The sequence below is a fragment of the Salmo salar genome, chromosome 27, assembly GCF_965601325.2.
Source record: "Salmo salar chromosome 27, fSalSal1, whole genome shotgun sequence".
In the NCBI taxonomy this organism is placed as follows: Eukaryota; Metazoa; Chordata; class Actinopteri; order Salmoniformes; family Salmonidae; genus Salmo; species Salmo salar.
This window is the reverse complement of record NC_138317.1, coordinates 12,441,168-12,512,812: the sequence shown is the minus strand read 5'-3', so window position 1 is coordinate 12,512,812 and position 71,645 is coordinate 12,441,168. Positions and strand designations below refer to the sequence as shown.

The 71,645-nt window shown below is 43.2% G+C and overlaps 4 protein-coding genes across 7 annotated transcripts in view; 1 reads left to right on the top strand and 3 right to left on the bottom strand.

Annotated features, from left to right (window-relative positions):
- LOC106588368 (zinc fingers and homeoboxes protein 2) overlaps positions 1-17,253 on the top strand; it is a 22,012-nt gene extending 4,759 nt beyond the window's left edge. The window contains exons 2-4 of one of the 3 annotated variants that reach the window (XM_045709630.2): positions 2,283-2,420; positions 11,235-14,244; positions 14,668-17,253. In XM_045709630.2, the coding sequence (XP_045565586.2) occupies positions 11,407-14,241 (2,835 nt within the window). In that variant the 5' untranslated portion in view covers positions 2,283-2,420; positions 11,235-11,406 and the 3' untranslated portion in view covers positions 14,242-14,244; positions 14,668-17,253. Of the gene's footprint in view, positions 1-2,282; positions 2,484-11,234; positions 14,245-14,667 lie in introns of all 3 variants that reach the window. The other 2 variants (XM_045709631.2, XM_014177276.3) reach the window with 2 other exon arrangements.
- An 11,526-nt stretch (positions 17,254-28,779) lies between these two features.
- LOC106588369 (zinc fingers and homeoboxes protein 1) lies at positions 28,780-37,511 on the bottom strand. The gene is made up of 3 exons (XM_045709633.2): positions 37,164-37,511; positions 30,506-33,298; positions 28,780-30,235 (listed from the first exon to the last, which is right to left on the bottom strand). The coding sequence occupies exon 2, from the start codon at positions 33,164-33,166 to the stop codon at positions 30,512-30,514; it is 2,655 nt and encodes an 884-aa protein (XP_045565589.1). The 5' UTR covers positions 33,167-33,298; positions 37,164-37,511; the 3' UTR covers positions 28,780-30,235; positions 30,506-30,511.
- A 2,473-nt stretch (positions 37,512-39,984) lies between these two features.
- Positions 39,985-57,296, bottom strand: LOC106588370 (ATPase family AAA domain-containing protein 2). Of its 2 annotated transcripts, XM_014177280.3 has the most exons (28): positions 56,815-57,296; positions 56,438-56,532; positions 53,169-53,218; positions 52,841-52,940; positions 52,463-52,535; positions 51,759-51,843; positions 51,538-51,666; positions 50,087-50,204; positions 49,883-49,900; positions 49,649-49,741; positions 48,954-49,062; positions 48,467-48,582; positions 48,014-48,188; positions 47,657-47,745; positions 47,377-47,536; positions 47,118-47,208; positions 46,594-46,908; positions 46,227-46,344; positions 45,912-46,098; positions 45,485-45,670; positions 45,154-45,289; positions 44,842-45,038; positions 43,237-43,396; positions 42,753-42,875; positions 42,241-42,381; positions 40,540-40,667; positions 40,247-40,375; positions 39,985-40,072 (listed from the first exon to the last, which is right to left on the bottom strand). In XM_014177280.3, exons 1-28 carry the CDS (start codon positions 56,932-56,934, stop codon positions 40,040-40,042), a joined length of 3,474 nt encoding a protein of 1,157 aa, XP_014032755.2. In that variant the 5' UTR covers positions 56,935-57,296; the 3' UTR covers positions 39,985-40,039. The 2 variants fall into 2 exon arrangements, 1 of the variants encoding a protein (XP_014032755.2); XR_006762430.2 differs by lacking the exons at positions 39,985-40,072; positions 40,247-40,375 and adding an exon at positions 41,043-41,754 and having other exon boundaries at positions 56,815-57,295.
- A 1,849-nt stretch (positions 57,297-59,145) lies between these two features.
- On the bottom strand, positions 59,146-65,340 carry LOC106588371 (uncharacterized). The gene is made up of 2 exons (XM_014177281.3): positions 64,995-65,340; positions 59,146-64,827 (listed from the first exon to the last, which is right to left on the bottom strand). The coding sequence occupies exons 1-2, from the start codon at positions 65,179-65,181 to the stop codon at positions 63,983-63,985; spliced, it is 1,032 nt and encodes a 343-aa protein (XP_014032756.1). The 5' UTR covers positions 65,182-65,340; the 3' UTR covers positions 59,146-63,982.
- Between the last annotated feature and the right edge of the window lie 6,305 nt (positions 65,341-71,645).

The window sequence follows — 71,645 nt, the reverse complement described above, 5'->3', positions numbered from 1 at the left end:
GGAAATCACAAGCCCAGTGCTCAAATTCTGCAGCTTGGTTCTTGCTCTACTCCACTATGCCAGGCTTGCCTAATTGGATGTTAACACGCATAGCCTACTCCATTTTGCAATATGCAGCCCTGCAGACTAACAAGCAAGGTGTAGTAGACCTATCCTGTAAATACTTTGTATGACCAAGGCTAGTAGAATCTTCTGCTGCATTAGATTAATATATTTAATGCTCCAGTAAATGCATTTGCATTCAGTTGTCTCACTGAATCAAGTGGGTCTGTTTCTTCCCAGGGAGCTGCATGTGGGACCTAACTACTGTACTGTAGACATGGAGGCTGTAGTGTAGAGCCATCTACTGCAGTTTCCCCAAGATCATTCATTGCATAGTTACCTCTGTTTACACAAAAATGATCTGTCTGCTCACCCGCTTTGAATACCATAGTCAATTAATTGCCAGCACCAATTAAGATATGCTAAATATTTTTATTTCAGTGACTCATTGTTAGTGAAATGGTGAAAATCCGAACACTTAAATGTAGGCCATATCTCTCAACAGCAGTTGGCAATCGAAAGCATTTTGTATTTCACATTATGATTCAGTGTAAGAGAAGAGAACCATAATCAACTAAATTTGCCTTCAAAAGCAGCTCTATTGCTTTAAGACTTCATTTGAGGGTCAGAAATGACATAAGCTTGGACACAGCCTTACACTGTTCTCCTCTTCAACTCTGCCGCCAACAGTGTCCTCAAAAGTAAACACATGGCGTAGGCGTAAAGTACTCCTTGGCTGAACCTTCACTTCAGGGTTGTCGATTCTGGCAAACAGGAGGGTCTGTCAGGACCATCATATTTATTGGTAGTTATCACAGGCCTAGCCTTGGGGAGAGAGCGCAGTGGTTTTCATTCAATAACGGTCAATTTTGATTCTCCAAAAGAAAATGAATTTCATTGCAGCGACATACCCTTGAATAGGCCTACTCGTTTATCAGTACATTCATTGAGTGGTGAGTAGGAGGTAGTTCTATGTGGCAACCACTTGCTGCGGTTCACATGTGGATGCTATGCTGTTGGTGACTAAGCAGTCGTTTCAGGTGGACGGATGATGTCACTTCTTTGGGCTTAAGCTCCCTTGAAAGCTGCGTTGTTGTGCTCTGTCTGTAGCAATGACCTCATCCTGAGGGGTAGCATCTCAGTGGCTCTCTGGTTGTACTGTATGCTCCGCAGCCCCTCTTGTCATAAGTGCTGCATGTGGGGTGGATCATAGGCTGGGACGATACCAGTATCGCGAGACTCGTTAGTATCATGGCAAGGAAACAAAACAAGAAGCGGATTTAATTTCTTTAGGAAAACTAATGTTGGAAACAATCATTATGTTGTCATCCAGAGTTACACATTTATTTTCCAAGCTATAGCGCACAATATTTTACATTCACAGGTTTTTTAAATGACCAAAGAATTTGTTCTGTTTCGTGTTTCAAAAAAAAATTATAATATATATATATATATATCATCCCAGCCCTAGGTGGATGACTCCATTTTGTAAATGTCAAATCAAATGTTATTGTTCGCATACACGTGTTTAGCAGATGTTATTGCGAGTGTAGTGAAATGCTTGTGCTTCTAGTTCCGACAGTGCAGCAATATCTAACAAGTAATATCTAACAATTTCACAACAAATGCCTAATACACACAAATCTAAGTAAAGGAATGGAATAAGAATATATAAATATATGGATGAGCAATTTGAGCGGCATAGGCTAAGCGTGTTTATGTTAAGACGTTATGTTTTTGTTTGCCATAGAGATCCTGTAACACATTTTTGGTATATTTTATATAACATGCACTGTGTATTGTAATTTTGGGTTAGTTTGTTACATCTTCGAAATAAGCAGCAAAGATGTGGCTTGCTGCCTAGCTCCATTTTACACAGATTCCATCTTCATCGCTTTGGGCTGATTGTTATAAACTGGTCCTGGTTTTACCCAGTCTTGCACACACTTTTTAAAGTAGCCTAACTGTATCGGCGATGAACTTAATTCCTAACGGCGTTCATTGACAAGTTGTAATGTGATTAATTCTGATAAGTCAAGCGCAATGAAACGATACATCCCAGGTGGTGTTTGTCATTCAAATAACCTTCCAAAGCTGTCCGGCTCTTTCTTTCGGCACGTTTCCAAGGTAACAACCTTCAATTTTTCGGCAAACACAAAGCGGTGCAGTTTTCAGGGCCTTTGCAGGGCTCTGCCCCCCCCCCCCCCCCCCCCGCCACTGACATTCTTGTCTCGTCTCAGATTCCAGAAGAGACTACCCAGAGTGCCGCTGGACCGGAGACCAAAAAGGAGCTGGAGAGAGTGGAGGCGGAACTGGAGCAAGATAGGCAACCCCCCCCCCCCCCCCCAAGGGAAGCCCCACCCTACTGCGGAAGTGCAGTGAGTGCCCTTTCACAACGGGGCAACACTCGGGTGGGGGCGGGATGCTCAGGGGGGAAACCGGTACTACTCTACTGTTGTAATTGCTATGCTTGTTTAAATCGGCCCTTTAGACGGCGCTGCCTTTCGTTGACATCAGATTTACAAGTTTTCTATTTATATTATCCTTAGAACATCCTTGGATGTGGTATGGGCAAAGCCACGTTCACGCTACGCAGCTTTAAGCCCACTCAACATACCGTAAATATCACAATAGATAGCTATAAATACAAACAAAGCGAACAGCTGCTCATCTAAAACATATTGAACATAATATATGCAACAATTCAGAAGTCAAATTTTCCATTCAGCAAACTCAACAGAATGCACAGCACAAAGCTGCATACTAGCTACTATTCCTAGCTAGCATAGTTCATGTTAGTTGGCTGATTTTAATCTTCTCAGTCATGCATCGAGTAGGGCAGGCTATTTATTCAAATAAAAACGATCAATCTGCATTTTAACACAGGTAGTTCCCATGGTAAACATTTCTCTGCATTTACTTTTTAAACACTTCAAAACATCTATTTGCCTAGCTAGCTAACTATGTACGGTTTTCCTTTTTTTGTCAATGAGAAAGTAACAGGCTGTTACTGCAATTAAAACTAGGCCTAATAGCTCGATAAACAAGTCTCCAAATGTATGGTATTTCTGTTTTAGATTTGAGCTGTTTTACTTGTCTGTTTCAAGAGACATTCTCTTTGCACACCACAAACGCACTGTGGGGGATATGTGGCGCAGAAGTGTCCCTACAGACCCAATAGCCCCCTCTCGTTCGACTGGATTCCACTGGATTTCTGGATCAAAAGGGGCTAAGGTGGTGGGCGTGGTCGGCCCAGCTGAATTTGAGAACATTTTAGAGGCCCCCGTCTTGGCGGTGTGGACAAGTTTATCCATGGAAGTTTATCCATGGAGCTGAGAACAATGTTTTCAGTTTTTAAGCTAATTTCCTTATTCTATATATTTTGTTCAAACTTTATAACAAATCTAAACTGCCAAATTCATTGTTTTTGGAATTTTTGATTCTCCCTGGCTGTCTAGCTTTTTTTGGTGATTTTGTTGGTTCTCAAAGATTATATTATTACAAAATATTTAGGTCCATTATCTTTTTTACATACTTATATCTGGTTTTAGTCATTTAGACTGAAGGTGCTTTTCCATCCTGAAAATGATATATATTTTTTTTTACACTGTTTGGTGGCCCGAAAAAACGCCTAGGCAGCCCGCCCAAGGATTTTGATAGCAGAGAAATCCCTGTGATGGTTAGTCAGATGGTTCAACATGCAGCAAAGGGAACTTCAGTGTTACCAATGTAATACTGTATATAGTAATCACCACACAATTCATTGTAGATGTGTCAGACTTTTTCAGGGGAACAAGCATACAATATATACCATCTGGTCTGTTTTTTTCCCCCATCTACTAGAAGTAATGGTTTTTGGTACAGATAAGTGAATATTGTGTTTGGCGCTCACTTGAAATTCCACTGTAATTAATGGGCCGCATAACAAATTACACTTTACAGTATTTATTTCAATGTTGGAGCGAGACCCATCTGGGGTATGTTTATTTGTGCAACAACGCTCCACCATGGGTCATCACGCTGCAGTGACAGTCTTTGATCCGTCTCACACTTCGCAACATTAGTTCTCCTCGACCTCCACGGTTAAAGCGGTTCACCCAAGTAATGTCTCCTACCTGGCCAGGGCTAATAGAATAATTCATATTTGGCAGGAAAACAGTGATTTTTGGTGCATAGTTAGACTTGGGAACCATATCTCCGGTCTTTCAACAGCTGACATGCCAGCACGTTTTCCCTTTCAATCAATCCAAGTCCTGAGTCACCAGGTAAGTTGACTCTCGAATCGCTGACAAGCAGCCACTGCTGCCTACTGCAACTGGAGTTACTGTGTGTACCCTTGATCAAGGCCACATTTAATAATTCATCAAGGGGGTGGGCATTTTTATTCCTTCCCACTCAAAGCGCCATAATAGACGGCTACGCATACAAACATGAAGAATACTCACTTTAAAAGCCACGTAGGGAACTGTTAAATAAATATATATTTTTTCATACTTGTGTACCACTTTTAATATTGAGTTGCACCCTCCCCCCTTTTGCCCTCAGAACAGCCTCAATTTGTCAGGGCATGTACTCTGTCAAGCGTTCCACAGGGATGCTGGTCCATGTTGACTCCAATGCTTCCCACAGTTGTCTAGATGTCCTTTGGGTGGTGGATCATTCTTGATACACGGGAAATTGTTCAGCTTGAAAAACCCTGCTGCGTTGTAGTTCTTGACACAAACCTGTGCGCCTGGCACCTACCATAACCCATTCAAAGGCACAAATCTTTTTTCTTGCCCATTCACCCTCTGAATGGCACGCACACACAATCCATGTGTCAGTTGTATCAAGGCTTAAAAATCCTTCTTTAACATATCTCCTCCCCTTCATCTACACTGATTTTAAGTGACATCAATAAGGGATCATAGCTTTCACCTGGTCAGTCTGTCATGGAAAGAGCAGGTGTTCCTAATGTTTTGTACACAGTGTATATAAACATATCTGCAGTGAAGAATTTTCCCTTATCACTTCAACAAGATGACAAGCACACCTTGTTAATGCCAGATGCTTTCTCCAATTGGTTCTGTGGCATCAAGTGATCTATGTTGTGCTTCTCCTTGAGTCTCACCTGTGTGCTTGTCCTGGGTACATGGGAGGCTTAATTCCGCTCTCCTCCATACTTTGTTTGCCATTGTTTAGCTATATTTTTAACTGCTCTCATTATTCACTTACGTCTGCTGTCTCACTTGTGCATGGACAGTGTTTGTGACTTGATCTCGCATGAATCCTACATGCATACGTTGTTGGATGGACATTATAATTTTAAACAGACAAGTCTCTTAATTTGTCTAAAAAGAAACATTTAGGCCTGCCTGAAGATTCTGTTGTCCCCATTTGAACTACTACGAGTTCTGATACCGTTTTGTACCTTAGACCATGTGTCTGGCAAAAGATACGTATTTGCTGTCGAACAACAGCCGAAAACTCAGCCCACTCCTTCCCCCTTGTCTCCATCAGACCTCCCCCCACCCCCCCCACCCCCCCCACAGACACCCCCTCGGATCCGTCAACGTTGCTTTGCCTCTAAACTCTCTGGGAAAGAAGCCATGGGAGTCTGCCGCTCCACTGGATCCAGTTCCTGCTGGACATCCCCACATGTAGAGAAGCAGCTGGCCACCACACAGTTATTCAGCACATACCCCTTCCAGCTCTCTCACACACACTTGTGCTCCTGTCCTTTACGTAGCTCTTTTCTCATTCTGTTTACACATATACAAATGAATGGTTTCTCCACCACGGTTTATCAGCATCACACTTTAATGGGCTAATGTATTGTTTCATAACTTTTCATAAGTGAGCTCCAACCTTTTATTTTGAGTCGCTGGACGTTTTAGCCTTTCATCCGCAGTTCAGTGGTCAGCAGAAAACCATTTCCTGCGTTTTTGCCATTGTTTAGAGTGACCACAAACCCTGCTTTACCACAATGTAAGGATCAATGGTTTCTTTGTCTGCAGGGGTGTAAGGAGGAAAGCATGGGGGGGGGGGGAGAAACGTTTTCCAGATCGGAGCTTAAACAAGCAGCACAGGATGTGCAGCCAAACTATTTCCCTGCTTGGCTGGCGTTTTTGAAATAAATGTCTTTAATGTGTGGAGTTTGCAGACAAGATGGAGTCCTCTGTTCTCAGAGAACAGCAGTCCCTGTGGATGTCATGTGGTCTCGTCCCTTTTATTCACAGGTGGGCGGGACGGGATCCTGCCTAAAAACATACTTCTAATCCTTTGTCTGATCTTGTGTTCGTCTCTGTGGTTTAGTTTGTAGTTTATTTCAAAGACCAAGTTTAGAGATGTTTTCATGAACTAAGAGACAGTCAGACATTAGTTTGAGACATATTCGCAGGAGAATAAATGTGAATAATCACGACGAAGGACAAGGAATAGGAATATTAGTCACCAGATTATCGTTGGCCCAAAATTTGACCATTATACTCCGAATCTAAATCTACATAAATGTCCTTCAAAAGTATGAAAAAGAAGACCCTTACATCTCTAAATTCAAACGGAGCGTAACAATTGCCATCAAAAGGTCTTGGAGGAGATTGAATCACTCTTATCTCCGGTTTGGCAGTTTCCATAGCAACATGCCAGTCCCATGGCCGTCTGAGGAGAATTAAACCCCAGTAGCCTGGACCCAAATCTGCCATCAAAGTTTCAGGGGCATCAATCTGAGCGTAATGATTGAACGTTGTAGGAGTTGTTTGGAATCGCCCTTACACACTGATGCTGCCACAGACTTTTCCCTAACATTTATATAGCTATGGGGAAATACTGTTTTTTTTTATTTTTTATTACATCCTTACATAATAATATGGATTAGCCTACACTATATTTGTGTAGTGTACATTGCATGACTGCATTTGTGTTGTATAATTTGTTTTTTGTTGTATTTGACTCGTAGCGCTTTGGGTTTGTGGGAGTCTGTATATAATGTACAGTTAGTTCTACACTGTGTGAAGATATTAAACCCGACCTATGTTGCCAGAGACAACAGCACAGTGCATAACTTCCCATGAGCTCTTCCCCTAGAAGGTAACTGTCTAACCACTTCAATTAGGCTACACTGACTTACGAAACACCAAAGGGGGACTAATGCAATTACCTCTGTCTCCATGCAGAACTGATAAGGTATTAAAGGGCGGCCTGATGAGATTTAAATTAATTCTGTGCTCATTCAAATTCTTCTGTCTCATTGAGATGAGCTGCTCTGTTATTTGGGTTTAGTCTCCTCTCACTGGCAAAGCAGTTCTTAAAACGTTTAACCAAATAGAGCAAGATTTAGCCGATGAGCTTGTACTTAACATGCTTTTGAAATCAGACACATGCAACGTTTCCTCAGTGCATTGCACTATTTGAGGACTTTGATATTGCATGTCAGTCAGTCACCACCTTTTGATATGGAAATTACTCTACACAGGAAAATAAAACATGATCCTTTCTAGAACTGCTTGTTAGGATTGCATGATGCTCTCTGAGCTTTGAGGACAACTTCTAACTAAGAACATTGTCTCTGAATGAACCTGCATTCATTTGAGGACAAATTATGCCTTGTTGTCTTTAGGAAGTGCTGCCTACATCCTATATGAATCCTTATCCTTACTGGTGTTGATAATCACAGTTTTATAGTAACTAGGAAGTTCCTTTTGTGTTACTAATTAGCCTACAGTCAATCACATGCCATGATCCACTTGTGAAATTTGTTTGAGCCCTACATGTCATGGTCAGATTGACTCGGTCACTCTTTTTTGTTGTTTTTCCTCTCTCCCCTCTCCCCTCTTACTTTCTCTGTCTGTCGTTTTCTCTGTTGTGATTTGAGAGAGCTGACCGCAGGGCTGCGTGTATGTGACTTAGTAGAGGCTGCCTCTGGGGTTTTACACAGTCTGCTCTGGCTGTACAGGACATTGATCATCCACGATGATGCATTGCGTTTGTTCTCTGAACTGGCACCGGAAAAGTTCAACGCACCATTTTAGAAATCTTCAGCACTAGTCTTTTCCACTGTATAGAACCCTGAACATCCCTGGCATATGTCACTGTCAGCCGCCTTTAGAGGGAATTGTCTTGCCCAGATTTTAGTGGGAGTTGTCTTGCCCTGATTTTAGGCAGTCAGTGTTGCCACCATTTATGAAGTGAGTTAATCGGCCAGTATGCACAGATGAGGTTTAAGTCATATCCCAGGCAGTCTGGAGGCCGGCTTATGTCCCCCGTGGCTGACTGGCGCTTTAAGAGTTGCCAGAGGACACGAGACAGACAGGCTCATGCATGTTTGATCAGCCCAGCCCTGCCGCCTCCGTGGCGAAGGCCTACCCGGGCGAGCGTCACGGATCAGCCGGAATGGATCTTCCCGACGGGGTTCGCGGAGGACCCTTCGCCACACGCTGTTCACTGTGGCTGGCCCCAGCTCCGCTCGACCGCAGCCCCCCTCGCCTAATTAGCACCTGTGAGAAGAAATCGTTAATATGCAGCGGTGTGAGGTAGCAGAAAGGCACCTCGCTGCCTTGGCTGTTGCCATAGTGACACCATGGCAATGAAGGCAGTCTTTAATTATTTTAGATTTTTTTCTTCTCGTTTTTAATAAGGAGCCACTGAATCTATTTCATTTATGAGGGAGGACTGACATAATTATTTATTAATGTTTTAGTTCATTCAGTTCTGGGCAATATGGGCATGACAATTCAAGTTTGGGTAGAATTGAGCGTGCCTTTGAGGCTGGATAATATTTGTGAGGCAAGTGTGTTCGAACAACCTTCCATATTTAAAAGAAAAGACAATTGTGGCCATGTCATAGATTGTTGTTTAGGTAGAGGTGATGAGATGCCTGGCATGTTGCATTCTTAAGGTGCAAGACAGCATAATCCCTGCTGCCCGGCATATTGACAGACCTAGAGCTGAGGACACTGTTGCTGAGCTTTTTACAATTAACAATATTCCTTTTGATTACTGAATATTGGCCTACATCTGTCAGTTCCATTTTAAAAACATGTTTTTTTTCTTCTGCGTCACATGAATAGTAAATACTGTATGCAAACTTCAGGAAGGCAGTCATATGGCCCTGTCTTGGTGTGTCGTGCACCTTTAGGCACATTAACACTATGTAGCCTAATTACTGTTTCAGGCCCTGTGTGGATAATGAATGATTGATCAATGCTTTTTGTCATGCGTCTCATGGTGCTACTGAATACAAACTCAGCAAAAAAACAAAAGTCCTCTTCACTGTCAACTGCGTTTATTTTCAGCAACTTAACATGTGTAAATATTTGTGAACATAACAAGATTCAATAACTGAGACATAAACTGAACAAATTCCAGACTTGTGACTAACAGATTTTGAATAGTGTCCCTGAACAAAGGGGGGGTCAAAATCAAAAGTAACAGTCAGTATCTGGCTGCATTAAGTACTGCAGTGCATCTCTTCCTCATAGACTGCACCAGATTTGCCAGGTCTTGCTGTGAGATGTTACCCAGCTCTTCCACCAAGGCACCTGCAAGTTCCCGGACATTTCTGGGGGGGAATGGCCTTAGTCCTCACCCTCCGATCCAACAGGTCCCAGACGTGCTCAATGGGATTGAGATCCGAGCTCTTCGCTGGCCATGACATTCCTGTCTTGCAGGAAATCACGCACAGAACGAGCAGTATGGCTGGTGGCATTGTCATGCTGGAGGGTCATGTCAGGATGAGCCTGCAGGAAGGGTACCACATGAGGGAGGAAGATGTCTTCCCTGTAACGCACAGCATTGAGATTGCCACCAATGACAACAAGCTCAGTCCGATGATGCTGTGACACATCGTCCCAGACCATGACGGACCCTCCACCTCCAAATCGATCCCGCTCCAGAGTACAGGCCTCGGTGTAACGCTCATTCCTTCGACGATAAACATGAATCCGACCATCACCCCTGGTGAGACACAACCGCGACTCGTCAGTGAAGAGCACCTTTTGCCAGTCCTGTCTGGTCCAGCGACGGTGGGTTTGTTCCCATAGGCGACGTTGTTGCAGGTGATGTCTGGTAAGGACCTGCCTTACAACAGGCCTACAAGCCCTCAGTCCAGCCTCTCTCAGCCTATTGCGGACAGTCTGAGCACTGATGGAGGGATTGTGCATTACTGGTGTAACTCTGGCAGTTGTTGTTGCCATCCTGTACCTGTCCCGCAGGTGTGATGTTCGGATGTACCAATCCTGTGCAGATCATAATTATACTTTTGTCTATTAAGCTGAACAAAAAAACTAGAGGCAATTAGTTCAGCTTGTTGGTAATAAAATGTAGTTGTACTGTAGGCCTAATTATTGTAATAATTTAGTAAGTGTAGGCTAGCTTGGGTAGGACCATTGCATGTAGCGTAGAAGTTTAATTATTAAAACGACAAAGCTAAAAGTGATAGTTTGGTTTAATGACTTAAAATGGCTAATACACTAAGGTTTGTAATACTGTCATTATTAGATAAATAGGTTATCATGTGTCTTAGATTTTCTCTCCCTTCCTCCCCCCATCACAACGGTCTCACTCACACTCAGGCCATGGCCTAGTTTATCTTCTGCTTTGTGCTCATATTGGCGTACATGTTACGCTTCAGAATGCCTGAATGAGACTCTTTCGGTACTCAAAAACTTCTCCACTTTTGAGTTTGTGTGAATGTCAGTCTGGCTTCAAACGATATAAGGATTTCCTTTGCTGTTAAACTTTGTACTGAAAGTCACACCTCAGTACTGCATTTTAGGCCCACTCTCTGTAGATATTGAATTATATGTTGAATTTATAGACCTACTGTTTTTCCAGATTAGATTAGCTATAGTTTTGAACTAGTTTTACAAGAGTGAAAATAAAAGGTTATGTCAGTATTAAAGGGCCAATCTGTAGTTGCTCCATACATTTTTGGACTTTAATGATCTATTCTTCAAGCATCAATGGGTACATAACTTAGAAATGCCTCATGAACTTAGTTTAACTGTCACACTCCATGAGAACCCAAAATATAAGCTTGTTTTACTCCATTGTTTGTAAACAAACACTATAGCCTCAAAACATGTTTAAATGGATGGTCAATCCTTGCATCCATAGCTCTATGAGTTTGAGAGTGGTTACATTTCTCCAACCCCATCCCTCAGCTTTTTTTCAACTGCCCCTTTAACATTTCCTATTTTTCCCTTTTATTCTAGGTGAATGCCATCTGTGATGAACTCTCATGAAGCCGCACACGGGAGCTGACATCCAAGGTCAGCAGGAGACACCACTGCACTACCCAGGACAGTAGAGGAGCAGGGTCTTCTTCAAACACTGGAGACTTACCCTCCCCCTGACCCAAATAACATCCCACATCAGTCACCAGCAATGTCCAGTCGCAGGAAATCCTCCACCCCCTGCATGATCCGGGTTAGTGACAAAATGGAGCAGGATGACTCTGAAGAAATGGAAGTGTCCACTGCCAATGTGACTAGAAATGGGTCTTCAGAGTCTGTGGAAAATCAAGAACATACCTTACAAGGCACTATAGAAGATCTAGGAAGTGAGATTGAAGCAAAAGTTGTGGCGGAAGCTGATCCTATGCCCCAGCTGAGGCAGCATGGAGGTTATGAGTGCAAATACTGTCCTTTCTCCACCCAGAACCTCAACGACTTCAAAGAGCACGTAGACTCCAGTCACCCCAATGTCATACTCAACCCCCTCTACCTGTGTGCCGTGTGCAACTTCAGCACCAAAAAGTTTGACTCTCTTACAGACCACAATGAGACCCAACACCCTGGAGAGACCAACTTCAAGTTCAAGAGGGTAAAAGTAAATAACCAGACTATCTTGGAGCAGACAATCGAAGGCAAGACCAATTCAGTTCTCTGCAATACTGTAGACGGACAAGGTGGTAACGGCTTTGTCACTTTTCCACCGAGCAAACCAATTACGGTGAATATCGGAAAGCCAAACATGGACAACATACAGTCCCTCTACCAAGGGAATGATTTGGAGAAGAGGTTGGAAAACTTTATCCCAAAAGATCAAATCACAGCTGTGAACATAAACGGCACAATGATCATCCCTGAACCAACAATCATTCAAGGGCTCTCGTATGTAATGCCATTGCTTCAAAGACCACCCAACTTCTGTTCTGTACCAACAATTGCTGTTCCTCTGAACTCCACCAAATATAATCCTTCACTGGACAATAACCTAACCCTAATGACATCTTTTAACAAATTCCCTTACCCAACCCATGCTGAGCTGTCCTGGCTAACTGCTGCGTCTAAGCACCCAGAGGAGCAAATAAAGGTGTGGTTCACTACCCAACGGCTAAAGCAAGGCATCACCTGGTCACCAGAGGAAGTTGAGGAAGCCAGGAAGAAAATGTTTAATGGCTCCATCCCACCCATACATCAGACCTTCACCGTTCTGCCTACCCCAATCTCTCAGCCTGCCAAAGCCACCCAGCCCCTTATTCAGACAAGCTTTGGGCAGTCTAGTCTAGTACTGACAAGTATTGCTAATGGATCAACCATGACCTGTGCTCCTGTTGCAGTGACTGTAGCCAGTTATGTGCAACCTCTCAAGCGACCCCTGACAACTCCTTCATTCGCCCCAGAATTAAAGCGCCCCATGGCGGCCCCTGCAGAATACCCAAAGGAGAAGATACTAATGGCCCCTCCTCCAGTTCCACAAAAAGAGAGACTTCCAATGGCCCCACCCCCAGTGCCCCCAGAATTAAAGAGATCTGTAGCACTTCCTATTATCGCCTCGGAGATGAAGAGGTCCTCGGCAGTACCTCTCATGGCTTCTAAAGGAAAACTGCCCTTGGCCACTCCACTTGTGAACACCAAAAACAAGCTGCCAATGGCACCTTCTCCAGTCTTCCCTAAGATGAAGAGACCTATTGTCACCCCTCAATTCAAGAGTTACATGCTGCCTCCTCGTTCATTAGTTTCCAAAGACAAACTTCCAATCACCCACTCTCTATTGGCTTCGGACTTAAAGTTACCAATCTCACCCCCTCTCATTGCCCCTCAAGTGAGGAGGCCAACAATAATCCAGTCAGTGTGGACTCCCCTCAAGGGCCCGTTCCAACTCCCTAGCTTTTCCCAAGACGGCAAGAAAACAAAAACGCAAATAACAGAGATGAAGGCCGGATATGTCAGAGGACGTCTCTCAGAGGACAAAGTGCTCACCCCTCTTGGGGAAGCGAATGGTGTCTCTCGTGGGGATGCAAAGTGGGTTCATGACCAAGGGCCTTATGCACAGAACGGCATTCTACAGTTGTACAATGAGCTAGCATCGAAACCAGAGCAGCAAAAATCAGTACAGACTCAATTTCCACTCTTGGAGAGAATGAAAGGGAAGACTTCTGAGCAGTTGAAGATTCTAGAAGAGAACTTCCAGAGAAACAGCTCTCCAACATACAATGACGTTGACAATCTAGTGACTTCAACCGAACTGTCACGGGAGGAAATTGACAGCTGGTTTTTAGAGCGCCGGGCACTGCGTGACAACCTTGAACAAGCTCTTCTAAACTCCATGGGCTCAAAGAGACTCAACATTGAGAAGCGTCAGCAACAACACGGACCGCTGAATGGTGTGCGCAAGCAAGGTGGCCATCCAAGAAGCTCTCCCTTTGCCATCATTGCCCCCACCACCACTTGCTCAGTGCCTCTAGACAGCAAATCCTTGGCTCTTCTCAAGGATGTTTTTGCACAAACTCGGTGGCCTTCCCCTGAAGAATACAATCAGCTTGAAGCTCAGACAGGCCTGGCTCGCACAGAAATCGTCCGCTGGTTCAAGGACAGTAGGTCAGCACTGAAGAGTGGGACCTTGGAGTGGATGGAGTTTTTCCATAAACTGAACAGCAGTGGGCAAAATGGCGAGGGGGCGCTACTGAGCACAGAGAATGCTTTCAGCATAATCCAGCGCTACCAGGAAGTAAAGGCACCCAAGGTGGAGGATATTGGGAGGCTAACGGAGCATGCCAGTCTTAGCAGCCAGGAGATCAAGGAATGGTTTGCCAGCAAATTGAGACAAAACACATCTGATATCAGCCAGAATTGTGGCCAAAATGGAGGCAGTCGAGAGGGGTTTGGGAGCTGGATGGAGGAAACCAAGGGGAAGGATGCACGCATGGGTGCTAAGGAGCTGGTCTCGGACAAAGACAGGATGATGGAGGATGCTTCTGGAAGGGTGACTGGATAAAGGGTAAGAAAGTGTATCGAACGTAATTTATTAGTTTTGTAGACATTTACATTTTAGTCATTTAGCAGACGCTTTTATCCAGAGCGACTTACAGGAGCAATTCAGGTTAAGTGCCTTGCTCAAGGGCACATTGAAAGACTTATAACCTAGTCGGCTTGGGGATTCGAACCAGCAACCCTTTGGTTACTGGCCCAACCTCTTAACTGCTAGGCTACCTGCTGCCACTAGAATAGGGCATGTTTTTCTTACCGTAGTAGCTGCATTTCACAACGTGTCCTAGTTACTAATGGGACCAAGGCACTGAGAGCCCTGACTGTTGGCAGTAGAATAGCATTTTAATCCCTTTTGGGAATTATCAGGGCTCTTGTGAAAGTGTTATTCCAATTGTGTAAAATGTAATAACGGGACCATTTTTCTTCCTTGCAGGTGAGAACAGTTGCCACTGTCAGTTGCCCACAGGAGCTGAAAAGGAAAGAGTTTAATTATTGAATATTGTATTTTCTGAACAAATAATTTCTTGCTTGTTCCATCCCAGTTTGTGCCCAACATTTCCTCAAGGTTGAGTTAACTTTGTAGAACGTTTTCAAAAACATGGTGGTAATGTTGTGTGTGATTTAGGATGAGGTAGAAGGCACAGTGCACTGAATGTGTGCCTGAAGCACTGACCAGGTGGTGATCGTTGAGTGCCAAAGCTGGATTTGCTGCATTATTACACTTTTAAAAAAAGGGTTCTTGTAAATATATTTTTTCTGTGTTGCTACAGATTTGTACAATTTTGGGGGAATTTTGTTACATTTTATAATGGGAGCAACTTGCCCCTTTTTTTCGCTCCAGCTGATCTTAGTGGTCTGTCCTACATTTTGTAATGAAACACCATGAACCACTACAACCGTTGGCAATACTTCAGTCAGTTTTCCAATGCTGAACTTCCGTTGCAGTTCCCTCCTGTCAGGTGGACTTATATCAAATCAAACTATTTACTGTTCTGAAGTGCTATTGTACTCCCTGGACTCTAAGCCAGCCTGCACTCTGGTAAGGAACATGCTTGTTTGACCAAGTGATGTTGTGGATCATTGTTAGAGAAAAGAAACGGTCAGTGGCAAAACCAGAAAGAAATAATCACATTGAAACAAATCCAGAATCATGCTGCCTGCATTATATTCTAATCTCTTTCTCTATTTGATTTATTTGTTGTCCTGCAAATGAACATACACATCTGTAATAGCCTTTATACCTACGTACATGTTGACTTAATAGTAGTAGTGCTAGTTCCATTCTGACATTAGAAACAAACCAATACAAGCTCTTTATGTACCGCTTTAGTGTCATGGTCAAGACATACAGTGCCTTCGAGAAAGTATTCAGACCCCTTGACTTTTTCCACATTTTGTTACATTACAGCCTTATTCTAAAACATTACAGTAATCTGCACACAGTACCCCATAATGACAAAGCGAAAACAGGTTTTTAGAAATGTTTGCAAATGTATTAAAATAAAAAATAGGAAAAACCTTATTTACTTAAGTACTCAGACCCTTTGCTATGCGACTCGAAATTGGGTGCAGGTGCATCGCGTTTCCGTTGGTCATCCTTGAGATGTTTCTTCAACTTGATTGGATTCCACCTGTGATAAATTCAATTGATTGGACATGATTTGGAAAGGAACACACCGATCTATATAAGGTCCCACAGTTCACAGTGCATGTCAGAACAAAAACCAAGCCATGAGGTCGAAGGAATTGTCCATAGAGCGCCGAGACAGGATTGTGTCGAGCTACAGATCTGGGGAAGGGTACCAAAACATTTCTGCAGCATTGAAGGTCTCCAAGAACACAGTGGCCTACATCATTCTTAAATGGAAGAAGTTTTGAATCACCAAGACTCTTCCTAGAGCTGGCCGCCCAGCCAAACTGAGCAATCAGGGGAGAAGGGCCTTGGTCAGGAAGGTGACCAAGAAACCGAGGGTCACTCTGAAAGAGCTCCAGAGTTCCTCTGTGGAGATGGTTGTCTTTCTGGAAGGTTCTCCCATCTCTGCAGCATTCCACCAATCAGGCCTATATGGTAGAGGGGCCAGATGGAAGCCACTCCTCAGTAAAAGGCACATGGCAGCCTGCTTGGAGTTTGCCAAAAGGCACCTAAAGACTCTCAGACCATGAGAATCAAGATTCTCTGGACTGATGAAACCAAGATTCAACTCTTTGGCCTCAATGCCAAGTGTCATGTCTGTCAGAAACTTGGCACCATCCCTACGGTGATGCATGGTGTTGGCAGCATAATGCTTTGGATGTTTTTCAGTAGCAAGGACTGGGAGACTAGTCAGGATCAAGGCAAAGATGAACAGAGCAAAGTATCGAGAGATCCTTGATGAAAACATGCTCAGGACCTCCAACTAGGGTGTAGGTTCACCTTCCAACAGGACAATGCCCCTAAGCACACAGCCAAGACAACGCAAGAGTGTCTTCGGGACAAGTCTCTGAATGTCTTTGAGTGGTCCCGCCAGAGCCCGGACTTGAACCCGATTTGAACATCTCTGAAAATAGCTGCGCAGCAACACTCCCCATCCAACCTAGCAGAGCTTGAGAGTATCTGCAGAGAAGAATGGGAGAAACTCCCCAAATACAGGTGTGCCTAGCCTGTAGTGTCATGCCTAGCCTGTAGTGTCATACCCAAGAAGACTTGAGGCTGTAATCCCTGCCGAAGGTGCTTCAACAAAGTACTGAGTAAAGGGTCTGAATACTTATGTAAATATGATATTTCAGGTCTTTTAATTAGCAAAAATGTACCTGTTTTTACATTCTCATTATGGGGTATTGTGTGTAGATCAAGGGGGGGGAGGAATAATCAATTTTAGAAGGCTGTAACTTAACAAAATGGGGAAAGTCAAGGGGTCTGAATACTTTCCGAAGGCACTGTATAACAAGAAATACTCCACTTATACCAATATCCTGCTTACTCTTTTCAAAAACCAGTTGTCTGCTGTAATCCAATAAAACAGAGCCTTTTTAAAGGTAACTTGCTGTGTTTACTCTTTGTCCCATGTATGCAGCATGTCATGAGGTAACTTGGATGCAACGTATTGTGAAGAAACCTTTCTGAGCTCAGGTAAACTCTGATCTTGAGCCAAATCCTGTGAATACTTTCTGCTGGACTTACCAATCAAATTACCTTAGCCTTTCAGTATTAGTCCTGTGTGAAAACCATTATGTAACCATCTTATTTGTGTGGTTATAATTGGGAGAACCATTTGAATGTGGCCATCTTTCAATATAGCATACAACAGTTTGTGAGACAGCCAACAGTCTAATTTGTATGCAATTATCATGTGTAATTGTTTTATTGCATTTGTTTGGATTTTTCATTCCGATTTAATGTGGTCATTTCCAAACAATCATTGAACTGTGTAATGTTACAAGCTCCACCGTGTAATGTTACCTAAACGTACTGTGTGGAATAAGTAATTCATGCGTATTGGAAGTGTGTACTCTCTTTTTTTGGATAGAACAATAGGGTATATCAATTAGAATTTTTTTTCTTTTTGGCCTTTACTCATAACCCATATTTTACCACTTCAGACCATATGGGACTTTTCTGTGATTGCAGGAAACTTGCACTATTTCAGTGCTAATGCACTAATCTGCAGCCTGCTTATTTGATTTACGAAACACAGATTGCTTCTCTAAACGGACCACTTCACCAATGTCATGGCACGAGAGGGGACTATTCAGCCTTTACTCTACAATGATGCATATAACTCAGCACAGCTTTCAATCCTGTGCCACTATCGGGCAGTAATGTGATTTCTGGCCTTTGCCCTCCACTTCTGAGGAAAATCCAATATAATGGTGTCTCACCTCCTGGAAATCCTCCACTTCCTGATGGCGAAGGCCAATTTTAACAATTCATTTTGGGATGTCAGTTCACCATCTACTGTACCAACCTTATTTTAAAGTCTAGTAGGGGCTTAGAGAGTAGAGTAACAGCTGTAATAGGACACAGAGGGCACTGGCCTGGCATTCTCTCCTCTGCTCTTGGCAGATGTAATGTGTCTTAAAAGGTTTACCTCGATTTGAATGGTACAGGACAGGGCTAATCACTCCGGGCTGACTCGCCATGGGCCCACCAACAGAACCCGATACGCCAGTAAATTCATTTAGGCAAAGCGCAAGCCTCCTGTTTTATAGTATTCAAATGTTGACACCACAAATTGTCTGAGTACCAATGCAGCAAGCCGTACACTATGAGGACACTGTCCATCCCTCGGCTCTTAAGCTGAATTCAAGCGTCATTAATTAACATGAAGTTGGCAAAGCCTTAGTTTAAAGTGTTTAAAGCACAAATACAGCCTCAGCCATTGGGGTTGTTTCTGCATGTCATCAGCAAAAGCAGGAGGAAAAAGGTGACCCTTCAGCTTACCATCCTGCAAAAGAAATGACAAGCATCACTGGAGGGGTTTGTGCACCTTGTTCAATTCCACCACTGTTGACTTGAGACCGTCAGACAACAGAGCTGGAGTTCTGTTACTTCCCACTTAGTTCCGCTGGGGTACATCTAATATTGGTTAGAGGTCCTGAGGCTCTGTCTGCTGGGATATTAGTGGTCAGAGCAACACAGGTAAGATGCACAATGGAGATGAAGTTTGAGTCTTAACAGAAGCAGCCAACATTGTTGAGAACAACCGGAGATTTAAATGGCATTGCTCGTGCTTCACTTGTTATTTTGCCACAATATCAACAAGAAGGTGGCCTGCCCTGCACAACCCGCTGCGATACCTGCAGGCCTATGTTTCAGCTTTCGATAAAGATATGGTTGAATTTTAAGGGACTGAGGCACAGGAATAATGGGCCAGGTGGAACAGAAATCAGATACCCCTCCAGGCCCCTCGCTGTTGGGCCTCTGAGCCAAGGTCGGCCAACAATGCGGAGTGCTTAATAGGAGGAAGTGATTATAAGCTCACAGAAAGTCCGGCGTCAAGAGAAAGGCACTGCCGCCCATGTCCACTCAAACCATTAGGAAGCTGAGCAGGTGCTCCCTCATTGTGTCCCAAACAACTGGATGGATTGATACTTAAACCCGTATCGTAATGTTTTGGTCCAACATCTGAAAGTGAAAGATAAGGGTATGAATGTGTATTCTGGACTAGTTTAGTTTATTAATTTGACCATTTTTATAAACAAGCACACACAAAACTTGAAAAAGCCATACATGCACATGAGGTAAATCATTGAGGATAACACACAAAGTCAGACTTATTTCCATTGTGGTCCTCTTGAGACAAGATGGCTAGGCAAGATCGAACACGGTTGAACACAGTATGACAGCTCGATAATAAACAAAAAACAAAGGAGAAGAACATCTATCTCATCATTGCAGTTACATCATCATAGGGGCCACTCATATGGGATCAGAATACTTTATTTTTTAAAGCTTCCCAGAGAGGATGTTGTTTTTATGGGCAGAGGCAACTCGTTCCACTCTGGGCTCCGGTATACAAGAAATACCTTTCCCATCATTACTCCTGAACCTGTATAAGCACACATTAGCAACACCTGATCTGGTGCTGTGATTGTGTGCATCCCTAATACAGGGAAATTAATCAGTTTGATATCTGGGCACAGAACCATAAATACTACTGTAAACCAAACCCGGTCTAATCTGGGACACCCTAGCCTCAACAGGCAGCCAGCTGAGTTCCTGAAAGCAGCTCCTGCATATGTGAGTACGTGGACTCACCTTCAATACTACCCTGATCAGCATATTCTGGGCTATCTGGAGCTTCCCCTTCATAAGCTTGGATAAGCCCCCAAACCAGGAAGTACTAGCGTAGTCAAAATGGCATTGAATGAGCTAGCACTTTCAAGTCCTTATCAAGCAGCTTGGGCTTTCTGGCCAAAAACGTAGTCCTAGCATTAACCAGTGGCCATGCTCACACCTCCCAAGCTTCCATCAAGGATGCATCCCAGGTAGCTAACATAGGTTTTAGTAGTCAGCACCTCACCCCCTAACTCCACTCTGATTTTAGAGGACCCACTCGATTTAGGTCTGGATCCCAAAATAATTGCCTCAGTTTTCCCTAAGTGCAGAGAAAGCTTATCTCCAAGCCATTTGCTAATGTTAGTAAGCTCTGTGCTAAATATGCTCTCCAACATAGTTTTACTTTTGTGAGACACCAGAAGTGTACAGTTATCCGCATAAAGGAAGATGGCAAGAACAAGCATCTTTCATATCGTTAATATAAAGTAAAAACAGTAGAGGCCCAAGCATGCTCCCCTGCGGAACGCCACAACTCACTGGATTTGCCTGAGACAGTGAACCATTAACCTCTACTACTTACTCCCTACCTGATAAATAGGACTTTACCCAGCCTAGAGGAATACGGCTTAACCCCAGTGCCTCCAGTTTGGAGATTAGGAGACAGGGGTTAACTGTATCAAAGGCCTTCTGTAGGTCTAGCAGTACCATTCCACAGAGATATCCCTCATCAATCAATTTCCCAGTGAAGTAAAGTATACATACATTTTTCTAAAACCCTAACTGAAAATCATACATTAGACTTTGTTTGTTGACATAATTATACATTTGCTCATGTACAACTCTCTCCAGTATCTTTGATGTTATACTGAGGATAGATACAGGCCTATAATTACCAGGGTCAGAATGTATTTGTAAGTCGCTCTGGATAAGAGCATCTGCTAAATGACTTAAATGTAAATGTCAATGTATCGCCTTCTTATACAGAGGTATAACTTTAGTGTGTTTCATGTCCCTGGGAAAGATGCCTTTTTCAAGAGAGAGATTAACAATATGCGTAATACAAGGGGCAATTTGCTCAGCAGAATCTATAAGATACCTTGCAGGAATATTATCTGTGGCTTTGGAGCATTTAAGCTCTGCTAGCATACTGGCTATTTAGTCTGTTGCTACCTTTGCAAAAGAAAAAGAGTTTGGCTGAACCCCTTACTCATAATACTTCTTGACTTGGTCGTTTCCATACAAACCAGAACAGGTGGCAGGCAGCTTGCTGGCAAAATAAGTTAAAGAAAAAAGAGTTGAATTCATTGGCATCCTCTTCTTTTTCATATTCCATCTCCCCCTGATGTTCAGTCCTTTATGCAGACATCTGTATTGAAATCCCCTAACAAAATGATTTCCTTCAGCAGAGAATCATTACAGTTTGACAACACAAATTTCAGACCTTCATGGAATGCATTCTGATTGGGCGGCCAGACAATCTCCAGATCAACGTTTTAATCCGATTTGACGTTATAAGCAATGTCCGATCTAACAAACGCACATATCCCCTCCACCTTTCCGATTCCAAACCTTACTATCAAAATTTTTTGGTCACAAACAGATGAATCCAACCATGTCTTTGTAAAACGTAAGACACCCACCTCTGATTTCCGAGCCAACAGGCGTATCTCATCGATCTTCGATAGTACAGTCGTGGTCAAAAGTTTTGAGAATGACACAAATATACAGTGAGGGAAAAAAGTACTTGATCCCCTGCTGATTTTGTATGTTTGCCCACTGACAAAGAAATGATCAGACAGTGAGAGAGAATAACAACAACAAAAATCCAGAAAAACGCATGTCAAAAATGTTGTAAATTGATTTGCATTTTAATGAGGGAAATAAGTATTTGACCCTTGTGAGGGGGCCCTCTGCAAAACATGACTTAGTACTTGGTGGCAAAACCCTTGTTGGCAATCACAGAGGTCAGACGTTTCTTGTAGTTGGCCACCAGGTTTGCACACATCTCAGGAGGGATTTTGTCCCACTCCTCTTTGCAGATCTTCTCCAAGTCATTAAGGTTTCGAGGCTGACGTTTGGCAACTCGAACCTTCAGCTCCCTCCACAGATTTTCTATGGGATTAAGGTCTGGAGACTAGCTAGGCCACTCCAGGACCTTAATGTGCTTCTTCTTGAGCCACTCCTTTGTTGCCTTGGCCGTGTGTTTTGGGTCATTGTCATGCTGGAATACCCATCCACGGCCCATTTTCAATGCCCTGGCTGAGGGAAGGAGGTTCTCACCTAAGATTTGACGGTACATGGCGCCACCCATCATCCCTTTGATGCGGTGAAGTTGTCCTGTCCCCTTAGCAGAAAAACACCCCCAAAGCATGTTTCCACCTCTATGTTTGATGGTGGGGATGGTGTTCTTGAGGTCATAGGCAGCATTCCTCCTCCTCCAAACACTGCGAGTTGAGTTGATGCCAAAGAACTCCATTTTGGTCTCATCTGACCACAACACTTTCACCCAGTTTTCCTCTGAATCATTCAGATGTTCATTGGCAAACTTCAGACGGGCATGTATATGTGCTTTCTTGAGCAGGGGGACCTTGCGGGCGCTGCAGGATTTCAGTCCTTCACGGCGTAGTATGTTACCAATTGTTTTCTTGGTGACTATGGTCCCAGCTGCCTTGAGATCATTGACAAGATCCTCCCGTGTAGTTCTGGGCTGATTCCTCACCTGAGAAGGTGACAACAGTTGGTGCGATTATTCGCAAATGGAAGAAACACAAAAGAACTGTCAATCTCCCTCGGCCTGTCATGATCCATCATGATCACCGTCATGATCATTGCAACTCCACGAGGTGAGATCTTGCATGGAGCCCCAGGCCGAGGGAGATTGACAGTTCTTTTGTGTTTCTTCCATTTGCGAATAATCGCACCAACTGTTGTCACCTTCTCACCAAGCTGCTTTGCGATGGTCTTGTAGCCCATTCCAGCCTTGTGTAGGTCTACAATCTTGTCCCTGACATCCTTGGAGAGCTCTTTGGTCTTGGCCATGGTGGAGAATTTGGAATCTGATTGATTGATTGCTTCTGTGGACAGGTGTCTTTTATACAGGTAACAAACTGAGATTAGGAGCACTCCCTTTAGGAGTGTGCTCCTAATCTCAGCTCGTTACCTGTATAAAAGACACCTGGTAGCCAGAAATCTTTCTGATTGAGAGGGGGTCAAATACTTATTTCCCTCATTAAAATGCAAATCAATTTATAACATTTTTTACATGCATTTTTCTAGATTTTTTTGTTGTTATTCTGTCTCTCACCGTTCAAATAAACCTACCATTACAATTATAGACTGATCATTTCTTTGTCAGTGGGCAAACGTACAAAATCAGCAGGGGATCAAATACCTTTTTCCCTCACTGTACATTTTCACAAGGTCTGCTGCCTCAGTTTGTATGATGGCAATTTGCATATACTCCAGAATATTTTGAAGAGTGATCAGATGAATTGCAATTAATTGCAAAGTCCCTCTTTGCCATGCAAATGAACTGAATCCCCCCCAAAAACATTTCCACTGTATTTCAGCCCTGCCACAAAAGGACCAGCTGACATCAGTGATTCTCTCGTTAACACAGGTGTGAGTGTTGACGAGGACAAGGCTGGAGATCACTCTGTCATGCTGATTGAGTTCGAATAACAGACTGGAAGCTTCAAAAGGAGGGTGGTGCTTGGAATCATTGTTCTTCCTCTGTCAACCATGGTTACCTGCAAGGAAACACATGCCGTCATCATTGCTTTGCACAAAAAGGGCTTCACAGGCAAGGATATTGCTGCCAGTAAGACTGCACCTAAATCAACCACTTATCGGATCATCAAGAACTTCGAGGAGAGCGGTTCAATTGTTGTGAAGAAGGCTTCAGGGCGCCCAAGAAAGTCCAGCAAGCGTCAGGACCATCTCCTAAAGTTGATTCAGCTGCGGGATCTGGGCACCACCAGTACAGAGCTTGCTCAGGAATGGCAGCAGGCAGGTGTGAGTGCATCTGCACGCACAGTGAGGCGAAGACTTTTGGAGGATGGCCTGGTGTCAAGAAGGGCAGCGAAGAAGCCACTTTTCTCCAGGAAAAACATCAGGGACAGACTGATATTCTGCAAAAGGTACAGGGATTGGACCGCTGAGAACTGGGGTAAAGTCATTTTCTCTGATGAATCCCCTTTCCGATTGTTTGGAGCATCGGGAAAAAATCTTGTCCGGAGAAGACAAGGTGAGCGATATCATCAGTCCTTTGTCATGCCAACAGTAAAGCATCCTGAGACCATTCATGTGTGGGGTTGCTTCTCAACCAAGGGAGTGGGCTCACTCACGATTTTGCCTAAGAACACAGCCATGAATAAAGAATGGTACCAACACATCCTCCGAGAGCAACTTCTCCCAACCATCCAGGAACAGTTTGGTGACGAACAATGCCTTTTCTAGCATGATGGAGCACCTTGCCATAAGGCAAAGGTGATAACTAAGTGGCTCGGGGAACAAAACATCAATATTTTGGGTCCATGGCAGGAAACTCCCCGGACCTTAATCCCATTGAGAACTTGTGGTCAATCCTCAAGAGGCGGGTGGACAAACAAAAACCCACAAATTCTGACAAACTCCAAGCATTGATTATGCAAGAATGGGCTGCCATCAGTCAGGATGTGGCCCAGAAGTTAATTGACAGCATGCCAGGGCGGATTGCAGAGGTCTTGAAAAAGAAGGATCAACACTGAAAATATTGACTCTTTGCATCAACTTTATGTAATTGTCAATAAAAGCCTTTGACACTTATGAAATGCTTGTAATTATACTTCAGTATTCCATAGTAACATCTGAAAAAAATATCTAAAGTCACTGAAGCACTCTCCGCCCTAGGTAAGTCCTCTGGTCCCACTCCACCTTCAATGCTCACACACCCAGCGGGTACAGCACACAGACAGCAAACGTAAGTTTCATTGACCCCTTGCCCAAAGCTAGGTTCACTGCATTTTAGATGAATCCACTGCACGCATTCCAAACATACCAGACCTTTGCTTTTACTCTTAATCCAACATTCGCAGGAGGAACATGGGTGCATAGGCCATTTGATTGTGTTGGTGATTAACTGAGGTCTAGGGCATTGATGGATATCACCTGATAAGAGAAGGCATAGAGTTATTATAAGATCTCCACCATTCCTTTGAGATTTCAGACTGGCTTTCAATTATCGTTTTGGTTTGTGCCAAGGTGCTATCAAAGTTTGGTATAAAACATTCCTTCCAAACCCGAAGTGTTGGATACCATTAAAAGTATCGGCATGACTGAGAAGTTGCTGAGAATTTACAGTTCTTTCATCTATATTGCAGCTGCCGCCATGCCGAACTTGCCAACCACCATTTTGAGTGAGTATGAGGTGTGTGTGTGATAGCTTGTGTGAGTGAGGGTGCATGCATCACCTGGTAGAAGAAGGCTAGTGATGCTAATAACTAACTCAGTCCATCATCAACATTAGGAGATATTTTCTTTAATAGAGAAGACAGATGAAGGATCATACCAGTGGCACATAGTCATTTGATATGGAACAGATTTCCTGGTCCATTTTTCAGAAGTCACAGACACAGTTGTGTGATTTGCTGAAAGCATACATTTAGATATTTTCATTGATCTGAGATTTGTATTTGTCAGGTCTATGAAGTCAAGAACAAGGTCAGATACAATCTACGTCAAAGAAAACCTTGGGGATTGGTGACTGATCAAACTGAGATTTAAAAAAAAAATACTGTTAACTTGACCTCCGTAGACACGGATGCACCACAGGAGGAAACTGCACAGAATGTCAGCGGCACTTTGAGGACACTGCATTCTCTTTGACGACCAATGACATTTGCAGAGCCTGAACTGAGAGTTGATGTAACCAGTTTGAAATCAGGCTTTACTATCTGTGGCAGTGCAGCAAATGCATTGACATGAAAACTAAAGGGGGGGGGGGGGGACGGGACGACACAACATTGTTCAAAACGTCTGGGAATGGTTTATTAAAACTGTGGCATTGAAGGATCGGTTAGAGCGGGCGTGATTAAAATGTCTGTACACACGACACAGTTTCATGTCAGCTGTGACCTAGATAAACCGGCACACTGTGTGGTGACTTGGTACGATCGGAAAAGTACCTCGCCGACACAATACAAAACGCCAGGCAGATGAACGTGAACTGGTAACAACGCAGAGCGGACTACTGGAACCAGGGTTAGGGGGTGACACTTCTCTAACCCCAAGAGGAACTTTGCCATAATTGTATATTATTGGATTGTATGCACTGACTGCATTGAAGGAACACGTCAGAGGCAACACAATCTATTCAGGACATATCATGTTCAGCATATGAACATCTATATTATTGGATTGTATCACTGGGACAATGAATACATGCATAGATGTCAGTCCCTCAGTAATAATGCCGTAGGCTGTGAGCAGAGAGAAGACAAAGTTAATGCTAGACGTGAGCTTGAAATTGGGTCACTCCTGTGGTCAGGATTCTTTATTTGATTTGTCTATTTATTCTTGATATTGGAATATTTGAGACCAGTGGAACCATAAGAGATGTCCCAAACGGAAGATGGTGAAGTGAAAAGATCATCTGCTTCCTGTGACCAACTGTAAAGCTTGTGCAAGAGTCACAATACCATTACAGCATTGTACTACAGTCGCTGTAGTAGCAACACATTACTCCTTCAGCCAAGTCATTTTCAATACCGTTCCACTGCGGTACATTGATGGGATGCTCTGTTCCGTTTAAAAGCTAAATTAATTCAGGTTAATTTGGTCTCCTACAGATTTGAATGGGATCGCTATGTAACATTATTCAGGTAATGAACTGATACAGCCGAGAACAATGTCCCTCAGCCACCAGATGGCAAATGGGATTTTAAACAGAACATGTTGACCGAAAAATTGCACACTGTTTGAATACATTCTTTGTATACTTCAGATTTCAATGCCCTCATACAATTGTGTAACAGCCCCCTTTTCATACACAGAGATCCAGCTATGGTGTCTTCAGCCCAGGATTTTTAGGCTGGGTTCAACAGTGCTGTGCAGTACATTGAGAACAGACCTCTGTTCACTCTACCCTGGATCATATCCCAGTTTCAAACTCGGAACACAAAGGCAAATATGAGACGACAGACTGGATTTGATGTGATGGGTGGCATGCGTGGACTGAACCGTTCAGGAGTCTAGAGATGGTGGCCTAATGGTATATCTGTCAACAGCTATACAGCATGAATCCCCTTTGCCTTGTGAGTCAGGGTATTGTAAGGACAAGTTCAGGGGAGGCGCATCTCTGGACACTGCCATAGCTGCATCAAAGCAGTCGATCACGTTGTGGGTTGGTTCAGCCCAGTAAAGAACATTGTGTTCTCTATTCGTCCCATATAGGCTACATAGTCATGTGGGGGCATTATCCCAGGTGGGGTTATTGGGGATTAACTGGATTAAAAAATGGTTTGCACTGTAGACCGTTGTGCGACAGACGTTGGGAATGCTTTATTTGCAGCGTGTCGCAACATGGGAGCAGGCAGCCAGGCATTTGATATGTAGGCCGACGCAGTGCTCAGGGACCTCAGGCTGCAGCAGCAGATACGTGGGGGAGGGCGGGGAGACGGGGAGAGTCGTCCTTAACATGACCCAGTGAGCACCAGAGACTGGGTTGCTCTCTCCTCGCTCGCCCTCTGCTGCGTAATCGCTAGGGGAAAAGCAGTGGCTGCGGCTGGCACAGATGCCACTGCTGCCAAGACGAGAGCGTACAGCATTAACACATGCTCATCTGTACCGCCATGCGTGTTTACATAGCACTGCCTGGGTATGCATATCTGGGTCAGCAGAGAATGGGTATGTATTCTACCTCTCATTGCTGGTCGCTGACACCATTTATTTAACTTTCATCCATATCTAATTATTTCCCCTCGCTCCCTCTTCCCCCCCTCTCTGATTAGGATGGAAGCCCACAGCTGGTCACACCCTTGATTTGGCCGGTTCTCTTTAACATTAACTCTTCGATGGCCAAATATCAAGCAGTCTCCCATTGAGCAAGGCAATAAATCTTAGTGGGGATTTTCAGCCTGCCAACACATTTTTGTGGGGCATTTCAGCACAACAGGACATTTCTCTTTGGGTAAATGCATCTCCAGTGAAATGACACTGGACTTGTTACTGTGTGAAGCCATAATATAACTAATTATATGAAGATAATATAGGTTGACCGCAAAGGTGACTAGTTCTACCAAGCCAGTCCCCTACACTACGTCCATCATTGTAACACTGGTAGGACAGGTGACAGCAATTTCAAGTGTACTCAAAACGGTACTTGAAATGTTATATCACCCCACTCTGGCTTACCTTATTCAAAGTTGGTTTAGAAAAACAATAACATTGCAAATAGCTCCACCTCCTGGAATAAAAAGACAGCCATACCAGAAGAATCTGAACCATAAGAGTATACCTCAGCATGGCTCGTTCTTAATAAACCTACCTCAGCATGGCTCGTTCTTAATAAACCTATCAGGTGGTATAAATACAACTGGATTGACAAGTATTGCCATTTAATGATGTAAGGTTCAAATAATGACATCCAATATCTTATTAAAATCATATTTCCCTCAAGTATGTTTTGCTGCGTAGATGTCTATATTAAGATAACCATTTCAGAGGTATGACAAATTGTGGAACGCAAATGCATCAAAACTCAAGTTGAGTTTGTAGTAGATCGAACAATAATTGCACAAAAGTCAAAAATCAGGGTGCAGTGTTGTCCACACTTCTAAATACAAGCATGTCACACACAAATGTATTGTCTGACTGTAAAACAAATAATACATTTTGTATTTTAGTAGATCTCAATGGCTTACAGTTAGTTGCAGTTTTCCTATAGCTTGACATTGACTACTGAAAATCTGTTTCTTCCCTGCAAAACCACTGGTCTGAAACTAAATACATTTCTTGACAAAGTTTATTTTAGCTTCGGATAAAAAGTATTCATGAAAGTAAGATATAATAAATAGACTAATCATACTTGTCAATTATTACAGCAATTAAGGATGGCAAAAGGCTTATTTACATTTACATTTAAGTCATTTAGCAGACGCTCTTATCCAGAGCGACTTACAAATTGGGCTTATCATATAAATTCTGTACTAAGGTTCCCTGTCTACTGAAAACAGAGAACCAAAACAATAATTTACAATTCACCATCCCCCTCAATTGATTGTTATTTGATGTACAGTTGCATATAACCTGTACATCCAGATTTTTAGCATAGTCCTTGAAGATAAGCAGAGGAAAAAAAGTAAAAAAAAATGTAACTAAAGTAAAATTGGCTCTCGATTATAAAGGAACCATACCAAGTGCTTGTGGTAACTTCACCCTATATATATATATTGTCATTGTACACCTGAAAGATTTTAACCCGTAATTTTGGGGGGGAAAGCACAAGTTAGTTACTTTAGAAAAAACTGCCATCTGAAGCAAATTGTGAATGAAGATGTTTCATGTGTATTTTTATAACGCATCTAAAATGAACAGTCACTTTCTTCAACTCATAGCTTAAAAGACTGAGGTAATGTTTACTAAGTCCTGAATTACAGCACACATGCCTTTTTCATTTGGAAAGCCAACATACAAAAAAAAAAAAAAACACCCCAAAAAACTGAGCATAATATTAACCAAGCTTACTCCATATTTCGTAATTTAAGACTAACAAAGAACTTGAATACATATAAAAACAGTTTTGTAGAACTAAAGCACTGGTTCCATTTAAAACATAACCCAAAAACAGATGGCACTGATTTAAGTAATATTCACAAATCTGTGAGGTTTTAAAAACCGTTTTGTCAGTACATCAAAGAAAATACATGGGAAATTCCCTTGAACCTTGACACAATTTCACGATTTAAAAAACGGTTCAATGTTATCACATAACCTACAAGAAAAAGGTGAGGTTTAACCTCATCGACATGTCTTGGATTTAGTAAAGATAGCAAGGTCAAATGACTAAAATGTCCCAAAAGACCAAATAGTATTTTAAACAAAGGTAAAACATACTGTATGTATCTATTATTCCTTGCTAAAATTATTTGGCATCATACACCTTCTCTTGTTTCTTTGTGTCTGGTTGGTCCATGCAGTATAACACAAACACTTAGTACATTTCACCTGTGTTTTTCATCTCTTCTGTAGGCAACCAATGTGAATTCTGTGGGAGCAAAACACGTCACAAATGAGAAAACATGAGATTTTCTTCTACTTAGTGTTCAAATTTCCTCATTGACTGTATAAAGAGGAAATCAAGGTAAAAAAGGTAATTACATTTGTATTAGGCTAATTTAATTCAATTCAGAGGGGGGAAAAAATTGCTATGTTAAAAAAAGAAACATCCAGGACACACAAGGAATGAATGCCTTTACAATTATAAAATGATTTCATGCATGAGCTCATTCTACCCACCCTTTTCATCATCACTCACCTTTAATCACTGATCCTCTGACTCCGGCTGTGATTGCTTGATACATTGAGGCTCTTCCGTGGTTTCATTGTCATTATTTTCAACTTCATCATTGTTATTTTCATCATCTTTGTTATCGTTTTTTTCATCAGTGACGACATCCCCTTGCTCTTTCACTTCCATCTCTGCCTCACTGTCGCCATGCGTCTCCTCTTCACCGTCACTGAAAGGGTCAAGGCCTTTCTCTTCCCTCCTGCTGATCTCCGCAAACCAGTCCCGCACCTGCTCATAGCTCATACTGGACTTGGCCACCAGTTCATCCAAATCTTTCTCATTTAAGACCTTATGCTTGAGGTAGTGCTCCTTTAAAATCTCTTTACCCGTCTTGACTTTGATGGCAGGGGTTGTTTGTTTGCAGGGGTATGGCCGCCTCGTCCTCCTGGACCAACCCCGAAAGCGTTTCCGTGGCTTCTTCTTAAGTTCACCTCCGTTCATTGCCTCGTTAACTTTTCCACTCTGGTACAAGTAGTACCACTTCAGGTTACTGTTCTTGCAGGCATACCGGGTGTCTCCAAACCAGTTAACAATGTAGGTTCTGGGTAACCCGCTCTCCTCTGCCATCTTGTCGTACTCTTCAGCAGAGGGCCACTGGGTACGAACAAAGGTGCTTTTCAGGACGTGTAGCTGCTCTGGGGTTTTCTTCATTATCTTTCGGCCGCTGGGTGGAGTCTGAGCCTCTTGCCCAGAGGAAGGCGCTTTGATCCGTTCACTCTCCGGCTCCTCTGCGCCATCAGAGTCCACTGGCATTTTTCTCCTCTCGGAGAACCAGGCGTCCACCTCTCGCCTAGTCAGTTTAGTCTCCATTCTAAGCCTACTTAGCTCCTCATCGCTAGGTTTGTCAGACTTCTGGTAGCTGGCCTCCAAAAGCAGAAGCTGCTCCGGAGTCTTTTCCTTGAACTTCTGAGGTGTGAAGTCAGGAAAGGCGTGGCGGAACTTGATTCGTGGATCATAAATGGGCCCTTGGGTTGTCGGAGAGGATTCACTGGCTTCGTCGCTGGAGTCGATCACAATGGCTGTGCTGCTGCTGCCGTCGTTACTGTTGGCGCTGACTGAAATGTCATTTAAGGCAACGCCGTGGTGGTCCTTTGAGTTGCGTTGGTTATAGCGTGTATCGCTGAACCACTTCTTTATTGCTCTTTTGGTGAGGTTAGTGACCTTCATCAACCGAGAGATTTCTGCCTCAGTGGCAAACTGTCGTCTCAGGTAACTGGCCTTCAGCTCTGCTAGTTGCTCCTTGGATTTTTTAGGTCGCGCTCCCAGGGAATCGGGACTGAGTGGAGAAGCGGTCTCAGAGGTGGAGGGTTCTGGCACCTTACTGACACTGGTTCTGGGGTTGGGGATCCCAGCTACAGCTAACGTGATGGGTGAGGCCACAGGGACAGCGTTGCCACCCCCGACCTGAGTCAAAACCATCCCTGGTTGCCCTACAATCTGACAAGTCTGAAAGATGGACTGCAGGCCATTGGCTGCTGTTGCAAAATTGGCTGGGATGACAGTGATGGTCTGTGGCACCGCCTGCACTGAGCCGTTAAACTTTTTCCTCCTGGCCTCCTCCACCTCCTCCGGGGTCCAGCTCACACCGTGCTTCAGCCGCTGAGCAGAGAACCATACCTTTATTTGCTCCTCTGTGAACTTGGTTTGGGCTGCTAGGCCCATGATTTCTGACACAGATGGGTAAGGGAACCTGTTGTAGGCGCTGACCAGCAGGACATTATTGTCCATGGCCCCATTGTATGTGGGGATACTACTGACCGGGATGAGGAGCTGGGTCTGGGAGGTCTGCTGATTCTGTAAGGCAGACAGAACTTGAGCCAATGTCCCTGGGGGGAGCATTGTGGCAGAGTTACTGGTCTTTATTTGGAGCACGTTTGGGCTGTTGACCATTATGCTTTGCTGAATAGGTTGAATGGTCAGAGGGGTCGACACAGCCACTACATTGGGGGTGACAGGAGGGGGGACCACCTCCTCCATCTCTTCCTCCCCATCACTCTCCACTTTAATGACACTGTAATCTGCCATTTTGTGTGACCCTGTAAACTTCTTGGCCTCAGACCTACTCTTGATCTTCATGATTGGCGTTTTGCTTAGGGCAATACCCTTACAGGATGTGTCATCATCCTCCTCAACCTTAACAAAACTGCCATCAAAGGTCAAGTCATTGACTCTCTGCTCAAAGATGGTTTGATTGTTGCGTTTCACCATAGTCCTGGTGAAATTGTCTTCTCCAGGGTGGTGACGTGCATTATGCTCCAACAATGCATCATATCTCTTGGTGTGAAAGTCACATTCAACACACACATAAGATGAGTTTAGAACTATATTTGGGTGCTCAGTGTCCACATGCAAGGTAAACATATTGAGCTGTGAGGTCTGAAAGCTGCAGTACTTGCACTCATAACCTCCTTCTGCCGTACTCGAGTCCATAGTTTTAATGAAGTGGTCGATGGCCTGTGAGTCATCCTCATTCGGGATGCTTTCAGTTGAGTTTTCCACAGGACAGTTAGCGGCCCCCTCCTCAGCCTCTCCGTCTCCCTCTTTAACGACCTCCATGTCAGGGTCTGAATCCACCATTTGAACAGGAGGGACCATGCAAGGCGTTGTTGATTTTCTTCTGCTCGCCATTATCTGTCTTATCTGAGCTTGTGTTGAATATATATATATATATATATATATATTGTTTTAATCTAAATCTTGGTTCAGGTCTTGTTGCTCCATTCAGGCGCTCAAACTTGAATGTTGGCTTATTCTTAAATCCTGCAAGAGATAGAACCATATTATGTGCACATAATTGAGAAATTCAAGGTCTAAACAATTTACATGAATGCCTATCTACTGGAAAATGTAGAGGGGGGCCTTTACTGCAATGTATGTAAAACCTCATTCTCTGGCTGGGCCTGGCTCCCAAGTGGGTGGGCCTATGCCCTCCCAGGCCCACCCATGGCTGCGCCCCTGCCCAGTCATGTGAAATCCATAGATTAGGGCCTAATTTATTTCAATTGACTGATTTCCTTATATGAACAGTAACTCAGCAAAATATTTGCAATATTTGCCCACAAAATGGCTTTATTACAAACAGAAATACTCCTCAGCACCCCGCCCTTCCCCCTCTGATGATCCCACAGGTGAAGAAACCGGATGTGGAGGTCATGGGCTGGCGTGGTTACACGTGGTCTGTGGTTGTGATGCCGGTTGGACATACTGACAAATTCTCTAAAATGACGTTGGAGGTGGCTTACAGTAGAGAAATTAACATTAAATTATCTGGAAACAGCTCTGGTAGACATTACTACAGTCAGCATGCAAATTGCATGCTCCCTCAAAACTTGAGACATCTGTGGCATTGTGTTGAGTGACAAAACTGCACTTTTTAGAGTGGCCTTTTAGTCCCCCAGCACAAGGTGCACCTGTGTATTGATAATGCTGTTTAATCAGATTCTTGATATGACACCTGTCAGGTTGATGGATTATCTTGACAAAGGATAACATGCTCACTAACAGGGATATAAACAGATTTGGCAACAAAATTTGAGTGATAAGATGGCGCCGAAGAGGATGGCTGACATTTTACATACTCCTAACCAACTGTGCTATTTTTCTATATTTTTTTTGCGTTGTTTGTAACTTTTTAAAATGTATTTTGTATATAATGTTGCTGCTACTGTCTCTTATGACCGAAAATAACTTCTGGATATCAGTACAGCTATTACTCACCACGAACTGGAAAAAGCTTTTTCCTTTAACGGGTCTGACGAGAAGGATACACTGCTTTCCCGGGAACAGGTTCAAATCCCCGTCATTTGTGTGAAGAAAAGATGGAGGAAAAGAGGGCGCAGGTCGGGCTGCCTTCTGAGAATCAGTAGGCGAGCGAGTAAACTTCCACTGCCATCCGTTCTACTTGCTAACATGCAATCATTGGAAAATAAAATTGATGACCTACGATTACCATTATCCTACCAAAGGGACATTAAAAACTGTAATATCTTATGTTTCACTGAGTCGTGGCTGAACGACAACACGGATAATATAGAGCTGGCGTGATTTTCCATGCACCAGCAGAACAAGAGAAGAAGCTATGTCTGGTAAGACGAGGAGTGGGGGTGTGTGTCTTTTTGTTAATAACAGCTGGTGCGCGATGTCTAATATTAAAGAAGTCAAGGTATTGCTTGCCTGAGGTAGAGTACCTTATGATAAGCTGTAGACCACACCATCTACCAAGAGAGTTCTCATCTGTATTATTCGTAGCAATCTATTTACCACCACAGACCGATACTGGCACTAAGACTGCAGTCAACCAACTCTATAAGGTTATAAGCAAACAAGAAAATGCTCATCCAGCTGCCGGGGACTTTAATGCAGGCAAACTTAAATCAGTTTTACCAAATGTCACATGTACAACGATAAAAAAATAAAACTCTAGACCACCTTTACTCCACACACAGAGAAGCATGCAAAACAAGCAAAAACTAAAGCAGGAAGTACCAGTGACTCTCTCAATACGGAAGTTTTCAGATGACGCGGATGCTAAGCTACAGGACTGTTTTGCTAGCACAGACTGGAATATGTTCCGGGATTCATCTAATGGCATTGAGGAGTATACCTCCTCAGTCATCAGCTTCATCAATAAGTGCATCGACGACGTGGTCCCCACAGTGACCGTACGTACATATCCCAACCAGAAGCCATGGATTACAGGCAAAATCCGCATCGAGCTATGCCCTCAGACGAAACATCAAACAAGCAAAGCGTCAATACAGGATTAAGATTGAATCCTACTACACCGGCTCTGACGCTCGTCGGATGTGGCAGGGCTTAAACTATTACGGACTACAAAGGGAAACCCAGGCGTGAGCTGCCCAATGACACGAGCCTACCAGACGAACTAAATTCCTTTTACACTCGCTTCGAGGCAAGCAACACTGAAGCGTGAACGAGAGCACCAGCTGTTCTGGATGACTGTGTGATAACGCTCTTGGTAGCCAATGTGAGCAAGACCTTTAAACAGGTCAACATTCACAAAGCCGCGGGGCCAGACAGATTACTAGGATGTGTACTCAAAGCATACGCGGACCAACTGGCGACTGTGTGGCCAAACACGACTCCAACACCATCATTAAGTTTGCTGACGACACAAAAGTGGTAGGCCTGATCACCGACAACGATGAGACAGCCTATCGGGAGGAGGTCAGAGAACTGGCAGTGTGGTGCCAGGACAACAACCTCTCCCTCAATGTGAGCAAGACAAAGGAGCTGATCGTGGACTACAGGAAAAGGCGGGCCGAACAGGCCCCCATTAACATCGACGAGGCTGTAGTGGAGCAGGTCGAGAGTGTCCACATCAACAAACTATCATGGTCCAAACACACCAAGACAGTCGTGAAGAGGGCACGACCAAACCTTTTCCCCCTCAGGAGACTGAAAAGATCTGGCATGGTCCCCAGATCCTCAAAAAGTTCTACAGCTGCACCATCGAGAGCATCCTGACTGGTTGCATCACCACCTGGCATGGCAACTGCTCGGCATCTGACTGTAAGGCGCTACAGAGGGTAGTGCGTACGGCCCAGTACATCACTGGGGCCAAGCTTCCTGCCATCCAGGACCTATATAATAGGTGGTGTCAGAAGAAAGCCCATAAATATTGTCAGACACTGTTTTCTCTGCTACCGCACGGCAAGCAGTACCAGAGCACCAAGTCTAGGACCAAAAGGCTCCTTAAAGCTTCTACCCCAAAGCCATAAGACTGCTGAACAATTAATCAAATAGCCACCGGACTATTTACATTGACACCCCCCCCCCACTATTATCTATGCATAGTCACTTCACCACTACCTACATGTACAAATTACCTCAACTAACCTGTACCCCCTGTATATAGCCTCGTTATTGTTATGTTATTGTGTTACTTTTTACTTTAGTTTATTTGGTAAATATTTTCTTAACTCTTCTTGAACTGCACTGTTGGTTAAGGGCTTGTAAGCTAGCATTTCACAGTAAGCTCTACACTTGTATTCAACGCATGTGACAAATAAAGTTTGATTTGACATTTCTGGGATCTTTTATTTATGCTCATGAAACTGGGGACCAGCACTTTACATGTTGCGTTTATATTTCTGTTCAGTGTACTTTAACATATTGTTGTAGGTGTGGTGGGACATGTATATCAAGTTTAATTTCACTAATACGCAAACATTAAGTCGTTACATTGTTTCCACTGCCATGACTAAACTCCACGCGGAACATTGATGCAAGTCTTTAAATAGTACAATACAAGCTTAATATGTGGCTGCTTATAGTGTATGTATTCTAGCCCAAAGCAAAGGGATGTGAGAAAACTGCAGTAGAAAACATTTGATTCCTAAATCGATGTAATATTGATAATACTTCTGTATCATTAGTCTGCTAACTACCAGTGTGTTTAACAACTTGTCAGTCAGTTACACTGCAAAGAACATTCGTGTTAGTTGTCCCCTTGTGCCTCTGTCACGAGTGTACGGTATTTTGCTGTTTTTGGGGGGGATGGGAGTATTTTGCAAAAAGTGGGAAATTGTAGTCAAATCTTAATAATGGCAGATATTACGTGAATGTATGATTAACTTCGCATGGTGTTCATTTTATTACATACCCGTGCAGATAACTGTCGTTTACAAGCATCTTGCAACAACCAGTTAGCTTCCAATCTGACTGCTGATGCGCCTTCTTCCGCCTTTGCCGTCGTTCCCTCACCCACAAATGCACTGTCGACTCCGGCAGTGGCACACAGGCGCAACGAGTCCATCTGTTGTTACCATAGACTCAGAGCAGAATAGTGAATGCGCCGAGATTCGTTTGGTTTTTCACTCCCTTTCCTTTTGCCTACAAAACGTCGCCTTGTTTGGTTTGTTCATGCATTAAAACCGACCTAGATGTAGGCATCGATAGTTCATCGAATCTAACGAGTCATTTTTTTTCTTCCAGAGCGTCATGACAAATATTTTACGTCATAACGTCATCGTAAAGCGACTTCCTCCATGGAAAAAAATAAAAACCCACCAGAGAGGAAGAGGCTCATTATATAAATAATCTTTGAAAGAACTGACTTCTTCTCAATTATCCTAAAAGCCCATACTTTTGATGTGAAATGTAAAAGAAAGTCATAAAAATAGATGTAAATAATATGCAATTAAGTCAAAGTGTATTTATCAGATGCGCCAAATACAACAGGTGTAGACTTTAGTGAAATGCTTACAAGCCCTTAAACACTCTTAAATCTGCAACAATAAAATAAGTCACAAGGCTACAGTTGAAGTCGGAAGTTTACATACACCTTAGCCAAATACATTTAAACTCAATTTTTCACAAATCCTGACATTTAATCCTTGTAAAAATGTCCCGTCTTAGAATGTGAAATGTCAGAATAACAGTAGAGAATTATTTCAGCTTTTATTTCTTTTATCACATTCCCAGTGAGTCAGAAGTTTACATACACTCAATTAGTATTTGGTAGCATTGCCTTTAAATTGATTAACTTGGGTCAAACGTTTTGGATAGACTTCCACAAGCTTCCCACAATAAGTTGGGTGAATTTTGGCCCATTCCTCCTGACAGAGCTGGTGGAACTGAGTCAGGTTTGTAGACTTTGCTCGCACACGCTTTTTCAGTTCTGTCCAAAAATGTTCTATAGGATGGAGGTGATGGCCACTCCAATACCTTGACTTTTGTTGTCCTTAAGCCATTTTGCACCAATTTTGGAAGTATGTTTGGGGTCATTGTCCATTTGGAAGACCCATTTGTGACCAAGCTTTAACTTCCTGACTGATGTCTTGAGATGTTGCTTCAATATATCCACATAGTTTTCCATCCTCATGAAGTACCCAAAAAGTACAATCTTTGTCCCCATGTGCAGTTGCAAACCATAGTCTGGCCTTTTTATGGAGGTTTTGGAGCAGTGACTTCTTCCTTGCTGAGCGGCCTTTCAGGTTATGTCGATATAGGACTCGTTTTACTGTGGATAAAGATACTTTTGTACCCGTTTCCTCCAGCATCTTCACAAGGTTCTTTGCTGTTGTTCTGGGATTGATTTGCACTTTTCGCACCAAAGTACATTCATCTCTAGGAGACAGAACACGTCTCCTTCCTGAGCGATATGACGGCTGCGTGGTCCCATGGTGTTTATACTTACATACTACTGTTTGTACAGATGAACATGGTACCTTCAGGCGTTTGGAAATTGCTCCCAAGGATGAACCAGACTTGTGGAGGTCTACAATTGTTTTGAGGTTTTGGCTGATTTCTTTTGATTTTCCCATGATGTCAAGCAAAGAGGCACTGAATTTGAAGGTAGGCCTTAATCCACAGGGACACCTCCAATTATGTCAATTAGCCTATCAGAAGCTTCTAAATCTTTTAAAGGCACAGTCAACTTAATGTATGTAAACTTCTGACCCACTGGAATTGTGATACAGTGAATTATAAGTGAAATAATCTGTCTGTAAACAATTGTTGAAAATAATTACTTGTGTCATGCACAAAGTAGATGTCCTAACCGACTTGACAAAACTATAGTTTGTGGTTGAAAAACGAGTTTTAATGACTCCAACATAAGTGTATGTAAACTTCTGACTTCAACTGTATATACAGGGGGTCAATGTGGCTATATACAGGGGGTCATGCAGTCAACGTGCGGGGGAACAGGTTAGTCAAGGTAATATGTACATGTAGGTAGGGGTAAATTGGGTGGTGGGTGGGGTCAATGAAAATAGTCTGGGTAGGCATTTGGTTAGCTGTTTCTTATAGATTGGGGGTAAAAGCTGTTAAGAAGCCTTTTGGACCTAGACTTGGCGCTCCGGTACCGCTTGCCGTGCGGTAGCAGAGAGAACAGTTTATGACTAGGGTGGCGGAAGTCTTTGGCAATTTTTAGGGACTTCCTCTGACACCGCCTGGTATAGAGGTCCTGGATGGCAGGAAGCTTGGCCCCAGTGATGTACTGGGCCAAAAGCACTACCCTCTGTAGCGCCTTGCGGTTGGAAGGCCGAGCAGTTGCCATACCAGGCGGTGATGCAACCAGTCAGGACACGGTCGGTGGTGCAGCTGTAGAACTTTGAGGATCTGAGGACCCATGGAAAATCTTTTCAGTCTTCTGTGGGGAATAGGCGTCATGCCCTCTTCACAACTGTCTTGGTGTGTTTGGACACCATTAATATTAGATTTCGTGCACCAGCTGGTAGATTAAAGACAGACTCAGCGATATGACATAGATGCAGAAAGTAAACAGCATAGTGGGTCAATTTCCACAACAACTAAGAGCGTTGAAGTCCGAGGCCAAACTTCTCACACACCGACTTGCAAGTCTCAAGTCAATTCTGACTCAAGTCCATGCCTCAAATACTATAAATTATGGAAAACCAAATTTCAGACTAATGTAATGCATGATTAGGACCATTGTAATAGGTAAAAAAAAGATCATCTTTAAATGCATCATATTTTATTACAATATGGAAATAAATAAAACATCAAGCGAAGTTAGGAAAAGTTGTCAATGTCTCTCTTCATTTCCTAAAATGAATGAAAGGAAAATTAACAAAGATTAAGTCATTTGAGTGACTCACATGCACATCAATTAACTAAGCACACATTTCAATGTAGGGAATGTTTTTGGTTTCCATACTCAACGTACTGTATTTCCTACAACAAGGGACGTGAAAGAGTCATAAGTTGTAAGCCACATACCTGTACGAGCTCCGTCTTATCAAAGTTCTTGCGGTGTCTGTAGATGCTCTGACACAACAACGCATAGAGCTTCTCCAGCTGATGCACCTCATAACCCTCAGTCTTGGACACAGCTCTTTTGAGCAATTCCTGGACAAGAAATATTACACAAACACTGTATGAATATAGCGTTTGGCTGTGACCATGATTGTTTTCTGGACCCATATTTCTGGTCTACAACGTTCTGGTTGTAGTTCTGGTACATTGTAAGAAGCATGGCCTGACGTTAAAGACTAGTCAGGAGGTTACAGTACCTTGAGTTTGTCGTGGTGCACAACCAGCTGAGGGGTCTTCTGGGTCAGGATCTCCAGGGCCTTGTCCACGTCGATCAACTGCTGTTGCTGCTGCACCAGAGTCCTGGTGGCACGGGTCACACGCCTCTCTGTTAGAGGGAAACACAGGAAGCAATCAGGAGGGTGTGGGGGGGCTGATAAACTGAAGTCCCCTGCTGGCTGAACAGGCTATTGCTAATGCTAACACAATGTGCAATTGGTGTTGACATGCACATCTAACATGCAAATTAGGTTTCTACTCGAACGTTGGATCTCAAGCATTAAGTCGAGGCATGGTTTCCTATTGTAGACCTTAGAGGTGTTACTCTGAAAAGCGTTCAAACTAAGGCACAGAAGCTCATTATAAGCATTTGCACTATTATTAATGTCGTTTGATATCTACAACAAAGTCAACCTTTCTGCATGCGTTCACTCGCACTCATGCTGTGGCGAACACATTTACAGTACAACCAAAAGGTACTCACTTTTACAAAGTATTTAAATAAGTCAAGAGGTGGATGTATCCCTTTAACTGATGCGTTGTGCTGAGTTAGAGGTGCAAGAGCAGGAGCCCCAGAGACCAAAGGTCAGCGAGACTGACTGAACTGTTCCCGTCGGCCAGAAGCAGTAGCTTGCCTCGCTGCCCGTGTCCTGGACCCTAATACAGACCTATGTCCCAGTCCTCTTCCAAAATGTCAGGCTCTTTGCGTGGTGTTTCTCCCCCTGGTCTACCTCCTTTGTAGGGGTGTTGTTAACTGGACTTGGGTCGTGTTCCACTGGAGGGCTGGCAGGCTGATGGTGGTCTCCATTGACTGCCACCAGCTTAGAACTCAGATTGGACCTGTGTGAGTCTTCTGTGGGGTCTTGAGTTTGCTGTTGCCAGTCTCCATTGGGGATGGGGGTGGTGGGATGCTCTGTAACACAGGCCTCTTCCACATCCTCTGCAGGCTTAGTGGTCTTCTCTGAGGTACACTCCATAGGGGAGTCTCCACAGCCGTTCTCTAGAGTAGTCTCCAAAGGCTTAGCTTGTTTCTCTTCACCCTCTATGCGATCCCCCTCATCCCCCTCTTCCTCCCCAGAGTTTGTGATCTCCTTGTTGGAAGAAAAGGAAGATGTAGGTTTCTTTTTAATTCTTCTTTATGACGCCAGAGCTCTATTTGCTTTTGGGTCGTGTTTTGGGCCGTTTCTTCTCACGGGCTAGGAAAGTGGTTAAATAGAGAAGGTCATTTAACATGATAGAGAAATGGATAGGCAGAAAGACAGACTTCTCTGTAACCATGAATATCATCTTCCTCTCCTCCCTGGCTCTCAATTTCTGCTCTTCCCTGTCATGGTGTTTTTTTAAAACTGTTTGGTCTTGTCTTGTCTTCTGACTGGTCCACTCCTCCTCCTCCTCTTCCTCTGGCTACACCAACTTCTGTTCCTGTCCTGATCGTTGGTACGTCCACTTTCTATCACTCGCAACATCTGGCTGGTATTAGTTTTCTGCCCTTACATTTTGAAACACTACTACTGATAACTGCTTATGTACTGTAAATCAAGCAGTAAAAAACCCTTGGTGGTTGCCCAGTGTCTACCAGTATGAATAATTTCTGAAGGCATGTAATTTCCACTGGATGTTCCTCTGCTCTGTAACAAATAACCTACCAATAAACAGTTAAGTAGTAGAGTGGTGAGACTTACGTGCGGGCCGTGGAGTGTTGGCAGTGTACGGGGTGCTGGCGTCTTTGCCAGCGTTACCGCCTGGCCTCTTGGACTCTGCGAACCCTTCCTCTCTGGGCAAGGTCTGGTAGTAAGAGGGGGCGAACTTTGATGACGTGCACCCTGTTAGCAGACATAAACATGTTATTCGCTTTGTCAATGAAAACTAAGATGTTTCAGGGAAAATAAGAGAGGGTTCATCTCATCATTGGACAAATAGTTCAAGAAGCTGAAAAGACACTGAAACAATAACTAGCTGAACTCGCCTGGAGAGTGGTTGGTCATAGTTTGTTGACAGTATTCAAATAAAGTATCTGTTGATAAGCAACTGCTTGCTAAAGCTACGGTTGGGTTTAGGTTTAGAATCAGGGTTAGGAGATAGTTAGTTGAAATGTTACTGATAGTCCATCTGTAGATGGACTATCTAAATAAAGTGTTACCTAGATGTCACTACTGTAGCTTTTAAAATCCCAGCAATACGGCAACGTTATTACCTCTCTTGTTGCGTGACTCTCTGATCTGCTCACAGATCCTGTTAAAGTCCTCGTCCAGTTCGTCACGGATGATGGCGTGGGTCGTGTCCTTCAGGGCACAAGCCCGGTGACGAATCTGACGATCTGGAAACACACACACACACACAGAGAGACAGACAGAGACAGACAGACAGAGACAGAGAGACAGAGAGACAGAGAGACATTGATGACAAAGGTACATAGGTAGGGGGCCTTGTCATCCACGGGGCCGACTAACTGCAGCGGAACAATGAGAAGGGAGATAACTAACACAAATAATGTAGCATACTCAATGGAGTAAGATATGCTTGGTCCCAGATCTGTTTGTGATGTCTTGCCAACTCCTACGGTCATTGGCAAGACAGCGGAAAACAGATCTGGAACCAGGCTAGAATTACATTTCAGTTATCATTTAATAATAATAGCAGCATTCAGTTGAATGAGATGGAGATGATTGTAGGTATACCAGATGGGTCGCTGTCAGGGTTGTACTCCAGGGCGTTCTTCCAGATCAGGTCCACGTCGTTGACAAACTCCCTGACGGTCACGTACTTGTGGAGGTCGACCTTGGACAGTACAGTGGAGAGGTCCATGGGATGCCTGATCACCTTAATATAGTCAGGAACCTGGTGAGAGAAGAACAAACCACTGATAAGATGGGGGACACAATACCACTCTGATAGGTTGTTTTGGATGAGAGTGTCGGTAAAGGAGAAAGGCTACAGATCTGAGGTGATAACAGTGCAGCCCAAGGAACCACAGCTCACTTAGACTGTATGTACTTGTATTCAGACTCGCTAGTTAAGAATTGACTAAGTTTGGGTCATTCAACATTCAGCTTACATTAGAGTAAAAGTAATCTTGAATATATGTATGTATTTATTTTACCAGGTAAGTTCACTGAGAACATTCTCATTTAAAGCAACGACCTGGGGAATAGTTACAAGGGGGGGTGGATGAATGAGCCAATTGGAAGTGGGGGATGATTAGGTGGCCATGATGGTATGAGGGCCAGATTGATCATTTTTCCAGGACACTGGGGTTAAAACTTCTTTGGGATAGGGGGAGGTATTTTGACGTCCGGATGAAAAGCGTGCCCAAAGTAAACTGCTTGCTACTCAGGCCCAGAAGCTAGGATATGCATATAATTGGTAGATTTGGATAGAACAAAAACATTAAAATAATGTCTGTGAGTATAACAGAACTGAAATGGCAGGCGAAACCCAGAGGACAAACCATCCCCCCCAAAAAACATTTTCATCCTACCACTGATTTCAACGGCTGGCACTTTTATAATAAGGCGAAATTGTGCCCGATTGCAGTTCCTAGGGCTTCCACTAGATGTCAACAGTCTTTAGAAAGAGTTTCAGGCTGGTTTTTGCAAAAATGAGCCAGAAATTGTAGTTTTTCTAGATGGCTCCCATTTTGGCTGTAGCGTTTCCAAGCGCGTGGAAGAGAGCGCGTTCTTTGGTATTTTTCTCCGGTAAAGACAATAACGATTCTACGTCTTAAATTGTATCGTTTTTTAGCGAATTAGGGTACCTAAGGTTTGATTATAAACGTTGATTGACTTGTTTGGATAAGTTTATTGGTAACATTTGGGATTCATTTTGAAGGAGGGAAAACGAGTGGATTATTGACTGAAGCGCGCCAGCTAAAATGAGTTTTTATGGATATAAAGAAGGAGTTTATCGAACAAAAGGACCATTTGTAATGTAACTGGGACCTTTTGGCGGCTGGATTAACAACAAGTTAAGCATTATTTTGATGTATTGCACTTGCGATTTCATGAAAGTTTAATATTTATAGTAATTTCATTTGAATTTGGCGCTCTGCAATTTCACCGGATGTTGGCCAGGTGGGACGGTAGCATCCCACTGGTCCGCAAGAAGTTTTAACACCCCTATTCTTACAATAAGTACCATGGGATCTTTAGTGACCACAGAGAGTCAGGACACCAATTTAACGTCCCATCCGAAAGACGGCACCCTACACAGAGCAATGTCCCCCGGACTACAACACCCCATCTTCCTTCCTTGGTCCCCTCTCTTTTTCGATGTTTTCTCCCTACCTCTTCAATGTCCACAGGCTTAGTGAAGGCCTTGAAGCGCTTGTCCTGGGAGAGGCGCTCGGTGACGTTGCGCAGGAACAGCCTCAGCTCCCTGAGTGTGTCCTCTTCCTGCTCCTCCAGACGCAGACACTCCCTCTCACTCATCTGCCTGGGGGGAGGAGGAGGGGCAAGGGGGAGCACCTCCATGGCATGCATCACTGAGGCGGGGGAGGCAGAGCGGGTAAAGGAGAAGGAGGGTTCAAATGGAGAGATGGGACACAAACAGCGATTATACCAAGTGATTATCAAAAGGTATACGTGTCTTGTACTTACAGGCTTTCTTCTTGGAAGCGGGTGCCCTGGCAGCCTGGCTAAGGATGAGATTCTCAAAGAACTTCCTTCTCTCCTGCTGGGTGGGAATTTGGATAGAGTGCACTTCTCCATACTCCAACCGGAACAGAGTCTGGATCTGCGAGAGACAAATTGTAGAATAGTTACCTCAGTGACCATTTAGGGCCTTCACCTCTACAAAGAGTATTAACTGAATGTAAAAAAATAAATACAATTTTCAAAACAAAATGGGTTGAGTAGCCCAGTAAGGTACACATACCACTTCTCTACAGTACTTGTGATGTATGTTGGGGGAGGCCCAGGTAAGACCTACCTCGTCGGCCAAGTCGTGGTGAGCCACGTTGCTGGTGGCCAGCAGCATGATGGGGGAGAAGGAGGGGATGTCCTGCAGCAGGCTGAGGAATGTGGCCTTGAGGGCCAGGCCCACCGTGTCCCACCACTGCTGGATGTGGGGGATGTACAGGACGCTGGGGGAGGTCCGCTTGGCCTCGCAGAACACCTGGGGCAGGCAGGGCAGAGAGGTCACCGACACTGTCACTCACCAACCTAGCACTTAGGTCGGGATGCAAACTGTTAGCACTGCACCGACATCTTGCTGCACTTGACTTAGTAATTATGTGCTTGATGGAGTTAGCCTTTCTACATTGAAGTCAAATCTGGGGCTATAGTTCACTGCACCACAAATGAGAGGAGCATGTAAACACTTCACTTCTAAAGACTACATTTGGTTCAGCCAGTACCTGAGCACAGGCCTCCTCGGGGGAGGTGCAGCTGACTCCAAACAGCACGGCCATGTCCAGGGTGTAGACGGTGAACTTCTCCAGGGCGTGGAGCACGGCGGGGGCCAGGTGGGAGCTCTGACCCGCCCCGGGACGCCCAGCCAGCAGCAGCCTGGGCCGGTAGGTGGTGGGGTGGCAGGTCGCACTCCTGGAACAGGAGGCGAGAGGTGAAGTGAATGGAGACTCAGGGATGTGATTATGAACGGAAACAACGAGAATGGGGGGTTTATTTAAGGTCAAAATGTATGTACGTCTTATAGGTAGGCTATACCTTACCTGGCAAAATGGAGGAAGCTCCCTTTGGTGGTGGTCTGTTTGGTGATGGAATTATTGGATGAGGGGCCCTCATCCCCACTGTACATGAGGTCATCCTCCAGAATACTGGCTGTCAGATCTGACCAAAGGAAAAACTTGATTAAGAAGTTGCATCAACTGAACTTAACCAAGGATCCACTCTAACAGTGACCTAACCTGGTCCCACATCTGTTTGTTCTGTATAGCCAACATTGGCATGACAATGACCATAGGAGTCGGCAAGACGGCACAAAATAAATCTTGAGACCAGATATCAGATATAAATCTGGGACCAGATATCACCGTGGACGGTGTTCTCAGACCAAACTGAACCGCGACCCGGACCCACCTGTGTCCCTCTTCCTCTTGAGGCCCTGCTCGGCGTGGGGGAAGACCTTCTGCAGTGCGTCCAGCACGTTGGCGAGTTCGAGGCCCAGCAGGGGCGTGACCACGGGGGTCAGGGCCTTGGCAGGGGACGACACGGCCCTCTGGGAGGCTGGCACCATTTTCCTCACAGCGGCCACAAAGTCCCGGCTGTTGATGTTGATGGAGCCCACATCCAGCAGGAGCTTCTGGGACGTGCCGTAGATCTGGGGGTAGCGCCGGCGCAGCGCGCACAGGGCCGCCTCGGCGCACACCGCCTTGATGTCGGCGCCGCAGTAGCCTGGGGTACAGAGGGGGAAGACGTTGCGGTCAATACGTGGCATGTGTAGGACTGACTGTGGAACTGTGTTAAATCGATAGATGAATTGTGGTGATCTGTCTGAATATTATGAGACAACAAAACTACATAGTCCTTTTTGTTCTTACAATTATTGTGAAACCTTGACTTCCCCAATGCTAGAGTTGATTTGGTATACATTAGGCACCTACCAACACATTTATCAGCCAACTCTTCCAGGAAAGGATCGGACGGTGTAGGATTCCACTGTCTGGTGTGTATCTTTAGGATATCTTTCCGGGACTGAAGTTGGAGAAAGAAATGAAAAGGTAAAGCACACAAATGAAATGTAACTGCACGTAGGTCTCTGATTTCAGTGGGAGAGTCGGATAAACATTGGAGTTACGCATGCACACATATCAACTCAAGTGATGATTTTCCCCCCCCTCCCCCACCGGGGATCAGTCTTACCTCGCGATCAGGGAGGCCAAAGAGGAACTCCCTGTCGAAGCGTCCGGGGCGTCTAAGAGCGGGGTCGATGGAGTCCAGTCGGTTGGTGGCTCCAATCACCACCACCTCTCCTCGGCTATCCAGGCCGTCCATCAGGGCCAGCAGGGTGGACACGATGGAACTGCAGGAAGGAACCAAAAGGGGGGAGTACACAATGTTTAGCATGCAGGTGCAATCATGGGTAAGTCTCTGTAAGCAGTGACTTCACTGGTGTGAAATGAGAGTGGCTGAAATGTCTCACCTGTGTATCTGGTCTTGGCGACTGGAGCGAACCGGAGCCAGCCCATCGATTTCATCAAAGAAGATAATGGCTGGCCGCATCTGGTAGGCCTGTGGGTACAAATAATGAGTCTTGCGGTCAGTGCAAGTACATCCCTATATAATAGGCATTACCCTAAAACACGGTATAGCCAGCCACCCTTGCGTTTCACTTTGCAGAGTTACAACAAGAGACCAATAGTGACTTGAGCAGGAAATTCTGATAGATAGGCAAATTCTAGAGGCAAATTCTAGACTCAATGGTCTCACAAAAAGTGAATGCACCAGTGATAATTATATGAATGATCTCCACTATGTTGTATGAGGAAATGTACTGTACCTGGTCAAAGAGCAGCCTGAGCTGGCGTTCCGACTCGCCCACCCACTTGCTCAAGCAGTCGGCCCCCTTCCTCATGAAGAAGGCCACCTTCCTGTCCCCCTGGCTGCACTCGTTGGCCAGCGCTCTGGCTACCAGGGTCTTCCCCGTACCCGGGGGACCATAGAACAGGCAGCCCCTGCAATAGACAACAGGGATTGTCTTAGAACGGATCCTTGCAAAGGACACAACTGATCCACGAGCCAATTAAATGAGTGGATAAGGCTGTGATTAGGGTTGGGGGTGGGCCTTAAATCCATTGACAGGATCCATTCTAGTTGCTCACCCAAGTAAGTTCCTCATCGAGTCATAAGCTACTTCCTATGTCATTATTGTAAGCTATCCAAGATAATGTAAATCAACTGCTAGTTACCCAATAAAGTACGTTAGCTTTTCAACCCTAAAACAAGTGCTCACCTAGGGGGCTGGATCTTGAATTTGTCAAACACCTCTGGGTAGATCAGAGGGAAGACTACCATCTCTTTCAGGGCGGAGATGTGGCTTGTCAGACCGCCAACGCTGTCAAAGCGTACCTTGAGGGAAGAGACCTCTTTAAGGAATACCTGGGATAGGATATAGTAATCCTTCTAACCCCCCCCCCCCCCCCAAAAAAAAAGATATAGATGTACTATTGTAAAGTGGTTGTTCCACTGGATATCATAAGGTGAATGCACCAATTTGTAAGTCGCTCTGGATAAGAACGTCTGCTAAATGACGTAAATGTAAATGTAAGAGAGAGGGTTGGTACATTACACAGAAGAAGCAGGCAGTTCATTTAAAGATCATAGCATGTAGGAAAACCAACTTTGAGATATATATATATATATATATATATACACACACAATTTTAAAATGGCTTAAAATCTTTCCACATTTAAATTCAGCTGACTGTGATAGAACGTACCGACTGGTCAATCGCCATGGGGTCGACATCCGCCAGACTCGCACCCATCTTCATTCTGTCCTTATGGATTCCCAAAATGTCCTCCTTGCGCAAATTCAGAGGCAGACACCTGAGAGGGATCCCAAAATGTGTGGTTTTGGCAAGCTTATTCTGAGCAAAAGCTCAAAACCACACCGGATTCCGCTGGTGTAAAATATTAGACTGGGATTTTGTTTAAAAATCCAGATGTTAATATTGTTCCTTGTGTTAGTCTCATATAGGAGAAAGTCATGAGTAAGATCATGTGTTCACTCCAAAAGGTCTGGCTCCCAATGCACCTCACCAAAGAGATATTACTAGAAAACCAAGCTGGAACCTTCGTCTATTATTACATCATCGACGACCACCACTCATGTTGTCATAGACACAGTTCAAAAAACATTCAAGAGTGGGGAATCATTCGTCTGCTCAGGCCCTTTTTTTCTAGCATGTTCATTATCCTTTAAATAGGATTGAATCGTGTCCAAGATAATGTGATGTCAAATAACAGATGATCAGTATAAAAATGATGTAATATGTAACAAAACATTGTTTCATCCTTTCTGTAGTACCAATTATAGGCGGAGATGTCATCTGTGAACTAAATTAAACATTTTACCATTGTAGGGACAAGTAAAACTGCTAAAGTGTAACAAACTGATGACACGTTAACTGACCTGTTCTTGGCTTCTTGCTCTGCGTCTTCCTCGTCAGAGGAGTCGTCCTCATCAGAGGAGCTGGCTTCCCGGGTGTGCCAAGCATGCCTTCTCCTGTGGGTCAAACCAAACCGTAAGGAGACAGAGAAAGGACAAACGTCTTCACTACTTTACGGTGCTCCTCTCTTCCCAAGCCGTCAGTCCCCAATAGCAAATGTGAGACCTAAGTTGTTTAAATTGTGCCAAAAGACTCACCTGCCTATGGACCCAGTCCTGTTATTTGAAACAGTGAAACAAGGAAAGAGATGAAAAACATTAAAACATCACATTGAAAAGTAATCTATATTCACATCGTCCTACAAGAGCAGCCCTTAGACAACAACCAGAACTATTTACAAAGACCCAACACATGAAGCACAGCCGTATTGGACCCTACAATATATTTAGGTTAAAACAGACCTGCCACTCCTTCGGCTGGTGGTGTGGGCACTCCTGGGCACTGAGGCACTGATGCGGTAGCTCCCTCTAGTGGAAGATGCCTGACGGTCAAAAAACATGGGCGGCTGTTTCCTGGATTCTACAGATGAAACAGTGAGAGGAGTAACATCACGATAAGCACTGATCTCCCTGCCCATAGTCAAGCACTTCAGAGTGGGAGTGTTGATCTAGGCTCAGTTTTGCTTTCTAGATCAGAATATTGTTTGTGGAGATATGCTCCGATGAAGGTTGACTGACCGAAAGCTTAGCTATCATTAAAATACATTTGTATCTGACTTAGTGTGCAGAGACTTTTTTCCTGTTTTGTATTTTGGCTCCAGCACCTTCACATTGGTTTTGGGTGTACAGTAAACTCTTCTTATTATGGACTAGATCATAATGAATAACATGGACAGGGGGGACTGCATCCCAATCAGCACTGCTAAGTTGTATCACGAAATGAGGGCCTTTTGCATCCCTTTGATATTTTAAGTAGAAATCGTGCACTAATATTGAATTTTAAAAGCCTGCTATATTAAATGAAGTGTCACTTAATATAGACCACATGGAGAACTTAATCAATATGATTTTTTTAAATATAAATTAAGACTTGGTGAAGTGCCAAAATTCAGCATGTCCCTCCGTGCACCCTCTAGGAAGACTTTAGCCAACTTAAGCCCAAATTATCTCCAAGTTTTCGCCGTCATTGTAGATCGCTAGTTATTTTGTTGCTTTGAACAGTCTTTTCTGAAGATGATTATTTCTTTAATGTGATTCATTTATGTTTGCCCCTCATTTGACTGAATTCTCATTTTCATATGGTGAAACTCCTTTTGAAATATTTTGATTTTCCAAAAGAAACATTGAACATCTAATAGTTAAATCATAGCGTAAAAGCAGGTGAGCTGGTTCTACTCTTTTTTTAAACATTTTTCTGGTGTTTTGTGTTGGAAAACTGAGCGTGTAAAGCGTACCACATCAACCCTGTTACCCATAGAGAGACAGGCTAGAAACGTTTTAACAACTTCCTTTTTTTGGGGTGAAGCTAGCATTCAATTGTCACTCCCTGTTGCACACAACAGGCTTCCATTCCCGCTGTCACAAGGGGTTTCACAGCTGATTTAAGAACAAATCGTATACCCTGTTACAGTAAACCCTGCTACTTTATTTAGCAATTAATAGGCCCTTACTATATTACTTTTTATTTCAACTCTTGAGATGGGAAAACTTATTTCTTATTAAGATAAACATGAGCTCATTATGACAATGTTATAATGCGATGAAATCCATAATTTCTTTGGTTTTTACTAAGTTACTTCTCAAAAGACACCGAATTGGTGAAACTACGCTAAGTTACGGAGAACATTTCTCAGAAGGCTCTAGTTCAGTGAAGAGTAGTAATACGTTGGGATTCAAATGTAAAAAGGACCAACCATCCAGTGGCGCATGGTAGCGAACCACCGCTTTTTTCTGTCGAGGTTCATAGCGCTTGCTGTTATCGTCGTTTTCATCGTCCTCATCATCGTCGTCGTCCTCATCCTCTCCACCGTCATCAGAGTACTCTGGAAATGGGTATCGGACCAAAAGTTGATGAATTCATGTTTAGAGAGTTATGGTCATAAATACTAACTTTCCCCTAAACTACAATATATACCTTCAGTTTCTTGTTTGGAAACAGTTTTTACTGTTGGAGAGTCAGTAGTCTTCTTTCGCTGGGCTTTAGAATACATCCTCTGCAACTACATTTAAAAAATGTAATAAATTCATAGATACAACTGGTATGGTATATCCTTCTTTCAATGACCGGTATGACACAATGGTACATATTTCAGTGAGACTTCAAATCTCAATAGGGATTATTGGTCATTTCCATGCACTAGTCTCATATCTCAAGGCTCTAAACCAGGGATAACTGTGTGAAAGTCTAATTAAATGTATTACTACTCCGGCTTCTTGAAATACGGTGGCCACTGATAAACCCTTTATAAGTCATCTGCTGGTGAATGAGGCAACATGACAATAGTGTGATTACTTTCCCCAAACAGCACAGAGGACTGCTGAGGGCAGAGAGAGAGGGTGGTGGACCACAGATGGGTGCAACACCCTTTACAATGGCCTGGTAAGAGATTGTGTGCGGTAGCAGAAGATATAGAACCTGGAAAAAGTGGCCAGTTATTATGTAAATATTTCTACAGTGCAACAAGCCCTTGTGGTTGGGTAAGAGTTAGTGTGAGTCTTCAATGTCAATGAATGGTTTCTTATTGTTTGCAAATTATACGCTGTACTGTATTCCATCCCTGCCTTTGTGGATGGCTGAATGACAAAATTATATTTCACGGGATGGAAAAAAAGCCTCACTGATTGTTTTGAGTTTTCCAAGTGGTGGCACATCTTCATGTCATCGATCTTGTGGAGGACCGCCTCAGCAGGACTATGGAGAAAAACAAGTGATGATATAAAAACTTCTTTAGCATGACTTCATGGAGGTTTTGGGTCCCAATGCAATAAGCATTAATTGTGTGTTTATTTTTTTTGGGGGGGAAAGCAGAGGAATTTGTAATATGCCTATAATAACCCACGTCTGACATCTGTAATAACTTAAATAGTCCCTGTATTAGGACTATCCCCCATGTTACACACTCTACTGGGGAAGTAAACAAGAGACTAGGGAGCAAGGACACACGGGGGGGGGGGGGGGGGGGGGGAGAATCAGGATTTTGTGGTGATGCTCCTTACTTAGTGCTGAGGCAGTCGTAGATCATAGACTGTTGGTCCCTGGTGGTTCTGGTGCTGCGTCTCAAAACCCCCTGGGATCCCCCTGGTCTAGGGGACACCTCTGGAACAGGTATTCAAAACACAATTCATCATTTATTCACAATTCCATGTAGGTGAATGAGTGTGAATGAGAATGATTGTTTTTAAAGGAGCCAATTGTGGGACATACTCTTTTTTTTTTTTTATTGTTGTGTGTTTTTTATGACATGTCTAAATAGGTGAATTGTTGTGTTCTAGGAAAGACCTAGATTGTGTTTGCATCATAATGTGAAACATGCTTTAAGCTCACCAGTTTGGTCATCTTCACTGGCCCCATTGACCTGAAACCTGGGCGATTTCCTGGGAAGTAATCAAAAATAAAATTGAAAAAAAATACCTTAAAATGTCAGAAGAATACTTGATGATATCGGAATCAAAGTGCTCTGTAGGACTAGCCTGGGTACCAGTCTGTTTAGCTAACATCCCACTCCAGCAATGACATGGAGTAGGCCTACAGAGAGTGGAAAGTTACCTAAACAGACTAGTACCCAGGCTACTGTAAGACTGCAGACAAAGACTCAGCTTGACTTTATATCTGGCTTAGGGATAGAAACATTAGCTTACCACATGCCGAAATGTTTATACGGTGCAGTCGGCAAGTATTTCAGATCCCTTGACTTTTTCCACATTTTCTTACATTACAGCCTTATTCTAAAATGGATTAAGTAAGACAGTTTCCTCATCAATCTACACACAATACCCCATAATGAAAAAGCAAAAACAGGTTAATTGTTTTTGCAAATGTATTTAAATAAAACTTGAGTATAACATTTACATAACTATTCAGACCCTTTACTTTATTAAAGCACCTTGGCAGCGATTCCAGCCTCGAGTCTTCTTGGGTATGATGCTACAAGCTTGGCACACCTGTATTTGTGGAACTTCTCACATTCTTCTCTGCAGATCCTCAAGCGCTGTCAGGTTGGATGGGGAGCGTCGCTGCACAGCTATATTCAGGTCTCTCCCGAGATGTTCGATCGGGTTCAAGTCTGGGCTCTGGCTGGGCCACTCAAGGACATACTGAGACTTGCCCCAAAGCTACTCCTGCGTTATCTTGGCTGTGTGCTTAGGTTCGTTGTCCTAATGGAAGGTGAACCTTCTCCAGTCTGCGGTCCTGAGCGCTCTTGAGCAGGTTTTCATCAAGGATCTGTACCTTACGCCGTTCATCTTTCCCTCGATCCTGACTAGTCTCTGTCCCTGCAATTGTAAAACATCCCCACAGCATGATGCTGCCACCAACATGCTTCACTGTAGGGATGGTGCCAGGTTTCCTCCAATCACGCTTGGAATTCAAGCCAAAGAGTTTAATCTTGGTTTCATCAGACCAGAGAATCTGGTTTCTCATGGTCAGAGTCCTTTAGATGCCTTTTGGCAAAATCCAAGCGGGCTGTCATGTGCCTTTTACTGAGGATTGGCTTCCGTCTGGCCACTCTATCATAAAAGTCTGATTGGTGGAGTGTTGCAGAGATGGTTGTCCTTCTGAAGGTTCGATCTCCACAGAGGAACTCTGGAGCTCTGTCAGAGTGACCATCGGGTTCTTGGTCACCTCCCTGACCAAGGCCCTTCTTCCACGATTGCTCAGTTTGGTCAGGTGGCCAGCTCTGGAAACAGTCTTGGTGGTTCCAAACTTCTTCCATTTAAGAATGATGAGACCACTGTGTTCTTGGGAACCTTCAATGTTGCAGACATTTTTTTGTACCCTTCCCCAGATCCGTGCCTCCACACAATCCTGTCTCGGTGCTCAACGGACAATTCCTTTGACCTAATGGCTTGGTTTTTGCTCTGACATGCACTGTCAACTCCGGGACCTAAAATAGACAGGTTTGTGCCTTTCCAAATCATGTCCAATCAATTGAATTTACCACAGGTGGACACCAATCAAGTTGTAGAAACATCTCAAGGATGATCAATGGAAACAGGATGCACCGGTGCTCAAATATGTAAATAAGGTATTTCAGTTTATTTTTAATACATTTGCAAAAATTTCTACAAACCTGTTATCGCTTTGTCATTTTGGGGTATTGTGTGTAGAGTGATGAGGAAAATGTTTTATTTAATCCATTTTAGAATAAGGCTGTAACGTAACTAAATGTGGAAAAAATTAAGGGGGCTGAATACTTTCCGAATGCACTGTGTACAATGAACAAAAATATAAAACATTTTACTGAGTTACAGTTCATATGGATATCAGTCAATTGAAATAAATTAATTAGGCCCTAATCTATGTATTTTACGACTGGGACAGATACCTTAAAAAGATACCTTAAAAAAAGGTGTGACCACCATTTGCCTGTGGAATGCTGTCTCACTCCTCTGCAATGGCTGTCGAAGTTTCTGGATATTGGTGGGAACTGGAACACGCTGTCGTACATGTCGATCCAGAGTATCCCAAACATGCTCAATTGGTGACATGTCTGGTGAGTATGCAGGGCATGGAAGAACTGGGATATTTTCAGCTTCCAGGAATTGTGTACACATCCTTGCGACATGGGACAGTGTATTTTCGTGCTGAAACATGAGGTGATGGCGGCGGATGAAAGGCACGACAATGGGCCTCAGGATCTCGTCAAGGTATCTCTGTGCATTCAAATTTCCATCGATAAAATGCAATTGTGTTAGTTGTCGTTACTTATGCCTGCCCATACCATAACCCCACTGCCACCTGGGGCACTCTGTTCACAACGTTGACATCAGCAAACTGCTCGCCCACACAACGCCAAACACCGGGATTCATCCGTGAAGAGCACACTTTTCCAGTGTGCCAGTGGCCATCGAAGGTGAGCATTTGCCCACTGAAGTCGGTTATGGTGCTGAACTGCAGTCCAGTCAAGACCCTGGTGAGGACGACGAGCATGCAGATGAGTTTCCCTGGGATGGTTTTTGACAGTTCGCGGAGCAATTCTTTGGTTGTGCAAACCCAGTATCATCAGCTGTTCGCGTGGCTGGTCACAGACCATCCCACAGGTGAAGATCCCGGATGTGGAGGTCCTGGGCTGGCGTGGTTACACATGGTCTGCGTTTGTGAGGCCGGTTGGACGTACTGCCAAATTCTCTAAAACGACGTTGGAGGCAGCGTATGGTAGAGAAATTAACATTAAATTCTCTGGCAAAAAATCTGGTGGACATTCCTACGGTTAGCATGCCAATTGAACACTCCCTCAAAACTTGAGACATCTATGGCATTGTGTTATGTGACAAAACTGCACATTTTAGAGTGGCCTTTTATTGTCCCCAGCACAAGGTGCACCTGTATAATGATCATGCCGTTTAATCAGCTTCTTGATATGCCACACCTGTCAGGTGGATGGATTATCTTGGCAAAAGAGAAATGCTCACTAACAGGGATGTAAACAAATTTGATCACCAAATATGAGAGAAATAAGCTTTTTGTGCTTATGGAAAATGTCTGCAATCTTTTATTTCAGCTCTTGAAACATGGGACCAACACTTTACATGATGCGTTTATATTTTTGTTTGGTATACATCCCTAATATTTAACTCATGAGTGCTCCGACTTGCCTTGTTATCTTTCTGACAGGTCTCCCATTCTCTGGTGTTTGTCCATTTAGCTCTTCCAAGGAGATAATATGCAGATCCTTCTCACCAACATATCCCTGAGAAAGAGAACAGCAGAATTCAAATTTAAAAAATGTATTGGTCAACCTTGAAGTCACTGAGAATCAATTGTCTTACATCTGTTGAATATAAGTGGTTTGTGGTGACAAAGTTTAGAAATGTACAACAATTATCTGCATAGCTAACTTACAATGAAGTTTTTTTTTTTTTTTTAATCGGTGACATTATTTGCAGATTTTGCAAAGAGCAGGTGACTGACAGTTTTCAAATGAGGACACTAGAAAACAAAAATTCACTCACTGTCAAACTGTTCAACTCACCTTAGTCAAGCGTGCGGACTTCCTCGGTAAATTCTGCGGGGATTGAAAATCGGCGTCTGGTTGTGAAGACTTTTGGTTTGTTGATTGGTCTGCGTCCGAAATTCTACGTATTATCACCATTGTGTTGAATTAAGTGCGCGTTTATAGAGTTTAATAGCTAATACTACGGCCACTTATTCACAAGTGCAATGTTAACAATGGTATGCATCGATCTATCTCCATATAATTGCGAATTGTGAACGAGGTCCTAGCAAACCTGAGCTGTCAAAACTACTTCTGTATAAATTCAAAAGACAGCATTCTGGCGCCACCAACGTCACAGATCGTATGCTGGCAGCGTTCGTTTTACATCTCCCGGGGCGGAAAGATTAGTTTATTATGAATCCCCATTAGCTACGGCACACGCAGCAGCTACTATTCCTGGGGTCCACGTAAAACGTACAAAAACATGACAAAGTACGGAACAGCATCCCGGAGTCGCCTCTTCACTGTTGACAATGAGAATGGTGCTTTGTGGGTACTATTTAATGAAGCTGCCAGTTGAGGACTTGTGAGGCAACTACAATCTGTTACGAACAGAGTGGACTAAGTTCTGTAGACTTTACCCTTTGCAAAAGTTTCAAAAAATGTAATTGTTTATAAAAGGTGTACAAAGGCGAAATGAGTTATTGCACAAGCGCACTTCACAGAGTAGGTGTTCCTCAACGAAAATATGCAAACGTCTGCTAGAATGCACAAATAGAATCTTGCTAGCTCGTGCTTGGCTCTGCCCACTTCTTTGCTTGTTCCGCCCACTATGGCTCATTTGTTCCTATTTAAAACGACAGGCTGTGGTCTATCTTGGTACAATCCTGATCTAGCGTAGCGAGTTCTGTGTAGCGATACAGAATGTAAGCTCGTGAGATCAAGATGGTTCGCACAAGGCTACAAGGGGGGTAGATAATTAACTGAAATGTATTAGTCACACGCAATCTCAATTGGTCCAAGGGGGTGGGGGGGCTGCATCATTGGTAGGGGACGACATATTTACTGTTGCCTTGTTTCCTTATTGATATAAACTATATATGCAAAAGTATCTGGATACCCCTTCAAATTAGTGGATTCGGCTATTTCAGCCACAACCATTGCTGACAGGTGTATAAAAATCGAGCACACAGCCATGCAATCTCCATAGACAAAACATTGGCAGTAGAATGGCCTTACTGAAGAGCTCAGTGACTTTCAACATGGCATCGTCATAAGATGCCACTTTTCCAACAAGTCAGTTCGTCAAATTTCTGCCCTGCTAGAGCTGCCCCGGTCAACTGTAAGTACTGTTATTGTGAAGTGGGAACGTCTAGGAGCAACAACGGGTCAGCCGTGAAGTGGTAGGCCACACAAGCTCACAGAACGAGACCGCCGAGCACTGAAGCAGGTAAAAATAGTCTGTCCTTGGTTGCAACACTCATTACAGAGTTCCAAACGGCCTCATGAAGCAACGTCAGGACAATACAAATCATAGGGAGCTTTATGAAATGGGTTTCCATGGCCGAGCAGCTGCACACAAGCCTAAGACCATCGTGCGCAATGCCAAGCGTTGGCTGGAGTGGTGTTAAGCTCGCCGCCATTGGACTCTGGAGCAGTGGAAACAAGTTCTCCGGAGTGATGAATCACACTTCACCATCTACAGCATTCAATTACATTCTAGACGAGTCTGTCTTTCCAACTTTATGGCAACAGTTTGGGGAAGGCCCTTTCCTGTTCCAGCATGACAATACTGCCATGCAAAAAGTGTGGTCCATACAGAAATGACTGGGCTGCACAGAGCCCTGACCTCAACCCCATCGAACACCTTTGAGATGAATTGGAACGCCGACTGCAAGCCAGGCCTAATCTCCCAACATCAGTGCCCAACCTCACCAATGCTCGTGTCTGAATGGAAGCAAGTTCCTGCAGCAATGTTCCAACATCTAGTGGAAAGCCTTCCCAGAAGAGTGGAGGCTGTTATAACAGTAAAGGGGGACCAACTTTATATTATTGCCCATCATTTTGGAATGAGATGTTCGACGAGCAGGTGTCCACATACACTACATGACCAAAAGTATCTGCTAAAACAAATAAACATTTGTATTAGCATATTTCAAATAATTGAATAAGGAATTCACATGATCATATATTATAAACACAATATATGTCATAAACGTAATTATCCCCAGCACATAACAGAGCCATTATCCAAACCATAACATAATTGCAGTCAGTATTTCAATCAGAAGAATAATATTCATCATAATATAAAACCTATTATTTCTATCAAGTCATCACTCTTAAACCATAATTATCTACAAAGCGTTTACAAAATATATGCACCATCGTTTAATGATTATATTATTTCACTGCATAGCTAAACGTTAGTATCCACACGCGGCAACATTCCTTTTATATACGTTGCCGATATGAAACAAACAGACAATCATAATTTCAGTCAAAAATATAAAATTCCCAGTTTATGCTTCAAAACCAACTTTATAAAGACTTTCTCAAATTAGCTTATATTTGACAATTCCATCACGTGACGTACAGTAAGGCATTGTTGGCAGAATATATGGATGCAGTTCAATGCATGATTAACATAACTCACCAATACATTTCTTTGTAGTCTAAAATAATATTGCTAGCAGGTTGTAAATCACAGCTGGGCTGGTAGATTGTTTACTGCCTCCCCCCATTTGGGATGCACTGTTTCAGTTTCAATTACTCCCTATTTTGAACAAAAACGGACAACTGTAACTAAGGCTGGGAATGACAATACAAACTAGCAAGGGCAATAATCCCAAATCAGTCATAATGGGGCTAATAGGCTAGCGCACATGTGTCAAGCGAATAGAACACACAAGCAAGTATAAATTCGTCAACAGTTCAGTCATCTACTTTATGAAATTACAGCCTGATGTGCTCCCATCCGGTGAATTCAACTCCAATTGTGCTGCTGTCGTGTGTCCCGTTAACAGCTGAGTGAAGGTTACTAAAATGTCGCAGTCTGGCTTCGGTTTTTAAAGCTTGACAATGAATAACAAAAAAATGTAACCTGCAACAAAACACCACACAAAGGAGAAAGATGTAGGCCTATTACAGCAACATTAATTAGTGGCCTAGGCTGGCTACTCAACTACAATAACTTACATTATGAGTGCACCCTACAGCAACGTTGCATTTAAGTTCAAATGTTACAACAAACCTATAGCTACGTTTTTGTTATTTGGAGTGAAATACTTTTTTTTAAAGTATTTTTTTAAATAGGGTCACAGCATATCATGCACATCTACAAGCATAACAGCAAAGGTTAGACAAATATTATTTAATATTTTATTTTATTTAAATATGTTCAAATGCTATATTCAGCAGCATCCTATGTACATAAGTGAGCATTATTATTCTTATAAAAATATTGCCAATTTGGGTCTCGGTTGCACGTTTGTTTTGTAATAAAACTTTTTTTTTTTTTTTAAATCAATGAGCAGATTCAGTTTGACACCCCAGGGCAAGCGTATCTACACTGAACAAAAATATAAACGCAACATGTAACGTGTGGGTCCCATTTTCCATTAGCTGAAATAAAAGACCAGAAATGTTCCATATGCACAAAAATATTATTTTTCTCAAATGTTTACATCCCTGTTAGCGAACATTTCTCCTTTGCCAAAATGATCCATCCACCTGACAGGTGTTGCATATCAAGAAGCTGACTAAACAGCATGATCATTACACAGGTGCATCTTGTGCCGGGGACAATAAAAGTCCACAACACAATAACACAGTTGTCTCAAGTTGAGGGAGAATGCATTTGGCATGCTGACTTCAGGAATGTCCACCAGAGCTGTTGCCAGATAATTTAATGTTAATTTCTCTACCATAAGTCACCTCCGTCGTTTTAGAGAATTTGACATTATGTCCAACGGCCTCACAACCGCAGACCACATGTAACCACACCAGCCCAGGACCTCCACATCCGGCTTCTTCACCTGCGGGATCATCTGAGGGCAGCCACCCGGACAGCTGGGGAAACTGTGGGTTTGCACAACCAAATAACTTCAGAATCTGTCTCAGGGAAACTCATCTGCGTGCTGGTAGTCCTCACTAGGGTCTGGACCTGACAGTAGTTCGGTGTCGTAACCAACTTCAGTGGGCAAATGCTCACCTTTGATGGCCACTGGCAAGCTGGAGAAGTGTGCTTTTCACAGATGAATCCCGGTTTCAACTGTACCGGGCAGATGCAGATGGCAAACAGCGTGTATGGCGTCGTGTTGGTGAGCGGTTTGCTGATGTCAACATTGTGAACAGAGTGCCCCATGGTGGCGGTGGGGTTATGGTATGGGCAGGCATAGGCATTTGCTACGGACAACGAATCCAATTTTATCGATGGCAATTTTAATGCACAGAGATACCGTGACAAGATCCTGAGGCTCAAGGCCGCCATCACCTCATGTTTTACCATGATAATGCACTGCCCCATGTCGCAAGGATTTGTACACAATTCCTGGAAGCTGAAAACCTCCCAATTCTTCCATGGCCTGCATACTCACCACACGTCACCCATTGATCATGTTTGGGATGCTCTGGATCGACGTGCACAACAGTGTGTTCCAGTTCCCGCCAATATACAGAAACTTCGCACTGCCATTGAAGAGCAGTGGGACAACATTTCAAAAGGCCACAATCAACAGCATGATCAACTCAATGCGAAGATGTGTCGCAAATCGTGGTCACACCAGATACTGACTGGTTTTCTGATCCACGCCCCTACTTGTTTTTTTTAAGGTTTCTGTGACCAACGGATGCATATCAGTATTCCCAGTCGTGAAATCCATAGATTAGGACCTAATACATTTATTTCAATTGACTGATTTTATAATATTAACTGTAACTCTGTAAAATCTTTGAAATTGTTGCATGTAGCATTTATATTTTTTTTCCTTGTATTTATGTAGCTAGCTATTTATTTAGCAAGCTAAAAACACAGAGCCTAACGCTAACCAGCTAGCTGCTGGGAGGATGTCTTGCCATTGGAGGAGTGGGTGAGTGACTGACTTTTCCCCCCTTATTGTTTCTCAGTGGCTACAGCTAGAGATGCAGGTGTTATTTAGTTAGCAAAACAAATTGAAATTGCTTTGCTAGCTAGCTAAGCTGAACTTGAACTTATCCACAGTTAGCATATCTCCTAGTTGTCAACCAAATGACGTATTTGGCGTTGATCAAACGGGCGGGCAGACAGGCAAGTTCCCATTCACATCTCAAAACCTGGTTTGGAACAAGCATGCATTGGCAGGCAAGCTGCAGAAGGACGAGCAGGCTACTATTCCCCATCGTTTCAGTGGAGGTTTGATGGCCAACTAGCTTAACAAGTTTGAGAGGGTTTATCTAAGGTTTCCTCGTTAGATTTGAGCTTCTCTCGCTAACAATAGCATTAGTTGTTGGTTTTGTTGATGTGCATAACTGAGGGAGAGAGAGCCTACCTTTTCATGGTTGTTTGATCAATAGGACTGAAGTTCCCAAATGGAAGAGGACTCCCGTGGTGTTTACATATTTGCAGAAATCCATTCAGGTGTATTTTGTGGCTTTTGGGCGAATACGTTCTAATGATCTAAAGTTGCACTGTTGCTACTACATGTAAACACACAGTCCAGTTCAAAGTGAAGGATGGCAGGCCCGTGTGGCTAACGACATATTTGCATATAGGTCTACTATAGCTCTGATTGGCTATGGCGCACCGGTCTGCGTAAAACTCTGGTCCTAGACAGATGTTTTTATTAGGTTTAATTTAGTGCAGTGTCTTAATTGTCCAAACACACAGCTGATTTCCCACTCTATATTGCTAAAGAATTATCACAAACGTCGTACTATACATCCCAGGCATTATATGAATTACCATATCTAAGTGCTCGCTTGTCAGAATATTAGAAATGTTTATTTTAAAGGTGTCATTTTCCTGGGGGTGTATATGAACAGATTTTTATGAAATGTCATGTTGCTAAAACGCTGTCAGTTCTACTTGAAACAAAAGACAAAGGAACCCAGGGGTGTATTCATTACGCCGATTCTGTTTCAAAACGTTTTCTGTTGCAAAGTAACCGTTTTGCAATGAAAACAAGTGTTTCTATTAGACAAATTAAGTAGGTCCCTCTCTGTTTCGTTCCATTTACATTACATTTACATTTACGTCATTTAGCAGACACTCTTATCCAGAGCGACTTACAAATTGGTGCATTCACCTTATGATATCCAGTGGAACCATTTGCTCGGTTTCCATTGCAAGATGTAACGAATACACCCCAGGTATTTAACAAGGGAACCGGTTACAGGTGCACGCATAGGAGTGTATAGTTAAAGGGGCATAAGAGCCTTTGCTACACAATGATATTGTAGCAAATCTGGGTGGTTGCCCCAACCGGGATTCGAACCCAGGTCTAGCAACGGTCAAGCCAACACCTTAACCGTTAGGGCCAAGAGGTCCCAAGCTCTAGACCAGGTGTTGGGTTAAAGCTGAAATCCTCAAAAAACAGAACCATTGATCACCCCAGGCACATTTGTTATAATTTTTGTTTAGTAATAATTTTTTTTTAAAGAATAATTAAAAAAAAATGTAAAAAGTAGTACATACTCTGCTGTTCTATCACGCGTGCAATGATGTCAGAGAAAAACATAACTGTTGTTTGAAGTAACATCTTTGTTGTTATATCACAAACGTACGTGGAAGTTTCACCACAACGGATTTCAACTTTAAGGTTGCTGCAATATCACGGATGAGCAGCATTAGGTCAGAATAGACCATCAGGTCAAATTGGATAGCGAAACACTCAAATTCAAGGATAGGATTTTCTGAAAAGTTTTCTGTATGAACATCAGTCTGATCATTTTCTCTTCACCGTGGCTCAGACATTCCAAAACAATCTAATTGTTAATAGGCTAATGTTTAAACAGTCTACATCTATTCATTTGAAACCAACAGCATGAATGATCCAGTGTGGTGTTGCTTTCCTGAGTTTTGTCCACATCCTGCATTTTTAGTCCCATCCTCTGACGTAAGATGTCTGTGTCCTCACCGTCTTTCGCCATTCTGTTTGGGTTCTGTTTTTGTTATTTGTGGACTTTATCCACATGTTTCAGCAGGTAAGCATTCTCAGCAAATCTTCTACCACACACAGAACAGCTGTGCTGTTTTTTTACCCGCGTGAGTCTGGATATGCCTGTTCAGATGTGTTTTTCGACTGAATTTCTTTCCGCAGCTACCGCAGCTAAATGGTTTCTCTCCTGTGTGAGTACGTACATGTTGGGTTAGGTTCCCCTTCTGATAGAAGCTTTTCCCACAGTATCCACAGCTAAATGGTTTCTCTCCTTTATGAGTCTGTATATGCACATTCAGCAGCCCCTTGCGATGGAAGCATTTTCCACAGTCGGCACAGCTAAATGGCCTCTCCCGTGTATGAATCATCATGTGCTGGGATAGATGTGCTTTGTTTTTAAAGGTCTTGCCACAAACAAGGCAGGGGTTCCCACCGTGACAGAGTGGGACATTGGCCTTCAGTTTACTGGTGGAGTTGTAGGGGCATTCAATGGGTCTTTCCCTGGCGAGAGTCACATGCCTCTGAAGGTCAGCTTTTAGAGCAAACACTTTGCCGCAGTCACAGCAGCAGTGAGATTCTTTAGACATGGTGCTGAGTTTAGAACAGTATGCCCCCAATGGTGGTTCGGGATCCAATGGTGGACTGTTTACTTGGTCACTAATTACAGCTGAGCAGTGGCTGATGGCTTCCTGATCCCATTCACTTTTCACACAGGGAGAACTAAATATAAACTCTATGGTATTACCCTCCGGCCCCTGAAACTGCTCTTCCTCCTGACTGGTCCTCAGTTCCTCTTTAATCAGTATGTTCCCTGGTTCCTCTTGTCCCAGACTAGGGCACCAATCCTGCTCACAGTGTTTTTGCTCAGGGGGAAACTCTTCTTCAGAGACAGGGATAGAGAGCTGCTGGGAGTCTGGATGGAAGAAATGATAGGCGCAGGCATGTCTGAGTACACATGATTTTTGCAAAATCGACAAACTAATCATGCATGGTGAAAGCTAAACTAAAACGTTAATGAAAAGATAATCGCTGATAGCCTAAACAGTATATTAAGTGAGTAAATGGGATCTACACACAAACCTGGTGTACATCGTTTTATACCCGGTGTGATCCCAAGTAGTCTCCGTAGACGATCATTCTCCTCTTTAGATCGTGAGATCTCCTCCTGGTACTCAGTTACGACTTTCTCAACTGCCCCCAAAATCTCCACTGTCGCCGCCGTCAAACACTCAGAAAGAAACGAATTCAAAGACTGTAATTTAGACATTCTTTGAAGACTTGTGGTATTATTATTGTCAAACGAGCCTGTTCCTCTCAGGTTGTATTCACCTATCAAGTCTACGAGGAAGTTAATGTTAAATGTTTAAAAAAAAAAAATCGCTCTCCCAGTTCTACATCCGTGTTGTCTTCTTCTTCCGTTCTAAAGAGTGGGTTTGGCGAACCCAGAAACACAAATTGTCGCCCCCGGGTGGATGCAGTTTTACTACAGAGAACTGCATACGGCGCAAAAAGCAATCATTTATACTGAATAAAACAACAATTTCAACGATTTTACTGAGTTACAGCTCATATACGGAAATCAGTCATTTGAAAAAAAATTCATTAGGCCTTAATCTATGGGTTTCACATGACTGGGCAGGGTCGCAGACATGGGTGGGCCTGGCTCCCCAGTGGGTGGGCCTGGCTCCCCAGTGGGTTGGCCTATGCCCTCCCAGGCCAATCAGAATTAGTTTTTCCCCACAAAAGGGCTTTATTACAGACAGAAATACTCCTCAATTTCATCAGCTGACCGGGTGGCTGGTCTCAGACGATCCTGCAGGTGAAGAAGCCGGATATGGAGGTCCTGAGTTGGTGTGGTTACACGTGGTCAGCTGTTATGAGGCCGGTTGGATGTACTGCCAAATTCTCAAAAACGACATTGGAAGCGGCTTATGGTACAGAAATTAACATTAAATTCTCTGGCAACAGCTCTGATGGACAATCCTGCAGTCAGCATGCCAATTGCGTGCTCCCTCAAAACTTGAGACATCTGTGGCCTTATGCTGTGTGACAAAACTGCACATTTTAGAGTGCCCTTTTATTGTACCCAACACAAGCTGCACCTGTGTAATGATCACGCTGTTTAATCAGCTTCTTGATATGCCACACTTGTCAGGTGGATGGGTTAAATTGGCAAAGGAGAAATGCTCACAAACAGGGTTGGAAACAAATGTGTGCACAACATTTCAGAGAAATAGGCTTTTTGTGCGTATGGAACATTTCTGAGATACTGTATTTCAGCTCATGAAACATGGGACCAACACTTTACATGTTGCAAGAGGAGGAAGGGAAGCGCTACTAACGTACACAATAGTACATTTTGGTAGACAGAAGGTGCTCTTTGGTAAAATGGATGAATTGGTCATCAAAAAGAAAGGAGGCCCAAGGCACTCTTCATATAATTAATTAAAATGCCTTTATTTGTATGGCATGTTCAATAGAAACAAGGTTTTAAACATCCGACGCGTTTCGGCTGCATGGCCTTCGTCAGGGAGTACAAAGAAATAATACAATGTCCTCTTTTGAACAGCTTTTCCAATTAGCCCTAATTTGAAGAGGGAGTGGTTACAAAATTGATTGGACACACCTAGTAAGCAATACTATACACATTAAAAAGTGAAATACTGTAACTATGTTATCATAAAAATACAACTCCAAGCTAGAAGTATCAGAACACTTAGAAAGGTAGTTCTAACCTTAAATATGACTGGGAGAAGTGTCAAGAATAAGAAAGCAATATATTCCATAGTACACTAGAACACAGCAAACATGAACAACAGTATTAACATAGCTGAGGGAAATTGAGCAAAATGTCCACTAGATGACAGCAAATGGACCTATCACGACCCTACAGGAAGGGTGAGAAATCCATATCTTCATTTAAACCAGGGTACTTAGTGGCCTGTAGTTTGTAAATCCATATCTTCATTTAAACCAGGGTACTTAGTGGCCTGCAGCTTGTAAATCCCAAAACGTTCCCTTTGATTTAACTGTTTAGACGGTCCCCTTTTCTAATAGAGGCCGGAACATGATCAATACCCATAGCTTGTAGGGAGGCAGGGTTGACATGGTGTAAGGACTTGTAGTGCCTTGCCATGGGGTAGTCTTCATTGCCTACCCGTATCACGTACTTGTGTTCTGCTAAACGGTCTTGAAGGCATCTCTTTATCTGTCCAATGCAGAACACGTTGCACTGTGGACATTCCAATCTATAGATGACATGAGTGGTTTTGCAGTTAATGAAATGCTTGACGTAATACTCCATTTTAGAAGCTGTGTCATCAAAATACTTTTTCTGTGCAATATTTCTGCAATGGTTGCACTGGTTACATTTAAAAGATCCCTTGGGTTTGTGGTCAAGCCATGTTTTTTGAGAGTCACCAGAGTCATGTAGGGTAGGACGTCTCTTAAAGCTGGTGACTGGTGGCTCAGGGAAGACTTGGTGTAGTAGCGTATCACTTTGGATGATTCCCCAATCCTTTTTTATGATTCTTTTAATGTTCTCTGCTTCAGTGCTGTATTTTGTAATAAAATACACTCTCTCTGATCTATCACGATGTATCACGCGTTTATATTTTTGTTCAGTAAATATAAACCCTGAATTGCTAATGCTATGTATTGGTCATTGAGAGGCTTTGAAGCTCCCGGTCGGACATATTGGTACTCCCCAATAGGAGCAGTCCTCCATAGGAATGAATGGAATTCTTACAGTATTTCAATTAAATGACACAATTATATGTATTTAAGCTGGGGTTTTTTTGTAGTGGGGACAGTAACATTAGAAATAAAATAAAAATTATACTTACATTTTTTATTTATTCTTTAGCTCACATAATACATAAAATAATTGAACGTGTCTGTAATATATAATAAACGTGGCAAAAACATATGCAGACATCAATAAATACATTTCTATAACTTCCCTCAAAAGGGCCACAATGGAAATGCTTTTTTCTTTTTTTTTTTATGAATATTTTTTTTTTTTAATGTATTCTATGACTTTAAATGCATTGTATCCAGGTGTGGTTGTAGTGTGTTGTTAAATGCATTGTATCCAGGTGTGGTTGTAGTGTGTTGTTAAATGCATTGTATCCAGAGGAGGTTGTAGTGTGTTGTTAAATGCATTGTATCCATGTGAGGTTGTAGTGTGTTGTTAAATGCATTGTATCCATGTGAGGTTGTAGTGTGTTTTTAAATGCATTGTATCCAGGGGAGGTTGTAGTGTGTTGTTAAATGCATTGTATCCATGTGAGGTTGTAGTGTGTTTTTAAATGCATTGTATCCAGGTGTGGTTGTAGTGTGTTGTTAAATGCATTGTATCCAGGTGTGGTTGTAGTGTGTTGTTAAATGCATTGTATCCAGGGGAGGTTGTAGTGTGTTTTTAAATGCATTGTATCCATGTGAGGTTGTAGTGTGTTTTTAAATGCATTGTATCCATGTGAGGTTGTAGTGTGTTGTTAAATGCATTGTATCCATGTGAGGTTGTAGTGTGTTGTTAAATGCATTGTATCCAGGTGTGGTTGTAGTGTGTTGTTAAATGCATTGTATCCAGGTGTGGTTGTAGTGTGTTGTTAAATGCATTGTATCCAGGTGTGGTTGTAGTGTGTTGTTAAATGCATTGTATCCAGGTGTGGTTGTAGTGTGTTTTTAAATGCATTGTATCCAGGGGAGGTTGTAGTGTGTTGTTAAATGCATTGTATCCATGTGAGGTTGTAGTGTGTTGTTAAATGCATTGTATCCAGGGGAGGTTGTAGTGTGTTGTTAAATGCATTGTATCCAGGGGAGGTTGTAGTGCGCTTTTAAATGGTCAAATAAATCTAATCGAACAAAGGATCATCATTTTGCCTGAACTGAAATAATGAATGAATGTTTATCAGAAGAAATTAAAGAGAATGTAATTTAATTGGAACTGAACAACTGCACTGCACATAAAGAGTTTGCACTTTACTGTACATCATGAATGAACAGCATTAGGTGAAAATGGATGAGAAATACTCTAAGACAAATACAAGCAGACCTCTCCTGGAATGTATATAATATTCTTTAATGTTATCAATAACATGAGTCTGACCAAATTTTTTTTCTATCACCCTGAGAGACATCCCAGGAATTGTTCACTGGCTAACATTGCGTGAGTCAGTATCATTCAGGGGAGCCTTGTGATTGAAGCTTTTTCAGCAGTCACCACAGCTAAATGGTTTTTCTCTTGTGTGAGTCCGTATATGTTAGTTTAAGTTCCCTTCTCCGCAGGCAACACAGCTTAATGATTTCTTTCCTTGGACCCAGTTTTTCTTTACAATAACTGCCTGGCCAAGTTTCCAAAACCTAGAAACAGGCTACAATAAAAAGAGACACATGGATAATGCAACACTTAACAGTTAAAACACACAGTACCAGTCAAAGGTTTGGACACACACTACTCATACTCAGCCCAGTCAAAACTGTTCGCTGCTCTGGCACCCCAATGGTGGAACAAGCTCCCTCACGACGCCAGGACAGCGGAGTCAATCACCACCTTCCGGAGACACCTGAAACCCCACCTCTTTAAGGAATACCTAGGATAGGATAAAGTAATCCTTCTAACCCCCCCCCCCCCCCCTTAAAAGATGTAGATGCACTATTGTAAAGTGGTTGTTCCACTGGATATCATAAGGTGAATGCACCATTTTGTAAGTCGCTCTGGATAAGAGCGTCTGCTAAATGACTTAAATGTAAATGTAAATACTCATTCATGGGTTTTTCTTTATTTTTACTATTTTCTACATTGTAGAATAGTGAAGACATCAAAACTATGAAATAACACATATGGAATCATGTTGTAACCAAAATGTTTTAAACAAGTCAAAACATATTTTATATTTGAGATTCTTCGAAGTAGAAACCCTTTGCCTTGACAGCTTTGCACACTCTTGTGACATTGTCCTGAGCGGGGTGGAGCAGGTTTTCATCAAGGATCTCTCTGTAATTTTCTCCGTTCATCTTTCCCTTGATCCTGACTAGTCTCCCATTCCCTGCCGCTAAAAAACATCCCCACAGCATGAATCTGACACCAACATGCTTCACCGTAGGGATGGTGCCAGGTTTCCTCCAGAAGTGACGCTTGGCATTTAGGCCAAAGAGTTCAATCTTGGTTTCATCCGACCAGAGAATCTTGTTTCTCATGGTCTGAGAGTCTTTAGGTGCCTTTTGACAAACTCCAAGTGGGATATCATGTGCCTTATACTGAGGAGTGGCTTCCGTCTGGCCACTCTACCATAAAGGCCTGATTGGTGGAGTGATGCAGAGATGTTAGTCCTTCTGGAAGGTTCTCCCATCTCCACAGAGGAACTCTAGAGCTCTGTCAGAGTGACCATCGGGTTCTTGGTTACCTCCATGACCAGGGCCCTTCTCCCCCCGATTGCTGTTTGGTCATGCAGCTAGCTCTAGGAAGAGCCTTGGTGGTTCAAAACATCTTCCATTTAAGAATGATGGAAAATCCTTCGACCTCATGGCTTGGTTTTTGCTCTGACATGCACTGTCAACTGTGGGACCTATTATAGACAGGTGTGTGCCTTTCCAAATTATGTCCAATCAATTTAATTTACCACAGGTGAACTCCAAGTTGTAAAAACATCTCAAGGATGATCAATGGAAACAGGATGCACCTGAGCAAAATTTCTAGTCTCATAGCAAAGGGTCTGAATACCTACGTAAATAAGTTGTTTGTTTTTTATGTTTAATAGATTTGCAAAAATTTCTAAAAACCCATTTTCACTTTGTCATTACGGGGTATTGTCTTTAGATTGCTGAGGATTTTTGTATATTTTTTTAATCCATTTTAGAATAAGGCTGTAACATAACAAAATATGGAAAAAGTCAAGGGGTCTGAATGCTTCTTGAAGTGAAATCATTCTTACTGCTGTTCACCGTTGAAAGTGTCTCAAACAAGAGCAAAACTATGACAAAGTACATTTTGAACACTCACATGTATTGTATGACCCGGAAATATACAAATATACTAAATTCTGCGTCTACTTCAGGTCCGCCACACAATGCTATGACTGTGTGCTCTTAGCTTTCCCTAACAAGTAAACTCCTGTTGTCACGTCCTGACCAGTAGAGGGAGTATTTGTTATTGTAGTTTGGTCAGGACGTGGCAGAGGGTATTTGTTTTATGTGGTTCGGGGGTTGTGTGTATTGTAGAGGGGTGTTTTATTTATGTGTTCCAGGGTTTTGGGTGTATGTTCTGGTTATTGGTATTCTAGGGTTTTCTGGTTTGTGTATTTCTTTGTTGTCTGTGTGGCTCTCGATCAGGAACAGCTGTACTTCGTTGTTCCTGATTGGGAGTCATATATAAGGAGCTTGTTTTCACCTGGGGTTTTGTGGGTAGTTGTATTTTGCACTGCTAGTTATTTAGCCTGTGAAACTGTCTCCTGTCGTGTTTTCTGCATTTCTTGTTTTTCCGTATTTAATAAATGTCGAGCACGCAACCCGCTGCGTATTGGTCCACTTTCTCCGACAGTGATTTCTCATTATCAGACGATGAAGAACGTGACACCTGTGTTGATCCTGATCATTAAGTTGAACAGGTGTTGTACAAAATCCAAAGTCTCTTCTCTGAAACTGTACTTCATAAGCAATAGTCATAATCATGGTTTTGCACACTATTCATATTCAGAACGCAAATGCGCTGTTGCTTACAATTCTGTTATC

Bases quoted from the DNA above. Each gene is read 5' to 3' on its own strand.
- LOC106588369 (XM_045709633.2), bottom strand. From the start codon at position 33,166: ATGGCGAGCAGAAGAAAATCAACAACGCCTTGCATGGTCCCTCCTGTT.
- LOC106588370 (XM_014177280.3), bottom strand. From the start codon at position 56,934: ATGGTGATAATACGTAGAATTTCGGACGCAGACCAATCAACAAACCAA. The intron at 50,205-51,537 runs GTTGGTCCTTTT...TTTCATCTGTAG, and splicing joins CTACCATGCGCCACTGGATG to AATCCAGGAAACAGCCGCCC. The intron at 46,909-47,117 runs GTAGGTGCCTAA...TCTGTACCCCAG, and splicing joins GTTGGCTGATAAATGTGTTG to GCTACTGCGGCGCCGACATC.
- LOC106588371 (XM_014177281.3), bottom strand. From the start codon at position 65,181: ATGTCTAAATTACAGTCTTTGAATTCGTTTCTTTCTGAGTGTTTGACG. The intron at 64,828-64,994 runs GTTTGTGTGTAG...TCTTCCATCCAG, and splicing joins TATAAAACGATGTACACCAG to ACTCCCAGCAGCTCTCTATC.